Source organism: Gossypium raimondii, chromosome 10, assembly GCF_025698545.1.
Source record: "Gossypium raimondii isolate GPD5lz chromosome 10, ASM2569854v1, whole genome shotgun sequence".
Taxonomy (NCBI): Eukaryota; Viridiplantae; Streptophyta; class Magnoliopsida; order Malvales; family Malvaceae; genus Gossypium; species Gossypium raimondii.
Genome location: NC_068574.1, coordinates 29,128,751 through 29,200,839, shown reverse-complemented (window position 1 = coordinate 29,200,839; position 72,089 = coordinate 29,128,751). Strand labels below are relative to the sequence as shown.

Here is a 72,089-nt window from a genome sequence, read left to right as displayed (position 1 = left end):
TTTCATCTAGTCCTGCGCAACATAATGGGGTTTTACAATTTCTTCTATACAATGCTTCGAAGGGTGCCATTTGGATGCTTGTTTGATAACTATTATTGTATGGGAACTTAGTTAATGGTAGATAACATTCCCATACCCTCGAGTACTTGTATCACCTTTTCTGATTAACTATCTATTTTTGGATAATAAGTAGTATTGAAGTTAATTTTTCAACCCAAAGCTTCTTACAAAATTTTTTAGAATCTTGAAATGAATCGAGGATCTTGATCGAAAGTAATTGTGACTAGGATGCCATGGAGTTTTACTATCCCTGCGATGTACAATTCTGTCATTTTTTGTAAAGTAAAATTTGTGCGAACTTCCAGGAAGTGAGAACTTTTTGTAAGTCAATCCACAATCACCCATATCGCATCTTTCTTTGTCGAAATTTGGGGCAAACCTGAAACAAAGTCCATGGTGACCTTTTCTCACTTCCACTACAAAATTTTAAGTGGTTCTAACAATCTTAAGGGAAATTGATGCACTACTTTCACCTTTTGACAAACTAGGCACTTTTCCACAAAGTTTATGACGTCTCGCTTCAACCCAGGCCACCAATACAGCTCACGGAGGTCAAGGTACATCTTATTGCTTTTTGGGTGCATTACGTAAGGGCTATTGTGAGATTCAGTAAGGATCACATGTCTAAGACCTCCGCCACAGGGTACATAGAGTCTCCTATTGAAATAAAGTATCCCTTCTTCATTCAGTGCGAAGTCTCCCTAAACCTCCTACTTTACTTGGCAAACCCAACTCGCCAAGTCTTTATCCGTGACTTGCTTCTCATTTATTTGTTGTGAGAGGGTTGGTTTTACTTGCAATTCGGCAAGCAATCCCCCATCTTTCGTAACACTCAGACATGCAAATAAAGCTTACAGTTTACTCATCGACTTCCTACGTAAGGCATTTGCAACCACGTTCACCTTTCTAAGGTGAGATTTTATCACACAATCATAGTCCTTTATTAGTTCTATCCACCTTCTTTGTCGTAAGTTCAGCTCTTTCTGCGTAAGAAGATACTTGATGCTCTTATGGTCTGTATAGATGGTACATCGCTCTTTATATAAGTAGTGTCACCAAATTTTTAGTGCAAACACTACCACTACTAACTCCAGATCATGGGTTGGGTAGTTTTGCTCATAAGGCTTCAGCTGTCTCGAGGCATAAGCCACCACCCTACCTTCCTACATTAGCACGCAGTCAAGTCTCATGTGCAAGGCATCACTACAAACTACAAAGTCCTTCCCAGATTCTGGTTGAATTAGTACAGGTGTTTTAGTGAATATCGCCTTAAGTTTCTCGAAGCTTTTCTATCTTTCATCTGTCCATGTGACTTCCACATCCTTTTGCAGCAACTTCGTTAAAAGTGTCGCTATGGTTGAGAACCCTTCAACAAACTTACGATAATATCCTGCTAACCTAAGAAAGCTTCGCACTTCAGTAACACTTTTTGGCGGTCTCCACTCTAAAATTTCCTTGATCTTTTTTGGTGCATGCGAACCCCTTCTGTCGAAACCATATGACCCAAGGATACTACCTCCCTTAGCCAAAATTCACACTTACTGAGTTTCGTGAATAATTGCTTCTCTCACAGTATCTATAACACAGTTCACAAGTGAGAATCATACTTTTCTTCAGTTCGTGAGTACACTAGAATGGCGTCTATGAAGACCACCACACACTAGTCCAAATACTCATAGGACACTCAATTCATCAAGTCCATGAACATATCAGGTGCATTTGTTAAACCGAAGGGCATGACCAAAAATTTATAATGCCCATACCTTGTTCTAAACGTTGTCTTCAAACATCTAACTCATTCACCTTAAGTTGATAATACCCTGATTGCAAGTCTATTTTCGAAAACACTATGGCACCTCGCAGTTGATCGAACAGGTCATCAATCTGTGGCAATGGGTATTTTTTTTTCTAGTCAATTTGTTTAACTATTAACAACTCTTGAAAAGAGTTACATTTTAGGCCTTTATACTTAGTTAATTGCTTGTCGTATTTTGTCTCATTTTTAGGATATTTTAATTAGTATTTTTAATATTGCATTAGACTTAGACTGTGTTGGAATTAGGCGCTTTTAAATCGCTTGTAGTGGATTTTTTTTGTGTGACAAGAACAGGTTTTGGAACGAGGAAATAAAGGAGTGAAGTTTTTTCAGGGCAAAGTGCAGACAGTTTGCCGGCATGGATGTCGTGGCAATGCCAGGAAGACCAAGTTAACATTTTTCACGCAGTAGTCCTAGTGCAAATTCAAACTTGTACCAGATACATCCCCCTAAAAGATGAGAAGATAATCACGAGTTGTTAGCCAACCCTAGCATAATCTATCTATAAAAGTCGGTGAAGAGGACCACACAAACAACAAAGAAAAAAGTGAGAGAGATCCTGAGGTGTGAATAAGGGTTCGGCTGCATAAAGGAAAGGGAGTCGAAGATGATTCTTCTTAGTCATCACAAGACGCTATGCTGCCGAAGTGTGGACTGGGCAAGAAAAAGCTGTTTCTCAAAGTTTTTTCGTTATTTCCATTAATGTTCCTTCGAAAGATTGAATTGAAGTAGTTGAACACCATGTCGGATGATATTTTGATTTGGAATTTTATTTCCCAGCCCATGAGATAAATCTCATAGGGTGAGGATTACTTGCGATGAAACCTTTGACCAAAAGTCAAAGGCAATGGTAGAGTACAGAAGAGATAGCCACCAACTTTGACCAAAATTTAGAGGCAATGGTAGAGTGTGAATCAAACCCATGTTTGAATTGAAATTGAGATAGTGATACAAGTTCTTCTCTTCTGAATTAGATGGATGGCAAGTGGTGCTCCAACAGCAGTTAAATTGACAAAAAAAAAACCCTAAATCAGTGGAAGAGAATAGTAAAAAGGGCATTAAAGTTAAAAGTGTTATTTTATAGCAGCCATAAAAGTAAGAAAAGCCAAAAGTTAAATTGTATTCTACTATATAACAATGTCTTGATAAAAAGTTTGAACTCTTTTGTGGAAAAATTATCCTGCCAGTGATGTAAATAGAGCTTCCTCTGTTTTCTTGACAAAAATTTCAAAGAAAAGTAAAGAGAATAAAAGAGCAAGATTTAAAATCATATCATTCAACTAAAATATATATTATGTCATACTAAGAAACATAAATAGAAATTAGACTAAATTTCAATGCTCACAATAGAATAAATAAATCAACATTTTCTTTAAACAAATGGTTTGTGAAGTCACCAAGATATTCTCCATCATATACATCTCAAAGCTAATATTCAAGCTAAATTTTGCTAACAAAATTGTTGCTTTATTGGATTCTGTTTTGATATATCTAAAATAGTATTTGTTAAAATCTTTATCTATCTTTTTCCTAGTTTCAATATCATGTCTCATGCCAGAAAGATCTTCACCTGTAATATGTTGCATTCAAATATATTACACCTATGACAGTGGTGAAACTAGGGGGCTGGCAGGGCTGCAGTCCCCCTAAAATGAAAACTTTTCTATATGTTCCCTTTAAAATTTTTAAAATTTAAAATTAGTAAAGATAAAATTGTACTTTGGCCCCCATAAAAATATAAAAATTTAATTTAATATTTTAAAAATCATAAAGATGTAGTCTATTAAAATGGTGGAATTGCATTTTTCCTATCGTAAAAATTACAATTTAATTTCGGCCCCTAAAAGAAATTTCTGGTTTCGCCCCTAACCTATGACCAATTGTTTAGAAAATTCCTATCTCCCTTCTAATTATCGTTGTCTTTTTTGAATCTAAATTTATTATTGTCCGTAATTTAACACATGTACGTGCTAATAAAAATATGACATAAAAATCAAATTAAATTTAAAGTATAAGAGTGAATATTTCATCAAAACTCCATGGAAAAAACAATATCTAAATTCAAAATACAAAGTAAAACTCAACCAAAGAAGTATTTACACAACTCAAAATTGAAATGGAAAGTAGCCCAAAATTGAACAAAAGAACATTATAAATGATTTAAGGGTGAAATTAACGAGGAGTTTTGGTTGCCTCCATTGTCTTCCTTACACTAAAAGTTTACTTAGGTGGAGTTAGAAAATTATTTGTCATTAGTTATTGATAGATAATTACCCATTTGAGATGATAGAAAATAATAAATAAATAAGGTAACCAAAGGAATTGGAAGAAAAAACAATTGACGAAAAATTTAGAATGAGAAAAAAGATAAGAAAGAGTTAAAAATATTTTGTAACAGATGGAAAAAATTTGTTTCTATATTTAATAGCCTATTAATTCTAAAGATTGGAAGATTTACTAAAATTTATAAATTGAAAAATTTAATTATTTTCTAAAATACTTAATTATCCTTTTTTTTTAAGAAGAATGGTTGGGTTTTATTATTAAAAAAAGAGCCCAAAGTTGAAAAGGCCTAAAAACACATAAAGGAACAAAGTCCAACAACTGAACTAATCCAAAACACTCGGACAAACCGAATAAAACAACAAAAAAATATCAACCCAAATCTAAACAAGATAAAATCAAACCGACAAAGCATTAAATAAATACAAGAGTACACTGCACAACCCAACCACCCAAGCAGATTTTCCATTCCTTAACCATCTGAGCAAAGAAACCCTTCAGTTGCTTTCATAGAGGCACTGAAATTGTCTAAAAAATCTGCATAACACATTTCAGAGTTTCTAAAAGGGGCCTTTTAGAATCGACAACGACGCTTCAGTGTTTTGCTTAGCCATACCAAACCTGAAAAGACCCAAAATAACTATTTGATCTCGTTACTGATCTGCTTCCCCAGTCCCAAATCGTTGAATCGTCGATTGAGGTATCATTAGGAGCCCAATTGTTGTCGATCTACTTCTACTGCCTTATGCGCGAAAGAGGGAATGGCTCCAGCAAGATAAGTTTCTACATTTCTTTTTAGCCCTTCTGTTGCCAAGAGACGTGCAACACCATTTGCATGTTTTGGCACATAATGAAAAACACAGTGTTGATATCGCTCGCATGTTGTTCTTATGTTACAAATGTATGCCCCTATTTTTGACCTTTCGACTCCCTTTTCTTTCAGTTTTTGGATCACAGCCAAGGAGTCACATTCGATTTCCACACTAGAAAACCCAATTGAAAGCCTATCTCAGTCGCTTGGAAACAAGCCATCCCCTTCGCTACAAACGGTGAAGGTATGTGACATGGATTATAGTTTTTGAACAAAGAAGAGTACCTGAATCATCTCGAATAATAATCTCTGAACAGGATTTGTTATTTTGTTGACAAAATCCTGCATCGAAGTTTATTTTAAAGAAATGTTCTTGTGGCAACTTCCAAGACACTATAGGTACTCTACATACAACTGATTTGTCTCTCCCACCATCAACTTCCCCCAAATAGTGCTTAATGAAATTCACTGTTGCAGTGGAATGTTGTCCTTCATGCAATAACTTATTACGCTCAGTCCATATAGCTCACATCACACAACAAAACACACGACAAAGGTACGATGAGTTATTTACAAAAAAAACGTTGAATCCAATCTTTCATTGATGACTCTGATGTTTCTGTTTGTCGCACGATACCTAACTGATGGCATATTTCTTTTGTCTACAGGCATTCCTAGAACACATGTTCCACTGTTTCAACACCATTGTGACATCGAGGACAATTTTCTGAAATAATCAGTCGGTCGTAATTCAAATTAGCATAAGTAGGTAGAAAATCATTTGTAATCCTCCAGGCTGTAATTTTAATTTTGGAGAGCTGGTCTAGGCTCCAAAGTCTCTTGTACAGATTAGTGTAGGGATAGGAATTTCCTTCAGTAAAAATTTCGTGATGATTATGTATTAACCATTTGTAAGCATTGCGCACTGTGTACTCCCCTGTTGCTTATCCATTCCAAGCTCGAAAATCCTCATGTGGAACATTAGATAGAAGGATGGCTAAGATTCGCCTTGCATTTTCTTGTATAAAGGTAGAGTGTATAACATCCTCCTTCCATTTCCTTGTTTTCGAATCAATTAAATCTACCAATCTTTGAATAGAATTTTCATGTGTGCGGGACTGAATTTTTTTATTTGGGTTCCTAGGTATCCACGCATCCATTCTCACTACAACATCTAAACTCATACCAATTCTCCAACACAGGCCAGCCTCAAGAATACCTTTAGTGGCCCAAATGCTCTTCCAAGTATAATAAGGAAGTTACCCTAAACTTGACTCCAAAAAATTCGTAGTTGGGAAATATTTTACCTTAAGAGTCCTTGCTAATAATGAATTCAGATAACTAAGCAAACGCCATCCTTGTTTAGCAAGTAAGGCTAAACTGAATTTTCATAAAAAGTGAAACCCAAGCCTTCATAATCCTTTAACTCACATAAACGTTTCCAATTACACCAATAAAGTCCACATTTATTGCTACTTTTACGCCACCAAAATTGACCAATAATACTCTCAAGTTTTGAGCACAAAGTATTTGGTAATAAAAAAACATAGCATAGGATAAGCAGGAGTAGCTTTGAGGACAGAGTTTACAAATACTGAAACACCCCTTACCTGAGACCGTTTCCGAAGTCGAGCATGAGGCGTTACTTGACTTAACTTACAAGTTCGGGGCATAAAAATTTACTTTTCAAGGTTATTTCACTGTTCATATTAAGGTTGTCCACCTGCACAGTAGCTACTAAATTAATTAGAAATCAAGCTAAAAAACTAGAAATTTAGATCCGTAAACTTTCCCTGAAACTAGACTAATATATCTTTTTACCATAAATTTTTCAGAATTTTTGGTTCAGCCAATTAGTACAGTTTATAAATTACAGTCTCCCCTGTTTCACTGATCGACTGTCCTGACCTCTCGTCACTAAAATTCAATTATCTCATTGTACAGACTTCATATAGTGTTATAACTTGTTTCTAAAGAAAATATACTCAATAAGGAATCTATACATATAAATTACAAATTATAACAATTTTTGTACAAGCTTTAATGATTTTCCAAAGTCAGAACAGGGGATTCCGAAAACCACTTTGACCTTGTCTAACTAAAATACAAATATCTCAGAATACATAATTTCTTTGTCTACACCGTTATTTTTCTATGAAAATAGACTCAATAGGCTTTAATTCTATATCTCATCCACCCTCTAATTCATTTTTTACTATCCTTGGTGATTTTTCAAAATTATGTCACTACTGCTGTTTCAAAACTGATTTACTACCAATTTTTACTTTTTCATGATTTCTATGCATAATTTAGCACCTAGACTTTTATAACAACAAACACCGTCATACATAGTCATTTTAATAACTATTCATCATCAAATATTTACATATCATCTATGGTTTAATAATATAAAATCAAAATGACTAAGTCCCTATACATGCCATAGCTCGAAACATTTATCATCTTAAAATACCGAGTTGTGGTGGTTGATAGTGTGAACGCTCTTCGACGTCTTCAAGATCCCGACTATGCTTGATAATACTATATGAAAGAAAAAGAAATAAAAGAAGTAAGCATAAAACTTAGTAAGTTTACTAGTAAATAAATAACAACATTTATCATAAACCATCATACTCATAAATTTTAATCAAGCACTAGGATCTTTACTTTCTTCTTTACTTACTCACTTACTTGTTTACTTACTTACTTGCTTAAATAACTCACGATTATAACTTACTCTTTACTTATTGAAATTCTTTTTCTCAACTGACAACTGAGATATTTTCAATCCTTTATAACTCACTTGAATCTAGATATCATGCTTTTACTTGAACTTTCATGTAACTTAATTCATTTTCTAGCCCGTTAAATCACTTGGAATACTAAGGATACTCGGGTCTCTTGTCTGAATATAACATGCCAAAGCTATGTCCCAGACATAGTCTTACATGGGATGTTTCCTGTACTGCCAATGCCATATCCCAGATATGGTCTTACATGGGAGTTCTCATATCGATGCCTATGCCATGTCGTGCCAACACCATGTCCCACACATGGTCTTACGGGGGACCTCTCATCTCGGTGCCAACGCCATGTCCCAGAAATGGCCTTACATGGGACCTCTTTACCCAAATGTCATGACATTTGTATCCGATACATTCCTTATGTTTCAACGGGACTTTTTAACATTGATTCTCTGTCATCTTATACTTGAGTTAACATTAGATATTTTCATGAAATAAATACATAATTACTGAAAAATAACAGCATTGATAATAATTATCAAAATATTACATTTATTTACCGTAAACTTATCTCAGTACAAAAATGTGATCAAATCTAACACTTTAGTCCTCAATATTTTTCTTTCCCCAGTCTAATTCCGGATTTTGTTCTTCGTGATCTATAATTGCAAATTTAGCTTATTTAATACCCACATTCATCAAAACAGTCCTCGAATCTAACTTTGACAAAATTACAATTTTGCCCCTAAACTTTTACATAATTACACTTTTGCCCCAATGCTCAAAAATTAAACTTTATCTCTTATTCTTATGTTTTATAACATGCTGAACATTTTTCCCTTCTATGACAACATCAAATTCTTACTCTAACACTTACTTATGAACATTAGGTATTTTTGCCGATTATGTCAATATACTCGTTTTTACTTAAAATCGACTAGCAAAAGTTGATTAACATAATTTATAGTTTCATATTCCACCATAAAACATTAAAATAAACATACTTCACCTATGGGTATTTTTCCAAATATGAACCCTAGGTTAAATTATTGCTAGAATAAGCTAAATTAAGCTACCGGGATTCTAAAAACGTAAAGAACATTAAAAACGGGGCTAGAATAGACTTACAATCGAGCATGGAAGCTTGAAAAACCCTAGCCATGGTTTCCCTTTTTGAAATTCGGCCATGGGGTTGAAGATGGACAAAAATTGGCTTTTAATTTTGTTTTTAATTCATTTTAATAACTAAATGACCAAAATGCCCTTAATGAAAAACTTTGGAAACTTGCCTAACCATGTCCATTTTTGTCTACCAAATTAACCAATGGTCTAATTACCATATAAGGACCTCCAATTTAAAATTTCATAACAATTGGACACCACTAACATGTAGAACTCAACTTTTGCACTTTTTACAATTTAGTCCTTTTGACTAAATTGAGTGCCCAAACGTCGAAATTTTTGAACGAAATTTTCAGGAATTCATTTTATAAAACCGTAGACCATAAAAATATAAGAAAAATATTTTTTTCCAAATCAGATTTGTGGTCCCGAAACTACTGTTCTGACTAGGCCCAAAATCGGGATGTTACATTTCTCCCCCCTTTTAGGGATTTTCGCCCCCGAAAATCTTACCTGTGAAGAGATTTGGGTACTGTTTTCGCGTGGCCTCCTCAGGTTTCCATGTAGCCTCATCAACTCCATGCTTATTCCATAATACTTTCACAAGTGCAATACTCTTGTTCCTTAGTTGCTTAATCTCTCTATCTAGAATTTTTTACCAGTTCTTCAACATAAGTCATGTCTGGCTGAATCTCAACCTCTGTCGGTGAGATCACATGTGACGGATCGGAACGGTAATGACGTAACATAGACACATGGAATACATTATGAATCTTCTCTAACTCAGTTGTCAAAGCTAACCGATATGCTAAGGGCCCAATTCTTTCAGTCACCTCGAACGGTCCAATGAAACGTGGACTTAGTTTGCCTTTCTTGCCAAATCTGAAAATTTTCTTCCATGAGGATACTTTCAAAAACACTTTGTCACCAACTTGATACTCGATCTCTTTTCTTTTTAAATCTGCATAAGACTTTTGTCTGTCTGAAGCTGCTTTTAAACAATCTCTTATAACTTTTACTTTAACTTATGTTTCTTTGACTAAATCAACCCCGTAAATCTGATTTTCCTTAAGCTCTATCCAATACAAAGGTGTACGACATTTACGTCCATACAAAGCTTCATAAGGTGCCATCTTCAAACTCGACTGATAACTATTATTATAGGCAAACTCTACCAACAACAAATATTTCTCCCAACTGCCTTGAAATTCTAAAACACAACATCTGAGCATATCTTCAAGTAACTGAATAACTCTCTCGATCGACCATCGATTACGATGATGAAAAGTCAGACTGAAATTTAACTTTATACCCAAAGCTTCCTGCAATTTCCTCCAAAACCGCGAAGTAAATCTCGAATCTCTGTCTGAGATAATCGATAACGGTACCCCATGTAGTTTGGCTATCTCTGAAACATACAATTCAACCAACTTGTCAAGTGAATAATCCATACGAACCTAAATAAAATGAGTTGACTTCGTTATCTTATCAATTACAACCCATACTGCATCTTTCTTTTTTGGTGTCAACGGTAACCCTGGTACAAAATCCATGGTAACTTTGTCTCATTTCCACTCACAAACTAACACAGGTTGCAATAAACCTAAAGGTACCTGATGTTTAGCCTTTACCTGTTGACAAATCAAGCATCTAGAAACAAATTCTGAAAAATCTCTTTTCATTTCTGCCCACCAGTACATTTTCTTTAAATCATTATACATCTTTGTACTACCTGGATGAATAGACAAAGAACTGCTATGTGCTTCTTGTAAGATCTTTTGAATAAGCTCATCATTCTTTGGTACACATACTCTGTCTCTAAACATCAAACAACCATCAGAACCGATCTGAAAATCAGACTCTATTCCCAACTCGCATTGAGCTCTTTTAGCTTGCAACTCACTATCATTTTTCTGAGCTTCGTAGATTTCTTCGAGAAACATCGGTTTAGCCATCAACTCAGCTAAAATGGAATCATCATTAGATAAAGTCAAACTAGTATTCAAAGCTCTCAATGTAAAAAAAGACTTTCTACTCAAGGCATCAACAACAACATTTGCCTTACCCGGGTGATAATCAATCACTAGCTCATAATCTTTAATCAACTCTAGCCATCTTCTTTGCCTCAAGTTCAAATCTTTCTGAGTCATCAAGCATTTCAAACTTTTATGGTCAGTGAATATTCGGCACTTCTCACCGTACAAGTGATGTCTCCAAATCTTTAACGCAAATAAAATGACAGCTAGCTCTAAATCATGCGTCGGGTAGTTTTTCTCATATAGCTTTAATTGTCTGGAAGCATATGCTATTACTTTACCTTCCTGCATAAGTACACAACCCAATCCATTCAAGGATGCATCACTGTAAATCACAAATTCTTTACCCGGTTCTAGTTGTACTAAAACAGGAGCTGCAGTCAACAATGCCTTTAACTTGTCAAAACTCTGCTGACACTTCTCAGTCCATTCAAACTTGACATCTTTCTGCAAAAATCTTGTCAATGGGGTAACTATCATGGAAAATCCATTTACAAATCGTCTATAATAACCAGCTAATCTAAGAAAACTTCTAACCTCTAATACATTCCTAGGTGGTTTCCACTCAACAATTGCTGAAATTTTACTCGGATAAACTTTAATACCATCACTTGAGACAATGTGCCCAAGGAATCCGACTTCTCAAAGCCAGAACTCACTTTTGTTAAACTTGGCATACAACTGATTGTCCCTCAAAATCTGTAAAATTGTTCTCAAATGTTCGGCATGTTCAGTCTCATTAGGAGAATAAATCAGAATATCATCAATAAACACAACTACAAACTTGTCCAAGTACGATCGAAAGATTCGATTCATTAAATCCATGAATATAGCAGGAGCATTAGTCAAACCAAATGGCATAACAAGAAACTCATAGTGACCATACCTAGTCCGGAAAGCAGTCTTCGGAACATCTGATTCTTTAACCCGTAACTGATAGTAACCAGATCTCAAATCTATCTTGGAGAACACAGTGGCTCCCTTCAATTGGTCAAACATATCATCAATTCTAGGCAGTGGATTTTTTTTATTGTTATTTTGTTTAGCTGCCGATACTCTATACACAACCTCATCGAATTGTTTTTCTTTTTCACAAAAAGCACTAGTGCACCCCATGGAGAACAACTAGGCCTTACAAAACCTTTATTAGTTAATTCCTGAAACTGAGCTTTCAATTCTTTCAATTCCATCGGAGCCATTCTATAAGGAGCAATAGAAATAGGAGTGGTACCTGGAATCAACTCAATACCAAACTCAAATTCTCTAATAGGAGGCAAACCTGGCAATTCTTCTGAAAACACATCGGAAAACTCTCAAACTACTGGCATTGATTCAATTTTCAACTTTGGATCTTTAGTATTCAATACAAAAGCAAGATAAGCTTCATATCCTTTTCTCAAACATTTCTTAGCAGACATAACGAAAATCATAGCAAGAGAACTATCTGACTCATCTACCTTTTCTTCAAGTCTTGAACTTCAATTTCAGCTTTTCCCTTTTCCTTTTCTTTTAACAACTCATCTGCCTTACAGGCTCTCTCAACTAGAACAACAAACTCTTTTATCTTTAGAACACCAACTGACAGTCGGATATCATCATTGAGCCCATCCTCAAATATTTTACACATAATAGCTTCTGTAGATACACACTCTCGAGCATACTTACAGAGTCTAACAAATTCACGTTCATACTCAGTAACAGTCATCTTACCCTGCTTTAACTCAAGGAACTCGTTTCTTTTCTGGTCAATAAACCTCTGACTGATATACTTTTTACGGCACTCCATCTGAAAGAAATCCCAAGTAACTCTCTCACTCGGTACAACTGACACAAGAGTCTTCCACCAATGATAGGTTGAATCTCTAAGGAGTGAGACAACACACTTCAACATTTCTCAGGTGTACAGGATAACTCATCAAATACTTTGATAGTATTCTCAAGCCAAAATTCTGCTCTCTCTGCATCATCATCTTTAGTCGCCTGAAACTCTTCATCCTCTTGTTTTCTGATCTTATCAACTGGTGGCCTTTCTGAAAATCATGAGGGGGTGGAGGTCTACCATTCGGATTCATACGAACGAACTCGGCAAACCATTCATTCATAGCTTAGAAGAAGGCTTTTCGAGCCCTTCCTCTCTTACTAACTGTAACGGGCCTTTCACTACCATCTGGTGGCACCGTCCCTTCTGCAGAAGCGGGTGCATTACTTTCTACATCATCTGTACCAGCTCGTTCGGGATCCATAACTATAAAAGAAAACATTTTAAAATCGTCAGGAGTCGTCACACTATCAAAATACAAGTATGGCATGTATAGTTAGACTCTTATTCATCATGAATATTTCGAGAACCGGCTGAACCTGCTTTGATACCAATAAAATGAAACACCCCTTACCCGAGACCGTTTCTAGAGTCGAGCATGAGGCGTTACTTGACTTAACTTAAAAGTTCGGGGCATAAAAATTTACTTTTAAAAGTTATTTCACTATTCATAATAAGGTTGTCCACCTGTGCAGTAGTAACTAAATTAATTATAACTCGAGCTACAATACTTGAAATTTAGATCCATAAAATTTCCCTGAAACTAGACTCATATATCTTTTTACCATAAATTTTTCAAAATTTTCGGTTCATCCAATTAGTACATTTTATTAGTTAAAGTCTCCCCTATTTCACTGATTGACTGTCCTGTACTCTCATCACTAAAATTCAATTATCTCATTGTACTAACTTCATATACTGTTATCACTTATTTCTAAAGAAAATAGACCCAATAAGGAATCTATACATATAAATTACAACTCATAACTATTTTTTAAAATTTTAATGATATTCCAAATTCAGAATAGGGATTTGAAAACCACTTTGACCTTATCTAACTAAAATGCAAATATCTTAGAATACATAATTTCTTTGTCTACACCATTATTTTTCTATGAAAATAGACTTAATAAGCTTTAATTCTATATCCCATCCACCCTCTAATTCATTTTCTACTATCCTTGGTGATTTTTCAAAATCATGTCACTCTGTTTTCTCAAAATTGATTTACTACCAATTTGTACTTTTTCATGATTTCTATGCATAATTTAACACCTAGACTTTTATAACGACAAACACCTTCATACTTAGCCATTTTAATAACTATTCATCATCAAATATTTACATATCATCTTTTGGTCATAATTTAAGAATATAAAATTGAAATGACTATATCCTTATACATGCCATAGCTCGAAACATTTATCGTCTTAAAATACCGAGTTGTGGTGGTTGATACTGTGAACGCTCTCCGACGTCTTCAAGATCCCGACTATGCTTGATAATACTATATGAAAGAAAAAGAAATAAAAGAAGTAAACATAAAGCTTAGTAAGTTTACAAGTAAATAAATAACAACATTTATCATAAAACATCATACTCATAAATTTTGATCAAGCACTAGGATCTTTACTTTCTTCTTTACTTACTTACTTGCTTAAATAACTCACGATTATAACTTACTCTTCACTTACTGAAATTCTTTTTCTCAACTGACAACTGAGATATTTTCAATCCTTTATAACTCACTTGAATCTAGAAATCATGCTTTTGCTTGAACTTTCATGTAACTTAATTCATTTTCTAGCCCGTTGAATCACTTGGAATACTAAGGATACTCGGGCTCTTGTCTGAATATAACATGCCAAAGCTATGTCCCAGACATAGTCTTACATGGGATGTTTCCTGTACTGCCAATGCCATATCCCAGATATGGTCTTACATGGGAGTTCTCATATCGGTGCCCATGCCATGTCCCGGACATGGTCTTACGGGAGACCTCTCATCTCGGTGCCAACGCCATGTCCCAGACCTGGTCTTACATGGGACCTCTTATCTCGATGCGAACGCCATGTCCCAGACATGGTCTTACATGGGACCTCTTATCTCGGTGCCAACTTCATGTCCCAAACATGGCCTTACATGGGACCTCTTTACCCAAATGTCATGACATTTGTATCTGATATATTCCTTATGTTTCAACGGAACTTTTTAACACTGATTCTCTGTCATCTCATACTTGAGTTAAAATTAGATATTTTCATGAAATAAATACATAATTGCTAAAAAATAACAGCATTAATAATAATTATCAAAATATTACATTTATTTACCGTAAACTTACCTCAGTACAAAAATGTGATCAAATCTAACACTTTAGTCCTCAATCTTTTTCTTTTCCCAGTCTAGCTCCGGATTTTGTTCTTCGTGATCTATAATTGCAAATTTAGCTTATTTAATACCCACATTCATCAAAATAGTCCTCGAATCTAACTTTGACAAAATTACAATTTTGCCCCTAAAATTTTACATAATTACACTTTTACCCCAATGCTCAAAAATTAAACTTTATCTCTTATTCTTATTTTTTATAACATGCTGAACATTTTTCCCTTCTATGACAACATCAAATTCTTACTCTAACACTTACTTATGAACATTAGGTATTTTTGCCGATTATGTCAATATACTCGTTTTCACTTAAAATCGACTAGCAAAAGTTGATTAACATAATTTCTAGTTTCATATTCCACCATAAAACATCAAAATAAACATATTTCACCTATGGGTATTTTTCCAAATATGAACCCTAGGTTAAATTATTGCTAGAATAAGCTAAATTAAGCTACCGGGATTCTAAAAACGTAAAGAACATTAAAAACGAGGCTAGAACAGACTTACAATCGAGCATGGAAGCTTGAAAAACCCTAACCATGGTTTCCTCTTGTGAAATTCGGCCATGGGGTTGAAGATGGACAAAAATTGGCTTTTAATTTTGTTTTTAATTCTTTTTAATAACTAAATGACCAAAATGCCCTTAATGAAAAACTTTGGAAACATGCCTAACCATAGCCATTTTTGTCTACCAAATTAACCAATGGTCTAATTACCATATAAGGACCTCCAATTTAAAATTTCATAACAATTGGACACCACTAACATGTAGAACTCAACTTTTGCACTTTTTACAATTTAGTCCTTTTGACTAAATTAAGTGCCCAAACGTCGAAATTTTCGAACGAAATTTTCACGAAATCATTTATGAAATAGTAGACCATAAAAATATAAGAAAAATAAACTTTTCCTTATCGGATTTGTGGTCCCAAAACCACTGTTCCTACTGGGCCCAAAATCGAGATGTTACAAATACCTCATTTCTACCTTCCGTGAGGTGTTGAATACTCTATCAGCTAATTTTTCCTTTCATTCTATCCTTCAAGCCTTAAAAAGCCTGTCATTTTCCCCTACTAACAATATTTGGCAACCCTAAATATTTTTCTAGTTCAGTGGACACTCATACATTAAGCAGTTGAGAGACCAAATATTTTCCTTCACTCGAGGTGTTAGAGCTAAAAAATGCTATACATTTATCAAAATTGATACATTTCCCCAAGACATCTTCATACTCCTTTAGGATACTATTTATAACATTAACACCCTTTCTCATCACGTCTCCAAATAGTATACAATCATCAGCAAAGATCAAGTGGGTGATTTGTGGCCCTCTTTGACAAATTCCCGCTCCCTGCACCAAGCCCTTCTAATTTGCAAGTCTCATAAGTGTCGAGAGCCCTTCTCCACAAAATAAGAATAAATAGGGGCTTAAGGGATCCCCCTACCGCAAACCCTATTCAGGCTTAAAAGTCTCACCCGATTCACCATTTATAATGACTGAATAAGACACCAATTTGACATAACCCATAATGAAATCCACCCAAGATCTTGCAAAACCCATTGTTAGCATCGTCATTTCAATAAAAAGCCATTCTACCCGATTATAGACCTTGCTTATATCTAGTTTCAAAGCCAATTTCCCTTTGCTCCCTAGCCTCTTCTTTTTAAAAGCATACAACACTTCGTAAGCTAGGAAAACGTTATCTGTAATAAGTCGACCAGCTAAAAAAGCACTTTGTGCCTCATCAATGCAAGAATTTAGGATTTTCTATAATTGGTTCGCTGCTGTCTTCGCAATGATCTTGTACAACACTAAAACAAAGACTAATTAGCTGAAAATCTTTCAAACCGGTGGGATTTCCAATATTTGGGATCAAAACAATATTAGTCTTGTTTATCATCTCCATTGATGTGCCTCTATTAAGAATGTCCAAATAGAAATTACTGACATCCTTTCCTATAATGTGCCAATATCTTTGATAAAAGAAAGCTAGAAAACCATCCTCTCCCGAGGCTTTTTTTGGTCCCATAGTCTTCAAAGCTTCATACACCTCCTCCGCTTGAAATTCTAACATCAAAGCATTATTCATACAATCGATAACACACTTATTTACCCCTGACAATAAATGGGATGTGTCCCTAATATCTTTAGTGGAAAATAGATCTATAAAATAACTCCACGCCACACTCTCTAATTTAGCAGCTTCAGTGACCATTCAATCTTCTTCATTCCACAAGCCCCTTATCCTATTAAAATGTCGCCTATAAAAAGAAAACTTGTGGAAAAATGAGGTGTTTTTATCACCCAATTTTAACCAGTTGGCTCGTACTCTCTGTTCTCAATAACGCTCTTCTTTCTCCGCCTCGAAATTAAAATTCATCTTAACATCAATTATCTCAACTAACACTTCATTAGTTCTTTCTTGGTTATCCAACTCCTCAAGATGTTGGTTAAGCTTTTTCGTTAAAACACTCTTTTTTTATTTTACTTTATTCACCCAATGATGAAGACCCACCATAGTCGCCTTTAATCTATCAGGTAATGGCCCAGAATTGGACTCCCAAATGTTTTTAATTTTTGCCTCGCAAGAATCCTCCATGCCCCACCAAGCTTCGAATTTGAAAAACCTTTTACGCCTCCTAAAATCATCATGATCCGTTTGAATTTGTAATGGGAAGTGCTCGAAAAAAGAATGAGATAGATGACTCAAAGAGAAATTAGGGAAAAGTTGCCCCCACTCAACAATAGCAACACCTCTATCAAGATGCTCCCTTATGTTTGTCTCCGGCAAATTTCCACGTTCCCATGTAAACCAAGGCCCTGTGTAGCCTATATTCTAGAATTCACAATCTTCCAATACATTATGAAACTCTTTCATTCGTCATTCATCCCTTGGAATGCCTTATTTTTTCTCATGGAAAAATAAAATCTCATTAAAGTCACCACTTACGAGCTAAGGCAGATTATGAGATCGTCCTAAGCTTCTCAGCCTATTTAATGTCCTCTATCTATCTCGACTATACGGGGATCCATAAAATCTCATTCATCTCCAAGTATGACTTCCCGGACATTCTTTGATTTCAACATCAATATGGTCCTTTGAATAACTTCGAATTATCATTGAACAACCTAATTTCCATCCTAAGCTTAAACCACCTCTCGATCTTTCAGCCCCTACATCAATACCACATAAATTACCACACTTCATTCTCACATTTTACATCCTACTAGTAGAAAGTTTTGTCTCCATAAAAAAGACAATTTGGGGATTATATAATTTCAAGATGTGCTGAAGACGATGAACATTTTGTGGATTCCCCAAACTACGAACGTTCCAGCATATTAATTTCATGGCATCCTGCCGGCATGCCCCATGGCAACCGTCGATATCTATAAGGCTTACACATCCTCACCATCATCAATTGTAGCTGAATGAGAACTCGATCCTTTCGAACTTAAATAGGTAGGCCTGGGCTACTTCTTCCCCTCTCCAATTTGAAAAGGGTTGTCCTCTAAATCATGTTCCATATAGACTAAGCCCAACCCACTAAACAAACCACCTTTAGTCAACTCATCTTTTTTAGAAAGTCCTTCTAAATTAAATCCTAAGATAGAATTAATTTGTTGCCAATTTCCTTACCATTTGTCCTTTCCATAATCCTTCATTGAATCTTGTCTTGCCAAATTTGCGTCGTAAAGCTCACCCTCCCCTTTTCCTGCAACCAAACACTACTCCCTACTAATGTCCTCCTCGACTACGCCCTCAATGATAAATCCCATCCCAGCAGCATCTCCTAGCCACCATTATTGATACGAACTAGGTAGAAAATATCACTATGACCTAATACACCACAAATGAAACATGTAACACCCTAAACCCGGCCTAGACGTCCAGCCCAAATTTAAAGAGTTACATCATCAATCATCAATTACCATACAAACCACACACAATAAAATTAAACCATGCATCACATAATATTCATCCCAAAAGCTAATTAAGGTTATAGTCTTCCAAAGTCATACTATTATAGTATACTTCTAATTTACTACTTAAAGAAAGATAAACTTTTGACCGAGCTTCGCGGTGCTGACCCGTTTAAGATTGGGAACCACCTGAAATCCAACCAATAACAAAATGAGTTGTGAACTCAGTGTGTAAAAGAAATTTATTCAATTCATGATCATTTATAGAGTAGTTCCAAATTTAGAGATTTGGTTCGTACAGAAGTAATTTCAATTCAGATTCAGAGCAGATCAGTTACATATATATATGCAATTTCAGTTCATATACGATACAGACAGATTCAGATGCAATATTCCTATCTCCGTTCGCTACATACCGTCTTCGGCCATCCCAACACACCATTAAGGACATTCAATGCCCAACCAACCCTGCACGCCTTAAAGTGTTCGTTGACACTTTTATAGAAATGTAACTTAGCTACTAGCTCAGTATGCGACAAGCGCCAGAATCAGATTTATGCTCATTGTGGAGTAGCCAAAATTTTAGAACAGATTTCTTCCTCCTTCACAATATCCCAACCCATGCCAATGCATAACACAAATACCGTATCATGTATTCATTCATTCTAATTAATTTCGTAATTAAATAAAATAGTTAAACATTAGACTAAGCATTATAGTGTACGTATAACTAAGTTGCTCATAGATCAATTTCAGAGTATCAGAAAATTCTCATATAATCAAATTCAATCACTCGTACACTGAAGAGGCCAGTATCAATGTTAAGTAATATTTTCAGCCTCAAAAACAGGTTTCGGGCCCCAATAACATGCCACACGGCTAGGTCACACACCCATGTGCCTTGCCCATATGGTTTCGAAGCATAAACAATGAGTTACACGACCTGGACACATGTCCGTGTCCCTACCCGTATGACTCACACGGCCTGGGTACACGCCTGTGTCCTTGGTCGTGTGGATTTGTACCACAAACAGTGAGTTACACAGCCTGGGCACATGCCAGTGTCCCTGGTCGTGTGGCTTTGTACCACAAACAGTGAGTTACATGGCCTGGACACAAGATCGTGTCCCTGGCCAAGTGGACTATGCACTAATATGGCCACACACGGCCTAGACACATGGTCGTGTGTCTTGCCCGTGTGGCCTCAAATCGAATAAACAGTGAGTTACACGGCCAACCATACGGCCTGCTACAAGGCTATGTGTCTGGCCATTTGGCATCGACAGCCACCATTTCCAGCGACCCGAAACTAGTAAAATTAAGGTTTCTGGTACACACCTGATTTCACTTTGACGGAGAAACAACACGGAGACTACCTAGAACCTAATTAATCATTCAACAACCAATTACACCATCGATTTCAATATTTTAGCAAAATCAACCTATCGCCAAGATCATGTCGAAAGTTTTGACGCAATCCCAACTCAATTTGCATACTCACCTCACACGAAACAAACGAAATCAGACTAACACGACAAAATAACGTCTCTTGCAATATCCTCGCCTAAAAAGGTAGCCAATCGAATAATTAAACAGAACGTTCAAGCAACCGAGCAAAATCCCGTTTTGATAGAATATTGTTAACACTATGAAACTCACAAAACGAGAGAAAACTAACGATGAAACTTACTTAATAATCACACAGTCGACCTTACAAGAAACGAAGAACTTCCAATTATCGCAGAATTGAATACCGTAAAAGGAAAAACAAAAGAACAGAAGGAGAACCGGAAAAGAAAATAAACTTTTGAAAAACAAAAAAGAAGGTACGATAGAAATTCTTTAGACTATTTTAAGTTAACCACCAACCTACCTTCCAGCATTTGCAAAAATATGTTTCCTAACGCATATGATGGGATTCGAACTCAGAATCAGACAGAATATAGACAAATGCTTAACCAGTGAACCAGCAGGCTCATTATTGTCACTGATTTACCTGGAATTGGACTTAAGTACAAAACACGTGGATGAAGGTTGTTTTAAAAAAAACAATAACAAAACTTTTAACGATACCACTCGGACTCCAAACCTAAAACACAGAAGCAGAGCACAGAACCACAGATACTGAAATCTAATTACTGCAAATTCTCACAATTAAATTATTAAAACTTTAGGGCGTTATAGAACAAAACAGAGATAATTTCTGATATTTGAAATTGGCATAAATATGACGTATAGGTGAAATTATTAACTTTTTCTTCCTTTTTATGGGTTTTCGCACGTCTAATTGAACACAAAGTCTCATAAATTTCTTCCCACCACCATTCCCCTGTTTCATATCATATTCAATGAAAGTACCAAGAAAGTCACCAAACTGCTTTGTCATTCTCTCCGAGAAGAAACCCAATGGTAAGTCATGCACTTGAACTCAGAAGTTTGCAAATACTAAGGGAAATAACAATGGATCTTCCTCTTATTTTAACCGATGAAGAATCAATAAATGGTTATTGAAGGTCCACGGGGCTCCATTTTCCACTCGCTCAATATCCATTTTGTGGAAATATTTGAACAGGTAACGCTTATCCCCTAAATTTGAGACTTGGACCCCTCTTAAAGTGTGCCAAAGGTTTGCCATTGTGGTCTGCAAAGCCGAAAAATGAACCATACTAGTAGTTAAGCAACATCCCACCAGACATAAATTGTATGTCTATTGCTCGGGGTTCTGATCTCCATTGTTATTCCATCACACCTCCTCTTCATCGTCGATTCATAGATTTTCCATAAACCTCTCCATAGTTAAAAAAAAAAAAAAAACCCAAAAAACTGATGAACTCACAAACTCACAAACACTCAAAAGAAAACAAAAAGCAAACACTCAGAAAAAAAAAAAAAAAAGCAAACACTCAAATTGATTTGAACTAACGAAGAAAATAGACTTTTCTAGAAAAATCTAAAATATAAAATTTTAAAAAAAAAAACATGTTAGAATAAAAGACGAGAACGTGTCAAGAGACAAACTGGATTGGTCTACCATATTAGTTTTTAAATGACCTATCATACTAAAAGTAACTATAGAAAAGAAAACTCAAACAAAATTTAAGAGATATATAAAATGATATTATATTGACATTAATATTTCCCCATTTTTTATTTAAATATGTATGTTTTGATAGGTTTGACTTATACTACTACTATAGTTAAATGAAAATTATTTATAAAATGTATTTCTTATTTATGAAAAATTATTTCATTAAATTGAATTAATTATTTTATTTTCCAATTTTTATTGTTTTAGAGATTATAAAAGAGTTCAATTGAAAAACCATTAAAGGATATAATAGCTCATATAATTATAGTAATTTGAATTAGACTGAATTGTCTGGTTAGACTAGTTGGATTGAGAATTGAGCGAGGTACCAATTCGGAGAAAGATTTTGGACCAGTTGAGCTACGAACCAATAGGACCGATTGAATCAGGTTAAAAAAATCAATTAAACCGACAATTGATTCAATTTTTATTATTTTAATATTTTTTTCATTTTTACTGGTTCAACCACCGATTCGATTATGAAAATATTACATATAATATAAAATCAATACAACAAATATAAGAATAATTGAACTAAATATTAGTGGATAATACAATATATTTATTTTAAATAAGAATAAAAATACATTAATATATAGCTTAAATCCATAAGAAATATTATTTAAAAATAGCTACATGCTGATGAAATTAAAACCTGCAATTAGTGGAAAGAATTCTAATATTCTAACCTCCAAAAATGTAAAATTATAACCTCCAAAATTATTAGCTCACAAACTAAAAATATATCATTGTAAACTCCCTTCATAATGCAATAATTAAATTTTAGACACAAAATTATAACTTTAAAATAACCATATTTGGTTATTAAAGAAATAATAATGAATTTTAAAAGATTATCATGCTCCTGTTTACTCTAATAACTTTACTTGGGAGCTGAAGTTTTAAAATTAAAATATAACAAAATTTTATAATTAATTTTAAAATATTATACTTGGCAGCTAAATATATTGTATATTTACTATTATAATTATAAAAATAAATTTAATAGTGAATATAAAATACTATCTTACCCTATTTACTCCATTACTTAACTCTATTTGGGAGATGAAATTTTAATATTAAAATCTAAAAATAGATTTTATAATGAATTTTAAAGGAATATGCTTGGCAGCTAAATCTATTAAATTACAAGAGATCTAACATTAAAATTATAGTGAATTTTTTTCAATGTAAAACGTTAAAAATGCAACAGTTAAATATGAGGTATAAGAGATGCAACATAAAAGTAGTAAATTGTGTCAGCTAACTAGCTTTATATACTAAATGCAATAGCCGTAACGTAGCAAACACCACTTTTCTTTTGAGGTACAATTGACTTGTCGGTAGTTTTATTTTTTGGGGAAGCTTAGCATGGGTTAAAATAGCACAGAAAATAAAATTTAATTAATAAAATAGGTTAATTTTTTTAATTTAAAAAAGTAAATTGTTTTTCGAAAAAGAGTGTGAAAGCGCGTCCAACTAAGTGCGCTTTCCTTTTAAATCGTATTTTCTGATTTTTTTTAAATATAATTAATTTCTTCAGTAAGATAGTTAAATGTTAGTGGTTTTGTCTTTGAGTTCCAAATTTGATTCCTCTCTCATTCATATTCATATTTTTTATTTCATGTTGTTTTAAGCTTTTTAGTATTTTTAATTAAAACTTTAAACATATTAGCTCATTTGGTTAAATAGTTAAATAATAACAATTTTATCCTCCAGTCCATGTTCAATTCCTTTTTAAACGCAGTTGTAATTTTTATTTCACGTTGTTTCAAGTTTTTATTTTATTTTCAGTTATAAATATATTGTTTTCAATTTTTTATTTCATCTTTTTAATTAATAACTCTTTTATTCATAAAATCAAATAATAAATATGTAATTATATAATTAAAATATATATTATACACATATCATTATGTTAAAAGTACATTTATACATCAACTAATATTTTTGATGTATTTTTCTTTATATATATTATTTATATGTCAAATATTTATTTTCTCCACGAATATTATGGTATGGTGACTTTCTAATATTATGAAATGAAATAATTATTTCAAATATAATTATTATTTTATATGTAAAATATTTCAAATATCATTGTTTTTCATCTACCATGTGGGTATGATATTTCAAATATTTTTATATGTGAAATATTTCAATTAATTATTTCACACATCATTATGTTTATAATGTGAAATATTTTAAACACACAGAAAAAATATATAATACTAAAATTACTACACTCATGATATGGATTGGAAAGTAAATATTACACATATAAAATTATATTTTCTAAAAATAATGATATTTGTAATAATTATTTGATTTTATAAATAAAAGAGTTATTAATTAAAAGATTAATTAAAAATAAAAAATTGAAAACAATATATTTATTAATTAAAAATAAAAAAAAGCTTGAAACATCATGAAATAAAAATTACAAATATGTAGAAGAGGAATTGAACCCAAAAATCAAAGATGAAATCATTATTATTTAACGATTTAATCAATAGAGATAATATATTTAAAATATTAATTAAAAATATAAAAATGTTTAAAACAATTTGAAACGTGCTTTTGAAAAGTGTCGTGGAAAAGTGTTTTTGAGAAGTGCTTTTGAAAAGTTTGGTTTAAATTTTGAGTGTTTAGCATTACTGTCAAAAAGTGCTTTTGAGAAATAAAATGTCTATTTTAGACATGTTATTATCAAGTAACAAATATGCATTTAAATAATATTTAAATTATTTAATATTTTTATATTTTAGTAAGAATATAAAAATTATTATAACTTGTTGTTAATATTTTAATATATGAAATATAAATTTTAAATATTTTTAAGCAATAAATATTAATTATTTATAAAATTTAATTAGAATATATAAACTATATTTTAAATATTTAAATATAACCATTAAATATTTGTAATTAGTATTTTAAAAAATATTTTTTATTTTTAATTAATGATTTTAACACAATTGTAATTAATCACCAAGAAAAAAAATAAAAATACCATGTTATTAGAGGGGTGAAAAAGTAATTAAGCACCAAAAGTACTTTTGGGAGAGGAAAAGCTAAAACTTTTAGCTTCTCATTTTCAACTCCTTTTCAGAAGTGCTTTTAAAAATTACTTCTGAAAAACTAAAAATTTCAGCCAAAAGCAGCTTGTTCTTCACAGTTTTTCCTTCAAAAGTGCTTTTGGAGTCAGAAGTGTTTTTTTTAAGCAATGAAGAACTGGCCTTAACATTTAATCATTTGATCAAAGAAACTAATTGTATTAAAAAAGTCAAAAAAAATACAACTTAAAGAATTAGATACACTTTCATACACTCTCTCCAAACACGACCTATTTTTTTAAATTTAAATGACATATTTTACCAATTAACTTTTATTTTTGACATATTTAACTAATTTAATCATATGCATCGATAAAAATCGGGATTCTTTTATATAAATAACACAAAATAATAATAATAATAATAATAATAATAACATAAGTTACAAATTAATTACCAAATTAACATATTTTCTAAAGTAATTGTAGTGCGGAATATAAAGTGGATGACGTCAATAAAAATTTACTTCAATCATTACATTAAAATTGATAAAAAAGCTATATAAAATGTGGTAAAATAAATAATATTTTAAACATAAAGGTGATATGAAAGGCAAATTTTTAGGGTTCAAGAAAACCTTTATAATGACTTAAGATAATATTTATTTCAGATAAAAGATTCTTAAATATTATTTGTTATTTGGTATAAGTAATAGATTTTTTGTCTAATATTAATAGAGTAAAAAATTCAATAACTAGATCTAAACTAATGCCAAGTATTTTTTTAATTATTATTTCATTATACTCTAAAAGCAAATGATATTAATCTAGACAGAATTTTTACTCCAATAACAATATATAAAATGATTATCTTTTTAATAAATTCACAATTAAATTGAAGCTGAATTAATTCATCATATAGTTAAGTAAAATTCTTAAATAATAATAGTATAAATAGATTTTTTTCTTACTTGAATACATAATTTATATTTTTCGATTCATTAAAATAAAAATTATGACTTATTGTGATAATCGTCACGAAATATCCACTTATAATTGATTTTCTTATATATATATTTTTTAAAAAATCTAATGTACGAGATTTGTACAAAAGTGACTTAGGTGTAACTGAAATAGATACTATATAAATAATAGCTTAAAATATACTTTTAAATCCTTATACTTTTTATATATTTGAAATTTAATCATTTTATATTTCATGTTTTAAAATCCGGGTTCAATTGTTAAATTCGTCCAATTTTCTAATAAGTTTACTAATATGATTTTTAAAATAAAAAGATACTCACTTAATAGTCATGTATAACATTACACATTAGACCAAAATTCATATGTAGTTTTGAGTTTTGTCCCTTTTATTAGTAGTAACTAATTTTAAAAAAATATCAAGAGAAATTTTTGAAAAACATTGATGTTGATATTATCATTAATGATTTTGTATATCGAAATGCTCATAGAACTCATTTTTTTATGATTTTCTTTTTGTGTTTTTGTAGTTGATAACATAAGAGTAAATTGAATGGAAAATATTTTTTTAAAAATTTTGTTAGAAAAATATATTATTCACTTAATGCCATAAAACGTATTATTTTAATGAAATTATTAGTATATGATTTTATTTTATTGCATTACATTTTATATATTTTAAACGGGTCTAGTTTATTATTTCGCTTAGGACCCAAAAATGTCAAAATAGACATGACAACAAATTCTCTTTCATCTCCTACCCTAATCAAATTATAAAAAAGAAAAGAAAAGAAAATGTAACTTCCAATTTTTACCGGATTTAAAATCACAAAATTATATTAAAAGTACTTTTCTAGTTAAAACTTCAAGAGATCAAGATTTTTTTCCCGACAAGGTTCTAAATACCAATAAACTTGATGATCGTGAAAAGCTTCTCTTCATATATTTTTGAGTAAATTATACCACACAAGTCATCTAATTACGCTAGTTCTTTTTGTCACTCAATTATAATTTTTTAAAACTTTCACTCAAATAATCAAGTTTGGTTTTAGTCATTTCTATTAAGTGCTATTAATTGTTTAATGGTAGGGTGAGGTGACAGTTTAAAAATTGGTACAATAATAAATTTAGCTCTAAACTTTTACATATTGTATCAATTTAGTCATATTAAAAAAATTAACCCTCAAAATTAAAAATTGTTTCAACATTTAAAAAAGGGTAAACTGTCAAAATAGTCACTTTTGTTTACCTTATATTACATTTTAGTCACTTATGTTTGAAATGTTATGTTTAGTCACTTACGTTAACGTATTGTAACATTTTAGTCACTGAGTCAATAATTGCCGTTAACGGTGTAACGGTAAGTTGATCTGGCACGTTAAATCATCATTTCAAACAATAATTTTAGGTTAAATTATACAATTGATCCCCATATTTTTTTCGTTTTGAGCAATTTAAATTTTTTTATTTTCTTTTAACTTTTCTTTTCCATTCTCTTTTGCTCCTCCCTTTGTTTTCCTCCCTTCTCCATCTCTTTTAACTTAGTTTTTCTATGTTTTCCATTTGTTAAAACTAGTCTATCTATATTTTTTGAACAATTTAATTTTTTTCTTTTTTTCTTTTCTTCTTCCCTTTAGTTTTAACAAATGAAAAAAATAGAAAAACTACATTAAAAGAGTGAAGAAGGAGGAAAACAGAGGATGAAGCAAAAGAGAATGAAAAAAAAAAAAAAAAGGAAAGTTAAAAGAACATAAAAAAATTAAATTGCTCAAAACGAAAAAATATTGGGACCAATTGTATAATTTAACATGAAATTTTGTTTGAAATGATGATTTAACGTACACGCCACCACTGCTACAATCAAGTAATGACAATTAATAGCTCAATGACTAAAATGTTACAACACGTTAACGTAAGTGATTAAAACGTAACATTTCAAACATAAATGATTAAAATGTAACCTCGAGGTAAACAAAAGTGACTATTTTAATAGTTTACCATTAAAAATTATCCTAAGTTTGATTGATTTAATTAAAGTAATTATAAAAATAAAAGAGAAGGTATATTAAATAAGTATCACTTATTTTTTTCTCGTTGACTCCTCTTAGTCCGAATTTCAATTAAATAACTTTTGAAATATTTTTATTTAAATTTAATTTTAAAATACATAATATTATATACTTTGTAATTTTGATATTGAAAATTATTAAAAATAAAATAGAGGTTAAAATTTTTTTGTTTTTAGTACATTACATAATTATTATTATTTATTTAAAATGAGATAAAATAATATATTTGCTTACTTAGAAAAACCAACTGAAATTTAAAATAATATTTAATTTATTGTATTTATTAATTAATATAATTTACTATTAAAAATTAAATATAGATATGAGATCCACTTTAAATATAAATAAAAGAACTAACTTAAAACTCAAAATTTCCTAAAATGGTTCCTTATTATATATATAATATTAGATTCTTATCTTGTGTGATGGAGAAATCCTATTTATAGGCCTTTATACATGCATAAAATGGAAGAAAGAATGGTGAACTTTGAATATTGATTTTATTTTATATAAATTATTCTTTAATTGTTGTGGTTTTATTTCCCGTATTCATATTAAGAAATTTTCTATTACCTTTTACATTGACATTAAAAATAGATAAATTTTGTTTAATGTATTTATTGTTGTATATGACATTATTTTGCTCAAAATGAATATTAGACAACTTATCAAATAAGGTTTAATATGAAATGAATTGTTGACATTATACGTAATAAATAGATTTATTACCTATTATTATAGTTAAATTGTATTGATAGTAAATTATAATTCAAAATAGAGTATTAGGAAATAATAATGTAAATACAAAAAAGTGTATTCAGTAGTTATTTAAAATGCTTAATAATTTTGCTCAAAAGCAGGTTGGGTTCATAGTTGGTAAGAATATAACTAATAACATCATCATTGCGGAAGAAGCAATCCACTCTATGCAAGGTCGAAATAAAAGGAAGTGGATAGCGATCAAAATCGATCTTGAGAAAGCTTATGATCGTGTGAGATGAGACTTTATTGATATTTATTTACAGGCAGTAGGTATTCCAAATTATCTTAGAAATGTTATTATATCTACTATCACTAACTCCACTTTGCAAGTTCTGTGGAATGGAGTCTCGTCTAATAAATTCCGGCTAGTTCAAGGAATTTGACAAGGATGTCCACTTTCTTAGTATCTCTTTGTGTTGTGCATGGAATGGTTTCGGCACGGTATTCATAAAGCTATTTCAGATGGGATTTGGAGTCCTATACGTTTATCCAGATCAAGGCTAGCTCTTTCTCATCTGTTTTTTACCGACGATATAACCACCCAAACCCGACCTAGTCGTTATGGCTAGATTGAGAATGCTACGTTAGCCAACGAAATGGCTAAGCTAACTTATGTTACTTTTGAAGATTTTAAATAAACTAATTTTAGAGAAAACCGTAGTTATATTTTGAGTTAGATTAAAAGCATTCATTCATTAGGTCGTGTATGCTTAGGATTCATTTTATTGTTGATAGTGTTGTTTTAGAAAAATCGTTTGCTTGCCACTCTTCTTGAAAAAAAACTCGATGTTAAACTAATACAGCGGAAAAACTATTTTTCAAGTCATTTTGGAAACTTAGTTGCCTTATCGATATGTTTTTCAGAAACAGTTCATTTGCAATGCAGCGGAAACTAGGAAACAATATCAAATTTTACTTAAGCCCGATATCATGCATTATCCGATTATTATGCTTGAATAATTCATGCATGCAAAAATCTTCAAAGGAAAAGTTACCAAGCCACAAACTAGAAATAATTAAAAATTACAAGCTAAAACCAATAAAGACTTAATAATACTTATTAAGAATAGTCCAAGGTCCAAAGTGATTCTCCGAATGCTGAGTCCAGTCCTAATTTTGAGGTTTACCTTAAAAGTTAAACACATTAGGGGTGAGCTTATGAAAAACTCAGTGTGAGTCAAACAATTATTTAAACAGACAAAAACATCAAATACAGTGAAACATATTAGCATTAAGAGAAGAATACAGAACCATCACTGGGACTTCATATCATTATATAGCCATTATCAATATCGATGTCAAACGGTGTATAAGCATGGGTCATCATTCATTCGAGTGACAATCATTAATTTAGATACCATTCAATATAACAAGATACAATAGTAGCATAAATCAATAACATTCGGATATGTTGTACACATGATGTAATGTAAAAAGGTTCCTACCCACACCATCCGCTACACACCACGAGTTCCCCAGAACCTATCATTCGAACTCCAAAACATTATGGGCTTAAGCCCGTTGTGGTTAAAACCACCGATAACAATATGCAGAAAATTCTACCAGTAAAAATGTAGATAAGCTGCCAGTAAAAATGTGATAAATCGCCATTCCCCTCGGTGCTCCAGGTGCAGTGCACTGACTACGAATAATGCAGGCTTAAGATGCCGTCGGTACTCCACGGAACTCCTCCGTCAACCACAAAATCCCAACCCAATGCATATGCAATATGTCACACAATCACATACATAATCATATCTCAATACTTTTTAAATTCATTTGACATGCTCATCATGTCCTCAATAATCACATGCTCTCAATAAATGGAAACAGTGTTCCAATCTTTTAAATTACCATTGTGTTGGTATCAATCAATATCGTTCAATTCACATACTTTACAGATTTTCTTTGTGCATAAATAGCACCCTTTTCAGTACACAATATAACAAATATCTCATGCGTTAAAATCATACATAAGCTTAATATCTCAACACATCATATCATTCAATCAAACATTCTCATTTCTTGTAACTCAAATATGCAATTACAAACTCAATCAAATATTCATACTATCAAACTAGCAATTTTGCCAACATGTCAATATTTTAAGGCTCAAAACATACCTGGTTCGGCCACTCACAAAATCAATAATTTGACTATTAAGTCAATCCATTCAACAAGCTAATTTATCAAATATAACATAATATTTAACATTTTCAAACAATTTTATGAGTTTAGGATCCACACCTTATTTTTCACTTCCTCACAGCACACTAGCGAATCTTCCAATTTTCCTTAATAATTCCTTAAATGAACCTAAACCAAAATTCAGTATAAATTCAATAAATTTACCATTAAATCAGCCCCCAAACACCCACTTATGAGTTCAAACAAATCATTGAAATTATAACTATTTTATGAATCTAGACTAGTTAGATTCCTTCCACTGTATCAATATGAACCGTACGTACAATCGTTCTTTGCCTTTACGGATGATTTGGGTCGTTTGGGTTAGCACCTAATTCAATAATATACTAAAAAATCAGTTGCTAATTAATGATTAAATTCCTTCATTTAATCAATTCATAACCTTTACCCAACAACTATGTCGAAATAACAAACTAGTTACCCTTAATTGCACTTACGCTTCACGATTTGTGGGATTCGATTGGCTAATTGATCAAGAACATCTCTCCCTAATTAAAATGTGATTGAAGGCTGATTATAAGGGTTCAAAAACACAATTTAATACTAGAAAAATATTGGCAAGACCCAAGAAACAAAACAGCCCCCTTTCTTGCACATAGGCGCACGCACCACTACCCATGGTGGCCAAAATTGGGCTAAATTTTAAAACGGTTTGAGATCTCATTAAAATATAGAAAAAATACCTTTGAAATCATTTAAAATCCTCCAAATTCAAGATCTGGAAATTTTGGTTTTTAATTGAAAATATTATTGAAGAAATTGAAGAGAAAAGAGATCTTACCCAAGCTAGTGGAGAGAAACGGCAATGACACTTTCTTGGCAATGTTCGGGATCAATCTTGGGGTTCAAGATTTCAGATTTGGTGATGATTTAGATGAAGATAAATGGTAGGAATATAATAAATAAGATGGTGCACAATCTTGATGCAAAACGAAAAAGAAAGAGATTGTAAAATGGGAGGTGTAGGCAACGACATTAATGGAGGAAAGGAAAAAAAATCAAAGAGAGAGAGAGGAGGAGGACATGAACGAATAGGGCAATGAGGAGGAGGATTCAAGGCTGATTATTTGTGAAAATTAACATTTATACCTAGGGTTACAAGGGTTAGGTGGCACACACATTAAAAATAAGGGATTTTTACCAAAAATTAAATTATTTCGCAAGGGAAATGATTCGAACTTGGGACCTCATTTAATTTCCATATTTTGTAATACCCCAAAAATTACTACAAGAAGAAAGTAAGATAATATCCTTGATATAGTAAAATAAGGAAATAAAGTGATAAAAAGGGTAATATTGAGTTATGTCAACATTGGGAAGTATATTATGACATATTAATTCAAGAAAGGATTAAATTGCAAAAGTGAGAAAAGTTTTGTTGCCCAAGAGTAAATACTCAAAATTTGAGGGGTTAAAGTGTAAATAAAAAAATTGAAGGACCAATAGTGTAAATATTTAAGGGTGGAATAATCTAGAAACTAAGGAAAATGGATGAATTAAGACCAAATTGAAAAGGTGAAGAATTTTGAGGGACTAAATTGTAATTTTACCAAATTAAGTGATGACTCAAGGATGGAATTTCAAAAGATTATAAAGGGTAAAATGGTCAAATAGAGAGAGAATTCTAGAAGGTAATGATGATGTTTGTGATATTTTAATTAATTAATTAGATAAATGTTATTTAATTAATATTTTATTAAGATTTTTAGTATTATTTTATTATTAAATGATTAATATAAAAGGGAGGAAAGATGATGAAAAATCATCATCATTCCATGCAACCAATGTTAGAAGAGAGGAGAAGAGAAGAAAGAAAGTTTTGTTTTTTTTTACAATTTGGTCCTTTCACAAAAAATTCACTATTTTCACCTAGAAATCAAAAGAATTTCCATAGCTTCCAAGAGAGAAAAATAATAAGGAGACAATGGGGAGCTATAATGTCAAGTTAGATTCAAGAACTAGAAGTTGGAGGAGAGAGAAAATCAAGTTAAAGATTTAAATCAATAGCATAAGGAAAGAACATCAAGATTTCAATATATTTTTAAGTTTGTTATTGTTGAAAAAGTATGGAAATGATGTTATAGTAGAGTTTTCTTAAATAAAGTCTTATGTTCTTGATATATTAGTGAAGGAAATAAGTGAAAATGATGGGAAATATTATAGACAAAGGGAATAAGGGAGTTATAAATTTAGTAATCAACATTTTGCACTAAAATAGTTTTGGACAGCAGCAGTAGGTTAAGTTTGAAAAATCACCATAAATTGTGGAAATCGAATTAGAGGATGAAAACAATATGGAATTAAATCTTATTAAGTCTAGTTTCTCATAGAAGAAACGGTGTAAGTAATGGAATTGTAAATCATGAGATATAATAAATTTTGTGAGACAATGTCAGAATGAAATCGGGTTCCCCTGTTCTGACTTTGGAAAATCATAAAAATTTGAATAAAAATAATTAGAGGCTTAAATTTATATGTTTAAAATTTTTAATGAGTCTATTTTCAATAGAAACAAATGGAAACATCATCCAAATTCTATACAAAGATATAATTAATTTTTAGTGAAGAGGGGCGGAACGGTCAAACAGTGAAATAGGGAAAATTTTAAAGAATAAACTGTACTTATTGGCCAAACTAAAAATTCTGAAAATTTTATAGTAAGAAGATATGTGAGTCTAGTTTCATAGGAATTTAGCAGATCTTAATTCGGAGTTCCGTATCTCAAGATATAAATAATTTAGTGACTATGACTCAAGTGGACAACTTTGAATTAATATATAAATAAATGATGGAATTATAGATAATGTTACATATAAGCATATTATACATTAAGGATGTGGAATGGAGAGGAGGAGGAGGAAAATAAAAGATTATTCAACTAGCATAAGTTTTCATTAAAATGGTCAATTTGCATGTTTTAGGTTCAATGACTAAATTGAATAAAAGTAATATTTTAAGGGTAAATTGGTAAAATGTCAAAAAGTGACCAAATTGCATTAATGAATTGTTTTATTATTTAAATTAATAAATTGAATGAAATATTAATTTAGATCATGATTGGATGGAAATTGAGAAATAGAAAATTACCAAAATGTCTCGAATTTTTGGTATTTCGCAATTTAGTTTGGTAAGTTTGTGTAACTTGAATTATATTCTTAAATGTTTGAAATGTATGTAATTGATTTGAATATGATTTGAATGGTCATTGTATGAAAATTGATGAAACATTGATATATTTGATAAAAAGGGAAAAATGCATTGAATGGATGTATAAATGTTTATCACACTATCCATTAATTCTATCGATAATTTTGGATGTTTTGATTCTGGTTATAATGACGTGTATGAGTTAAATTGGCCAACGTTAGCTCATTAATATTTTGATTTTGATTGATTTTAAATATGAATGCTTGATGAAATGAAATGTCTGTAAATTAATTTGTAAACTCCGGTAATGCTCTATAACCCTATTCTGGAGATGGATACGGGTTAAGGGTGTTACATGTTTTTTCATATTTCTTTTAACCATTAGGATTTTTCCACATTCTTGAAACAATTTTGCAATAATTACTTTTAAAACAAGGCATGACTACTCTCTCTCGATTTACAAGCCTGTTTCTACTAACCCCCAATTTTTGGGATGTTACAAACGATTTGGTTATCTTTTGCAAAGCAAATTTGGAGCAAGGTAGACTTCATAAAGGTATTTTGAACCACTTATGTGATTTCTCAAGTCATAAAATAATTACTCGAAAAACTAGTGTTTTTTTTTCAAGTGGAGTGGATGAGGCTACAGAAAAAATGATTAGTGACTTGTTTGGCTTTCAATGAGTGCAAAATCTTGGGCATTACTTGGGCATTCCACTTTTTCATCAAAGTGTCACTAATAACACATTATACTTTGGGTGGAAAAGGTTCATAACAAACTGTAGAATTGGGATGCCAGAAAGTTGTCTTTTGCGGGTCGAGTTACTTTCGCCCAATCGGTTCTTCTATCTATTCCTAGTTATTTCATGCAATCTATGATGGTCTCTGCAAAAATCTGTGAGGAGATTGAATGCACGGTGAGGAATTTTATTTGGGGTTATTCTAATGGAAATGAAATTCGATCTGTCAGCCTGAATCTTGTGGAGGGCTTGGAATAAGGCAATTACGCGATCAAAACCCTACTTTCCTTTTGAAACTTGGTTATAATATAATTACAAATACTGATGCTTTATGGGTTTGTGTATTTCGCTCAAAATATGGGACGAAGGAGAATATACCTGAGAACATTGTGAGGGGTAGGAGTTCGTTCCTTTAGAGGTTTCTTTCTAAAGCTTGGTCTTTGTAACATCCTGATTTTGGGCTTAGTCGGAACAGCGGTTTCGGGACCACAAATCCGATGAGAAAAAAAATTTATTTCATTATATTTTTATGGTCTACGATTTCACAAAATTAATTTGTGAAAATTTCGTTTGAAAATTTTGACGTTTGGGCACTCAATTTAGTCAAAAGGACTAAATTGTAAAAAGTGCAAAAGTTGAGTTCTACATGTTAAAGGTGTCCAATTGTTATGAAATTTTAAATTGGAGGTCCTTATATGGTAATTAGACCATTGGTTAAGTTGGTAGACAAAAATGGACTTGGTTAGGCATGTTTCCAAAGTTTTTCATTTAAGGGCATTTTGGTCATTTAGTTATTAAAATGAATTAAAAACAAAATTAAAAGCCAATTTTTGTCCATCTTCAACCCCATGGCCGAATTCCACAAGGGGAAACCATGGCTAGGTTTTTCAAGCTTCCAAGCTCGATTGTAAGTCTGATCTAGCCTCGTTTTTAATGTTCTTTACGTTTTTGGAGTCCCGGTAACTTGATTTAGCTTATTCTAGCAATAATTTAACCTAGGGTTCATATTTGGAAAAATACTCATAGGTGAAATGTGTTTATTTTTATGTTTTATGGTAGAATATGAAGCTTGAAATTATGTTAAACAACTTTTGCTAAGTGATTTTAAGTGAAAACGAGTAAAACGACATAATCGGTAAAAATACCTAATGTTCATAAGTAAGTGTTAGAGTGGGAATTTGATGTTGCCATAGAAGGGAAAAATGTTCAGCATGTCATAAAACATAAGAATAAGGGATGAAGTTTAATTTCTGAGCTTTGGGACAACAGTGTAAATATGCAAAAGTTTAGGGGCAAAATTGTAATTTTGTCAAAGTTTGATTTAAGGACTATTTTGTTGAATGTGAGTTTTAAATAAGCTAAATTTTCTATTATAGATCAAGAAGAACAAAATTCGGAGTTAGACCGGGGAAAAAAAGGTTGAGGACTAAAGTGCTAGATTTGGTCATATTTTGTATCGAGGTAAGTTTACGGTAAATAAATGCAATATTTTGATAATTATTATTAATGCTGTTATTTTTCAGCAATTATGTATTTATTTCATGAAAATATCTAATGTTGACTTAAGTATGAGGTGACAGAGAATCAGTGTTAAAAGGCCCCGTTGAAACATGAGGAATGTATCAGATACAAATGTCATGACATTTGGGTAAAGAGATCCCATGTAAGACCATGTCTGGGACATGGAATTGGCATCATTGAGATTATGAGAGGTCCCATGTAAGACCATGTCTGGGACATGGCGTTGGCACCGAGATGAGAGGTCCCATGTAAGACCATGTCTGGGACATGGCGTTGGCACCGAGATAAGAGGTCCCATGTAAGACCATGTCTGGGACATGGCGTTGGCACTGAGATGAGAGGTCCCCCGTAAGACCATGTCTGGGATATGGCATTAGCAGTACAAGAAACATCCCATGTAAGACTATGTCTAGGACATAGCCTTGGCATGTTATATTCAGACAGGAGACCGAGTATCCTTAGTATTCCAAGTGATTCAACGGGCTAATAAATAGACGATGTTACATGAAAGTTCAGGTAAAAGCCTAATAGACAAGTTCAAGTGAGTTAATAAGATTAAGAGTATCTCAGTTATTAGTTGAGAAAAGAAATTTCAGCAACGAAAGAGTAAGTTAAGCAAGCAAGTAAGTAAACGAGTAAGAGAGTAAGTAAAGAAGAAAGTAAAGATCTTAATGCTTAATAAAAATTTATGAATATAATTGTTTATGATAAATGTTGTTATTTATTTACTTGTAAACTTACTAAGCTTTATGCTTATTTCTTTTATTTCTTTTTCTTTCATATAGTATTATCAAGCATAGTCGGGATCTTGAAGACGTCGGAAAGCGTTCACACTATCAACCACCACAACTCGGTATTTTAAGACGATAAATGTTTTGAGCTATGACATGTATAGGGACTTGGTCATTTCGATTGTATATTCTTAAGATATGACCAAAAGATGATATGTAAATATTTGATGATGAATAGTTATTAAAATGGCTAAGTATGAAGGTGTTTGTTGTTATAAATGTCTAGGTGATAAATTATGCATAGAAATCATGAAAAAGTAAAAATTGGTAGTGAATCAGTTTTGAGACAGCAGTAGTGACGTGATTTTGAAAAATCACCAAGGATAGTAGAAAATGAATTAGAGGGTGTATGAGATATAGAATTAAATATTATTGAGTCTATTTTCATAGAAAAATAACGGTGTAGACAAAGAAATTATGTATTCTGAGATATTTGTATTTTAGTTAGACAAGGTCAAAGTGGTTTTCGGAATCAACTATTCTGACTTTGGAAAATAATTAAAAATTGTAAAAAAATATTTATGAGTTGTAATTTATGTCTAGATTCCTTATTGAGTCTATTTTCTTTAGAAACAAGTGAAAACACTATATTAAGTTTGTACAATGAGATAATTGAATTTTACTGACGAGAGGTCAGGAGAGTCGACCAGTGAAACATGGGAGACTTTAATTAATAAACTATACTAATTTGCTAAACCAAAAATTCTAAAAAATTTATGGTAAAAATATATATGAGTCTAGTTTCAGGGAAAATTTACGGATCTAAATTTTGAGTTTCGTAGCTCGAGTTATAATTGATTTAGTGACTTCTGCGCAGGTGGACAGCCTTATTATGAACAGTGAAATAACTTTTAAAAGTAAATTTTTATGCCCCGAACTTTTAATTTAAGTCAAGTAATGCCTCATGCTCGACTCCGGCAATGGTCTCGGGTAAGGGGTGTTACAGTCTTTACTTCGTGAAAACATTTTCTGGTCAGTTGGCGATGGAAGTAAAATTAGGTGCTAGATCTTTGGCTTCCAGGCATAGGGCCCCTGATTAATCACATTTATGCTACTGCAAATTTAGTTTTAGATTTTTCTTTTAAGGAAATGACTACAAAAGCAGGACCATGGAATCTTGAACTCTTTCGTGTTTGGCTACCGAAAGATTTCTTAAAATGCACTGTAGGAATTCCACCCCAAAACCCTTTAGGGAGACCAGATAGGATTTCTTAGTGTTACTCGACTACAGGTGCTTTCTCTGTCAAAAGTGCGTACAGGAGGCTGAAAGAAAACTCTTGGAACTCAAGAGACGATAAATGGAAAATTGCATGGAAATACCCAGGACCTCAAAAAGTGCGTTTCTTTATTTGGGCTACTCTGCAACAAAGAATTCTCACGAATGAGGAAAGAGTTAAGAGGGGGATTGGAACTGATTCTTCATGTCCAATTTGTGGTCATGAATCGGAAAATATCTGTCATGTTCTTAGAGATTATTCAATAGCAAAAGATGGTTTGGCTAAGTGTTATATCGGTAAACCAACAGGGGAATTTCTTTTTGAATAATTTACCTGATTGGCTAATTTCTAATTTGCAGGATCTTTTGAAAATGCATGTAGGAGGAGCTAATTAGGCCTGTCTATTTGGTATCCTCGCTTGGCATATTTGGAAGAACCGTAATCTATTTGTCTTTCAAGAAACGACTTGGGATTCGAATGAGATTGTTAAAATTTTAGAGAGTTAGGCTAAACAATATTCTATGGTGTTCAGAGATGTTTCGACTTGTTGTCAGGACTTTGCTTTTGGCCAACCAAAAACAGGAAACTGGATTATCCTAAATACCGATGGCACTATTTCGCTAGGATCTGGTCTTGCTATTGTTGGGGGTATTGTGCGAAATGCAAATAGAGATTGGATTCTCGGATATAATCACCATTTTGGGGAAGTGCTCAACTTTTGACGCTAAATTATGGGGCATTTTGAATGGTATTAGCCTCATCCAAAAAATATGACATGATAAGGTGATAATCCAATCAGATAGTTTGGAGGCTTTTAAATTGATTCAAGATGACATGAAGGTCAGTGACTTGTAAAACATATACCTCGGAAGAATAATCCGACTATGGACGTTATAGCCAAATTGGCTCTTGAAAGAAAGGAATACTTGCATATACTTGATTATCCTCCTAGAGAGATTCAAGAAACCTTAGACATGGATAAAGTTAATAGTTTTAGTTTTTACATGTAACTAGTTGCATATTTCCTTAATTTCATTTCACCAAAAAAGTGCTTAATAATTTGAAATTTGTAACTAATATATAATACCTCGTAAATGATAAAAAATCATATTTAAATTTTAAATTTAAATACAGGGCCCACTTTAAATATAATTTAAAAAAATAAAATATTTTTAACTCAAAACCTAACAAAAACTAACTTTTAATACTAAAAGTTTCCTAAAATGCACATGTTCCTTACTCTTTATATATATATGATTGGATTTTAAATTTTTATACAAGAAAGTTAAATTTTAAATAATTAAAAGAATAAATAATTTAAACTTTATAATAAATTTAAATTATTTTAAAATATATAATATAATTTTAAACTTTTGTGAAGGCCTAAGCCCTCTTGAGCTCCAATGAGAAGCTGAATTTAGAAACTATATATTATAAAATCAAAGATTTTGTAAACAGGTTTAAAGCCATTAAAAAATAGTTTTAAGCTTTTTATAATATTTTTAAATAATATTTTATACTCCTTCTATAACCAATCAAATTGTAATAATTAATTTTCAAAATTTGACGTCCATTATTTTAAGTATTTAAATTAATTAAATTTCGTAAAAAAGAAAAACTACATTCAAACTTTTCAAAGTATAGTTTTAATTTTTTTATCACTAATAAAATATATAAACTAGCTAACTGAATTTTATTTTAGTTGGCATTAATAAAATTGTCAAAGTAAAAGAATATAGATTCAAATATATTGAAACAAAATTTTTTCTTAATTAAAAGTGAAAAAAAGTTATTTAGAAAAAATAGAGTATAAGATTTTGACATTAAGTCTGCTAAACATATATATTAAAATGATATTCCATCATTCAATCAAATGCATGCTTTTATTAAACACTTGAGTAAACTATAAAATTCATGATTTATGTTTGAGTAAACTTATATTTTGGTTATAGAACTTTAAAATATAATTATTAATATTATCTATTTATCACGTTTATCCGATAACTCTATTAAAAATATAATGAAATGTTCAACTGTTCTTGTATACATAGATACTACGTAGATTTAATGAATTGTTTTAATTTTTTTTTTTAAATAAGAAAATTCATGTTGGACTATCTATTGAATTAGAGAGAAAAACAACAACAAATCCTTCATTTTCTTTTCATCTCTCTGGGTGAACCAGAAACCTCGACTGCCATTTACATTGACAACACCATTGAAGCCACCCTAAACTACCACCCTCGCACGACCCAACCAATCCTCCATTGCAACTTCCAACAACACTACCTTCTTCACCGACTCTCATCCACCACAAACACCGAGAAACCCATAGACCAAGCCTAAATTAACCACAACACCAATGTTGCCCGGTCCCTAACCTAGACACCTTCCGAAGCCACCACCAATCGCCAAAAAATCACAACCCGTAAACCTCAACCCTCAACTCCCTCTGCATCTAAACCCTAAACTCGAAAAAATCAACCACCAATCATACTCAAACCCTATCAAAAACCAAAAGAGAAGAAGCTCCCCTCTTCCAAAACCCACGAGCAAAACCTGCAACAGAGAAAAATAAAAGAGCATCAAAATCGACCAAATATTAAAAAAAGAAAAGTTTTTCAGACGAGTAGGAAAAGGAAGCATCTTACCATTGGTCAAGGTCCAGTCAGCGAGCTCCAGACAACGGTTGGATAATCGAAATAGTGAGAAGGTGGCCACCAATGAGTAAACAACTTACCAAAAAATTAGGCTACATCAACGGGCGAAAAAGGAGATCGAGACTAATAAAGGTTGCGGGTTTAGGGTTTTGTTTTGTAGGATTTTGGATCATTTTAAGGAAATCTAAGGAACAAGGTCCGAAGGAAGAAAAGAGCGGTTTTATAGTAAGCTGGGATGGAAAATGGTGATGTCAACGACGGTAATGGAGGCAGCTAAGTTTTTCACCTGCGGTTTGAGGTTAAGAAAAAAGTAGAGATGGAAGAGACAAGGCCAAGGATCACATTTCTAAACATTGACCTATAGTTTGTCATGGGAAAATAGATATATATAACGAAAGGCTGACCTTATCCTTTAATGATTTGGAAGTTTAATAGCCCACCTTATTCCTTAATGATTTAGTTATAAGTTTAATCTCCACTCACAATAAATATATTTCATCAATAATTGTTTATCTTTTAAAAAATATTTATAACGAAAAATTAATCACGGCTAATAATAGATGTCCTAAATATATTAAAATATTCTATAACTTCACAATTTTTAATTTTAATACCTATAATTTTATTTTTAAAATATTCAATTTTCAAAGAGTGCATAGATAAAGAAAAATGAACTATTTTGGAAAATACTACAAACCTTTTAAACTGCCACCGTGATGTTCAGTTCAGCTCAACTTGTTCCATTCAAATAATGTAACACATCAACTTAGCATTAAATCATTAATACAAGTTATTGACTTATAATACAATTAATGAATAACATTAATAATTATATAATAATTTTTAAAAATAAAAAATTTAATGATGAAAACATAAATTAACTCAAATTACACCTTACCCTTTTGGGGGTGGGGGGACACCTTACCCTTTTTAATACTTATCTTATTTTAGTTAGATGATTGCCACAAACGTACGTTATATGATTCTTTGCATTAAAAAAGATGTTTGCAACCTTTTCTCCATTATAAAACTTGTGAGAAACAAAAATCCCTTTTAGTTTTTATAACCTGCTTTGTTTGCTTATCTCATAACTATTCTTTGATTATTTGATCATACAAAGATATCCAACAAGGAAAAAAAACACTCTATGTATAATTCAAATGTGAGTGAAGATTGATGAAAGGCAAATTATGTAAAACATCTACCATTAACAATAAAAGGTAACCAACTGTGGGCATTTATTGAATGGATTTTTGTTCAAACATTAATTTAATGGAGGGAAAGATCAACAATGATTCTACCATACTTGTAAAAGTAAATGTGGTAGCTAGGTAGGGGAGGCAGTGTAGTCCATTATTGAACAAAAAAATAAATGTGAGGTTACATGCCATTAATTTATATGCATCACATGCCAATTCCATGCAACAATTTAATTTCCACTCCACTGTGTTGGTTTCTGCTTTTTGACTTTCATCTTTATATATGTCTACAATTATTTAAGCAATGTTTACGTACAAAGAAAACCAGAGTGTAAAGTACAATTTTATTTGCATTAGATAATATATCCATCTTACAATGTGCTTAATTTTGATACGCATGCATGCACTATAAGATAACACAATTTATATTTCAACAATGACATTACCACAAGTTTTCTGAACAAAGGAAAAAAGACTTTACGATGGCAAATCAGAAAACAAATTAATCCTTAATATAACATTTCATTAAACAAAAAGGGAAAACAAAAATCATAAACAGGAAGCTGGATATTTGGAGTGAAATGATTAGGACTTTTAAGTACTTTGAGATATTATTCACGCAATGTGTATTACTAGTGTCCACCTCCACCGCCAGCACCAAAGCCAGCTCCGCCGCCAAAGCCAGCACCCCCTCCCCCACCTCCACCTCCACCGAGGCCACCCCCACCAGCCCCAAGCCCTCCACCAAGTCCTCCACCTTTGCCAAATCCACCACCAACTCCAAATCCTCCCCCAACTCCACCACCACCACCAAATCCTCCTCCACCTCCAAAACCTCCACCACCACCACCAACTCCACCGAGCCCTCCTCCAGCTCCTCCTCCAGCACCACCACCTCCACCGAGCCCTCCTCCAGCTCCACCACCTGCACCACCACCTAATCCGCCCCCACCTCCCAGCCCATGGCCACCACCTAGTCCTCCACCCCGTCCTAGTCCACCTCCTGCACCTCCACCAAGCCCATGGCCCCCACCGAGTCCTCCACCACCACCCAACCCACCTCCTGCACCCCCACCCAGCCCATGGCCACCGCCAAGTCCTCCACCACCACCCACTCCACCTCCTGCACCTCCACCCAGCCCATGGCCACTGCCAAGTCCTCCACCACCACCCAATCCACCTCCTGCACCTCCTCCCAGCCCATGGCCACCGCCAAGTCCTCCACCACCACCCAATCCACCTCCTGCACCTCCACCAAGCCCATGGCCACCGCCAAGTCCTCCACCACCACCCAATCCACCTCCTGCACCTCCACCCAGCCCATGGCCACTGCCAAGTCCTCCACCACCGCCCAATCCTCCTCCTGCTCCTCCAAGCATGTGGCCACCACCCAATCCACCACCTGCACCCCCACCAACACCAACACCACCTCCACCACCTAATCCTCCTCCCGCACCACCACCCAGGCCTCCACCAACTCCACCACCAGCACCTCCACCAAGACCACCTCCACCACCTAATCCTCCTCCCGCACCACCACCTAGGCCTCCACCACCCCAAGACCTCCTCCACCACCTAATCCTCCACCCCCACCACCCCCAAGACCACCACCGCCACCTAGTCCTCCACCACCACCAAAGCCTCCACCAGCACCCCCACCTAAACCACCTCCTCCACCAATGCCTCCACCACCACCAAAACCACCACCTAGACCACCACCAATGCCATGCCTAAAACCCTTCTTATATATCCCACGTCCTAGACCTCCTCCCTTGGCTTTGAACAAAAATGGACGACGTATCAAACGCTTTTTATCATCAACTCCACTAACCCCATGATCAGCCACCCCAAAACTATCCACAACAAGAATGTACAACACAGCAATCAAAACAAAGCGGTTCAAAACACCCATTGCTACCTAAAGCCCTTAACCAAAACTAAGCTCACACGACGCAGTACTACAATAAGTGAGCAATATATATATATATATATAGGAGTAAGCCAGAGTTAGCCATTATAAAAATAAAACCCAACTGTCACGCGTGGATGAGTAAATGAGGCTCATCTGCCAATGTACAAGCAATTTATTCGTCCAACTGTCCCTTCCGAACCAATCACAAATGCACTCACCCTTGCATTGGATTTGGGTTTTGACTTCTCTTTTAGCTCATATTCTTTTACTTCTTTATATTTCTTATCCTAGATTGACTCAACTTGTTTAAACTTTGGCTACTTTTAAGAGAGCAAGTTGGAATTCCAGAGAGGTTTAGAAGTTCAAACTCTAACTGTGATTCCATTAATGGGGTTCTTTTTTATGCCATTAATGAATCTGCAGACAAAGTTTCTAACAATGTGTCTCCGCCAGCAATGTTTAGCTGGTCTGGCGAGACTTATATGAGCTGATCGTTGCAATTTGATGATATGCTTCGTGTTTGTCTTTTGTTTTTTCTCCATTCTTTTGTTAATCATCATTTTGACGTGAGTTTATTTGGTCATAATGAAGAGAACAATAAACGAAACCTTCATATAAGCTTGAATGAACTCAATGATAGTTGGTTTATATATAATGGCTTTTAAGAAGGTTAATTGTTAACGTAAGTTCACAAATTGTTTCAACTTAATTTGCACAAGTCATAGATATCAGGATCATATTAACGCCATATTATGCATTACTATACAACCCACAACATCGTCGCAGCAGCTCATATGTGTACATAAAGCCCGGTCACTGGCTGATGTTCCATCAATGTACAAGTGTTTGTTAGTTACCACAAAAAGAGATTGATAGCCGCAGCAGCCTTTGCGCTAAAGAGACCAATGGTTTGAGATTTTGGGACTGAAACTAAATTTATGAGTTAATATATATATATATATATATATATGCAAATTTTAACTTTTTGATAGTTAAAATACTTATACGTATTAAATGAAAATTTTTCAATGTTGTTATACTAATAGCAATAGAAAAAATAATGACTATCGAATTACTAATTACTGATAAAACAACTATTTGTATTGCATAATTTCTTGCTGTACGAGACCTTGGCTTTTGTCCACTTAAAACCTTGATTTTCTAATAAAAGTTTTCATCCGATAAAAATAAAAATATTATTATTTAAATTTAATTATAAAAATATTTTTCATATTTAATATCTTCTAGTAGTAGAAATAGGATATCAAGTTGGCTTGATTCAATCTTCCGCGTGAATTTTGAAAATTTTGGAGATACAATTTAACACATCTCATGGGCATGTCTAATATGTTACACCAATATTTTATATAAAGATATCATTTACTTAATATATATGGAGTAAAATCCACCGATCCACAACATTTTAATGTTTTAGTTTCATCACTTTTATCATACATTCATGTTTTAACCAATATATATAGTTATAATAGTTAAAGTTATACTAAATATAGAATAGTAAAAAAGTGGTGGTTCACATCATTTGAGATACCAAGAACCATAATTCATATTATATATGCTGTAAAGAGCTACTAGAATAGTGATTTAGGGATGTTGAGCCCATCTTTGAGCAAAGTGTAGGTAGTATGTGTTGACACCATTTTTTTGATGAAAACGGGGTCGATTAGGATTTTAAAAATGAAAACGAAAAACGGGAGTCGCCACCAATCCTTTTTAATAAGGTGTGATTGGATCACCTCGAAAATTGGTTGTTTTTAATAAACGATTTAATTTTTATTAAAATAATGATTTTGGTCCACGAAATTCAAAGAAACGGGTTCGGGAGTCGGTTACGTACGAGGAAGGATTAGCACCCTCGTAACGCCCAGAAATTGGTACCTAGTTGATTAGTTAATGTCTTAGTGTCGAAAAAATAAAAACTTTAGAGAGATTTAAAATACGATCCTTAAAAACTCGGATGACATGGATTGAAATTCAAGAGGATATTTGGCTATTTGGTTAAACGAGAAATCGAAACCCAGCACATTAGGGCACGTTCCTCAAATTTCCAAACGAAAAACATTGCCTTATTTTGAAATTTTTAAAAGGATATTTAGTTATTTGATTGAACGAGAAAAATCGAAACCCAGCACATTAGGGCACGTTTTCTCGAATTTTCAAACGCAAAACATTGCCTTATTTTGAAATTTTTGGAAGGATATTTGGCTATTTGGTTGAACGAGAAAAATCGAAACCCAGCACATTAGGGCACGTTTTCTTGAATTTCCAAACGCAAAACATTGACTTATTTTGAATATTTTTTAAAAGGATATTTAGCTATTTGGTTGAACGAGAAAAAATCAAAACCCAGCACATTAGAGCACGTTTTCTCGAATTTCCAAATGCAAAACAGTGCCTTATTTTGAAATTTTTGGAAGGATATTTGGCTATTTGGTTGAACGAGAAAAATCGAAATCCAGCACATTAGGGCACATTTTCTCGAATTTCCATACGCAAAACATTGCCTTATTTTGAATTTTTTTAAAAGGATATTTAGCTATTTGGTTGAACGAGAAAAAATCGAAACCCAGCACATTAGGGCACGTTTTCTCGAATTTTCAAACGCAAAACATTGCCTTATTTTGAAATTTTTGGAAGGATATTTGGCTATTTGGTTGAACGAGAAAAATCGAAACCCAGCACATTAAGGCACGTTTTCTCGAATTTCCAAACGCAAACATTGCCTTATTTTGAATTTTTTTTAAAAGGATATTTAGCTATTTGGTTGAACGAGAAAAAATCGAAACCGAGCACATTAGGGCACGTTTTCTCGAATTTCCAAACGCAAAACATTGCCTTATTTTGAAATTTTTGGAAGGATATTTGGCTATTTGGTTGAATGAGAAAAATCGAAACCCAACACATTAGTGCACGTTTTCTCGAATTTCTAAACGCAAAACATTGCCTTATTTTGAAAAATTTTCCTCTTTTTCGAAATATGTTGTTACTATACATAACGGAATAATAAATATGATAATGTGAACAAAGATGATATGAACAAAAACGAAAAATAAAATAAATCAATCATGCATATATCATAGAAAATAAATAAATAAATGAATAAATAACGAAAGCATAAAATGGACATATAAATAAATACATAAATGAACATAAAAAAAACAATAAAGGAAAATAGATGAAAATTATAAAATATAGATATGTGTATGTACATATAAGGAACTATATATATATATATACATAAAATTATAAAAAACGAAAATATATTTATATATATATATATGTTTTAAGGATATTAAATATAAAAGGTTATGTAAATATATATACATATATATAATTATGAAAATATGGAAAATATATAGATATAGATTTTAAATTATTAGATATAAAAGTTCATTATGTAAGTAAGTTTATAAGAATAAGTTATATATAAAAAAATACGTGTATAATACTCATATGTATATATATATGTAGAAAAAAATGTAAATAAAGATAAAATAATATAAAACTAACTAATATATATTAACAAAATAGTAACGAATAAATAAAACTAATGACAATAATAATAATAATAATAATGATGATGATGATGATGATGATGATGATGATGATGATGATGATGATGATGATGATGATGATGATAAATTAATTAACTAAATAATAAAATGCTAAAAAATAGACTAATTTTTCAATGAAATAAAAAATATAGGGCCAATTCGAAATAATGGAAAACGAAAAGGATCAAATTGCGATACGCGTAAAAAAGGAAGGACCGAAACAGTAAATAAACCCAAAGTTCTAAAACGCAGCACTTCAATGGACTAAAATGAAACAAAAGTAAAATCTTAGGGCTAAATCAAAATAAAAGAAAACAACAAAATAGGACCAAATTGTAATCTATTTGAAAAATAGGAGGATCTGCAGCGTAAATAACCCTTTGAAGAAAACACGGATCCTCCTCGGGGTTGGGTCACACATGGTCGAGCCAAAACGGCGTCGTTTTGGCACCTAACCCCTAAGGGTAAAACGACGTCGTTTTGTGGGGGTTATTTAAACCCAAATTTCTTCCAAAAATTCATTTTAACCGACCCTAAAAAGACACCCCACATTTCCTCTCAACACCCACTCTCGTGGTTCGAACCTCCCAGTCCGATCATCGGCCCATCAGCATTCACGCCACGCCACCAAAATTCAAAAGGTAGAATTTTTTTCGCAAATATAAAACGTCTTTTTTAATATATATATATGTATGTATGTATGAAAAAGATAAACGAGTATAAAAAAAAGGATGCGAAAATGAAAATAGAATCACCTTTGATTGATTTTTTTTGTTTTTCTGGGAAAATATTACAAAAGGAAAAAAGAAGAAGAAAAAGCCCCCCTTTTTTACATGTTCTTCGGCTTTTTATAGCCGATTTCCTTTTTCTTTGCTCTGTTGTTTTCTATTGATTGCAGGGACTTAAGGCGGTGCAAGTGGGTGTCGGTGGAAAGTGGTGATGGGACATCCGGCGATGGAGTTGGTGACTACCAGAGGCGGTGATGGGACTGGCGGCTACAGTGCTAGGGTTTCAGAAAAGCTGAAACCCTAGTTTGACTTTGATTTTGGGGTTGGGCCTATTGAGTTATTGGGCCTCGAGTTTGGGTTAGGTCTAGGTGGGTTTGGGTAGCTGGGTCTGTTTGTGATTGGGTAGCTGAGTAATGGGCTTGATGTAATTGGGCTCGGGTTTAGGCTAGTTTTGTTGGGTTGTAAAAATTTGGGTTTTGGGCCGGGCGAAGAAATGGGCTTGTACAGCTGCCCCTCTTTGCTCGTTGTCGTGTAACGAGAACAGTGCCCAATCCCGTCGAGTCTTGGCTTCTTTTGACGCTTCTCTTTTTTAAGTAGCCTCATTCCAATCCACTGGGTCTTGTTGCTTCAATCCACTATACTGCACTTCAGAGAGATACAACTTGTAGCTTTAATCTTCTTCGCAGCAACTTCAGGGGGTGAGGTTTGTGGTTTAAATTTACTTCCCTACTATATTGGGAAGATAAGATTCACCGTCTTCGATCTGCTCCACTACTGCTTAGGGAGATAGAATCTATAATCTTTGACCTATTCCACTACTGCTTAGGGAGATAGGACTGGATGCGATCTGCTCTACTACAACTTTAGGGAGATAAGGTCTTCCATCTCCAATCTGTTTAACTGCAATGTCGGAGAAATTGGATTCACCTTCGTAGCTTCAATCTATTTCATTACACCGTCAGGAAAGTAAGATTCGCTGTCGTAGCTTCAATCAATTTAGCCGCAATGTCGGGGAAGCAAGATTCACCGTTGTAGATTCAATCTGTTCCACTACACCACGGGAGAAATGAGATCGCAACGTCAGGGAAGGAAGATTCACCGTTGTGGCCTCAATCTTTTAAATTGCAATGTCGGGGAAGCAAGATTCACCGTTGTGACTTCAATCTGTTCCGCTGCATCACCTGGGAAGGTAAGATTCACCGTTGTGGCCTCAATCTTTTGAGTTGCAATGTCGAGGAAGCGAGATTCACCGTTGCAGCTTCAATCTGTTCCGTTGCATTACCTGGGAAGGTAAGATTCGCCGTTGTGGCCTCAATCTTATGAATTGCAATGTCTAGGAAGCGAGATTCGCCGTTGTAGCTTCAATCTGTTCCACTGCATCTCCTGGGAAGGTAAGATTCCCCGTTGTGGCCTCAATCTTTTGAGTTGCAATGTCTAGGAAGCGAGATTCGCCATTGTAGCTTCAATCTATTCCGCTGCATTGCCTGGAAAGGTAAGATTCACCGTTGTGGCCTCAATCTTTTGAGTTGCAATGTCTAGGAAGCAAGATTCGTTGTTGTAGCTTCAATCTGTTCCACTGCATTGCCTGGGAAGGTAAGATTCGCCGTTATGGCCTCAATCTTTTGAGTTGCAATGTTTTATGGCCTCAATCTTTTGAGTTGCAATGTTTAGGAAGCGAGATTCGCCGTTGTAGCTTCAATCTGTTCCACTGTATTGCCTGGGAAGGTAAGATTCGCCGTTATGACCTCAATCTTTTGAGTTGGAATGTCTAGAAAGCGAGATTCGACGTTGTAGCTTCAATCTGTTCCGCTGCATTGCCTGGGAATGTAAGATTCGCCGTTGTGGCCTCAATCTTTTGAATTGCAATGTCTAGGAAGTAAGATTCAGCGTTGTAGCTTCAATCTGTTCCGCTGCATCGTTTCGAAGTAAGATTCGCCGTTGTGGCTTCAATCTTTTAAATTTCAAACTATGGTTTCTTCGATCTGCTTTGCTGTCAACTCAGGAAAGCAAGACCTGCCATCTTCATTGATCTGTTCTTTGGGGAACATGACCTATATGAACCTATTTATGCCTAGTGATTATGATCAAAATGAATCAAAATATCCTAGCTAAATGTGTATGCATGAATGCAAAATGAAAATGATCTTTCAATGTTTGAGTTGTTATTGCCCATTGTTCAATAAAGCTTTATTGCCAGCACGTGAGAATGCTATCTTATTTGGTTGGTAATGCTCATCTCTTACTTGGTCGGATTACCTCCACTGTAATTTTCAAAGTTCAGTTGTGATTTTCAAAGTTAAGCCCATCGTAATTTGGGACATAAAATTGAAAACCATCCTCCTCTTATTGTAAACTAGGAGTACAAGATCTGAATTTCCTTAGTTACCTACACCATTTCCAAGGTGTCGTACCAAAAGTTTATGTATAATTGCAAAATTTTCTCTTCCGAAAAACCTCTTCTTATCATTCGGTGATCATTGAAACTTTGTTACCAACACGACATTTGATCAATTTGCTTAGTCAATGTTTTGACAACAAAGTTTGAAAGGGTAGTCCTGACTTAGACTTTTCCCTTTTTGACACTTTAAATTTGGTGTGTTCTAAACAACAATCCTGTTTCAGGTGCCTTCATTATTTAGACATATCTAGAGTAATATGAAAAACTCCTTTTGTTTGAACATTCAGTCCATTAATCGTTATTTCAAATGTTTGAAAAAAGTATCACAAATGGACAAACAAAATGTTATTGAGAACAAATCTCGAAATGAATAGGTTAATCAAGATAGCAAATTTTGCTAAGATAAAAAGACAATAGACAAGATGGAATTTTATTGGGAGCAATGCTTGAAATGAATACATTAATCAAGACAACAAATTTTGTCAAGATTCAAAATAAGATGACAACAGGTGCCCCAGATATCGCAGTACGAGCTTCCCTTCTTTCTAAAGCCCATTCTGAACTTAATATGTGTTTAGGGAATCTACAGTAGTTTGTCGATGCCCCAAGATGTCGCCTACCCTTTCTTGTGATTCAGGTATAGTGAGACCACCACATGTCCCAAATCTTGATCAAAATTTGAGCTGTTCCGTTCACCTTACATCTCATCAAAATTTGAGTCGCCTTTTTCAGGTTTTCAACTCAAATCCCCTTTGGTCTCAAGGCGCCTTTTATGGGTTTTCACCTTGGCCTATCCTTTTCTTAAGTGCCCTTTTACAGGTTTTCACTTTAATCCTCTTTCTTCAAGTGAAATATTTCTTGACTGAATCTGAGTTTACAGGATTTGGCAGGCTCTTACCATCCATCTCGCTCAAGATTAAAGCTCCTCCAGAAAAGGCCTTTTTACCACATAAGGACCTTCCCAATTTGGCATCCGTTTTCCTCTAAAATCTTTTTGTAGAGGAAGAATCTTTTTCAGAACTAGATCCCCTTCGTGAAACTCTCTGGGATGAACTTTTTTGTTATAGGCTCGCATCATTCTTTTCTGATACATCTGACCGTGACGAATAGCCTTTAACCTCTTTTCTTCTATCAAGTTTAGCTGATCATATCGAGATTGAATCCATTCAGCCTCATCTAACTTTAGTTCAGCTAATACTCGGAGAGAAGGGATTTCAACTTCTATAGGTAAATCTGCCTCCATCCCATAGACTAGAGAAAATGGTGTTGCCCCAGTAGAGGTCCTAACAGAGGTACGATATGCCAGGAGGGCGAAATGTAATTTCTCGTGCCAGTCTTTGTAGGTTTCAGTCATTTTCCCTACAATTTTCTTGATGTTTTTGTTAGCTGCTTCCACGGCACCATTCATTTTTGGACAGTACGGTGACGAATTATGGTGTCTGATCTTGAACTAACTGCAAACTTCTGCTATTAAGTTGTTGTTCAAGTTCAGCGCATTATCGGATATGATCCTTTCAGGCATCCCGTATCGACATATGATCTCTTTTTTCAGAAACTTGCTAACCGCCGACTTCGTGACATTTGTATATGAAGCAGCCTCCACCAATTTAGTGAAGTAATCGATAACCACAAAGATAAAACGATGCCCATTAGAAGCCTTTGGAGATATTGGCCCGATAACATCCATTCCCCACATGGAGAAAGGCCATGGAGAAACCATAACGTGAAGGGGTGAAGGTGGTGCGTGCATTTTGTCGCCATAAATTTGATATTTATGGCACTTTTTGGCATAATTAATGCAATCTCCTTCCATGGTGGGCCAATAATACCCAAATCTCATAATTTGTCTGGCCATCATGAAGCCGTTGGCATGTGTCCCACAGATACCTTCATGCACTTCTTCCAAAATTTTCTTGGCCTCGACAGCATCCACACATCTCAACAAAACTTGATCTTTTCCCTTTTTATACAAGATATCCCCATCTAGGACATAATCAATGGCTAATCTCCTTAATGTCCTCTTATCATTTTCTGTCGCATGGTCAGGGTACTCACGACTCTTTACATATCGCAATATGTCATGATACCAGGGGTGGTCATCCTTTTCCTCTTCATCGTCAATGTTGTAATAATGGGCTGGAGCCTCGTAAATGATGATCTGAATAGGCTTCATATCTTCTGGTTTGTTCACTTTGAACATAGAGGCTAGAGTTGCCAAAGCATCTGCCATCTGGTTTTCATCTCGTGGGATATAACAAAAAGTGACACTATCAAATTCCTCAATCAATTCCAAGACCAATTTTCGATAGCGAATTAACTTCGGGTCTCTCATTTCCCACTCCCCTTTGAGCTGATAAATTACTAGTGCAGAGTCTCTGTATACCTTTAGCGCCTTAATTTTCCGCTCTATGGCTACTCGAATGCCCATAATGCAAGCTTCATACTCAGCCATGTTATTTGTGCAATCAAAGTCCAATTTGCTAGTGAAAGGATAATGATTTCCACTAGGGGACACGAGTACTGCCCCGATTCCATTGCCATAGCATTTGAAACTTCGTCAAAATTCAGCTTCCAAGGACCACCTTCTTGAAAATCTTTTTCTGCAGTTGCAACATACATCAAATCCTCATTTGGAAAATCGAAGTTTAGTGGCTCGTAATCTTCCAGAGCTCTACTTGCCAGGAAATCCGCTATTGCACTCCCTTTTACCGCCTTCTGATTCACATAGACTATATCAAATTCAAATAGAAGAATTTGCCATCGAGCCATTCTCTCATTCAGAGCGGTCGACTCCATCAGGTATATCAGAGGGTCCAGCTTAGAAATTAACCAGATTGTATGGTACAACATGTACTGTCTCAGTCTCCGAGTTGTCCAGATCAGGGCACAACATAGCTTCTCGATTGGCGAGTATCTTGTTTCATATTCAGTGAACTTGTTACTGAGATAGTAGATTGCTTTTTCTTTTCGTCTTGACTCATCATGTTGACCAAGCACGTATCCCATGGAATTTTCAAATACTGCCAAATACAGTATGAGCGGCTTGCCTGGGCAGGGTGGCATCAGCACTGAGGCGTTGGACAAGTAGTGTTTGACTTTTTCAAAAGTTTTCTGACACTCCTCATCCCATACACCTGGAGTGTGTTTCCTAAGGAGGCGAAATATTGGGTCACATTTCTCGGTTAACTGTGAAATAAACTGAGCGATATAGTTTAGTCTTCCTAGGAAACCTCGAACTTCTTGTATTGCCCTTACTTTGTCAGGATCAATCTCAATTACTCTCTCACTGACCACGAACCCCAACAATTTTCCTGATCTGACCCCGAATGTGCATTTCGCTGGATTTAGCTTTAGCTGAAATTTTCTCAACCTTATAAATAATTTCTTAAGGACCTGCACATGTTCATCTTCTGTTCTAGACTTTGCAATCATATCATCAACATAGAATTCTAACTCCTTATGCATCATGTCATGAAACAATGTTACCATGGCCCTCTGATACGTTGCCCCTGCATTTTTCAACCCAAATGGCATCACTTTATAACAAAAGGTCCCCCATAGGGTTATGAATGTAGTTTTCTTCATATCTTCAGGATGCATCTTAATTTGGTTATATCCAGAGAAACCATCCATGAAAGAAAATAACGAATGCCCTACTGTGTTATCTACCAAGGCGTCGATGTGTGGCAAAGGAAAGTTATCTTTTGGGCTAGCCTTATTTAAATCTCTGTAATCTACACACATTCATACTTTCTCATTTTTCTTAGGGACGGGTACAATGTTGGCTACCCATTCGGAGTATTTAACCACTTGTAAGAATCCAGTATCGAATTGCTTTTGAACCTCCTCCTTTATTTTTAGTACAACATCAGGCCTCATTCTTCGGAGTTTTTGCTGAACGGGCTTACAATCTTCCTTTATAGGAAGACGGTGAACTACGATATCAGTACTTAACCCGGGCATATCTTGGTATGACCTTGCAAAGACATCTTTGAACTCTTGAAGCAACTCAATGAGGTCTTGTTTTACTTCTTCAGCTATGCATGTACCAATCTTCACCACCTTTCCCTCTTCCAGGATCACCGTCTCTACCGTCTCCTCGTGAGGTAGGATTTGTTTCTCTTCCTGCTCTACCATCCTCAACAAGTCCAAAGATAGGTTGCAATCTGTGTTATCTTCAAAATCTTGAGATTCCTCTAAACACATATCTTGTTCAAAAGGACTTTCTAAGTCCATAGTAGAGTCACTCATGTTATTAATATCTTGGGACCTGTTATAGGTACCAAAGAATGTACAGGGAATGTATGAATTTAAGGATTCTTATTTAGTATGGTAACGAATTAATGAAAGAATGATTTAGAATAAAAGCATCCAAAATGACTATTCATACGAAAGAATGAAAAGAAAAAGAATATATACTCAAAAAGAAAAATGCGAAAATATATTTCATTGAAGTCACAATGTTCAAATATAAGCCTATTTCATTTCACAAAAAAGTTTTCATTTTCTCTAGGTTTAAATAGTTAGTATGTCTTGAATATTACTCTGAAAAAGCTCTAAAAACTTCAGGCATTTCTTTTGCAGTCCAATTGTTTAAAACACTCCCAGGTTCAAAGGGACAGATGCCTGATATATTTCCTTCTTCAAATTCTTCTTCAAATATGGAATTGATGTTTAGGTTTCCTAATATCTCCTCTGTGGTCTTCTTTCTTGGAGTCCTCAGTCCAGAATACACGGTTCCTCCCGATACGAAGGTCCTGGATATGTGGGGGAAAGCCATAGGTTCCCGATCAACTTTTTCTCCGTTCAAACGCGCCTTCTTCCTCTCTTGTCTTTTTTCCATCTCTTTTCTTCTTTGCTTGGCATTTGGCTTAAACCCTAAACCAAAACGATCTTGTTTGTCCTTCACCACTGGTGTCTGTATCCTTCCTTGAATGCATCTTCCCAGTCCTCTTCCAGGCACAGCTCCTTTCCCAACTGTCATTTGCAGTCCCATCCTCGTGGCTCTAGATATGCTGGGCATCGGGATCTTCTTTCCCTCAATGACAAAGGTCGTATTTACGAACTCTAAGGACCAAAAAAAACATTCAACTGCCTCATCATCCGTTCCCAAATATGGTGCGTCACTGGTTACTGATGCAATGATGTCTTCCTCAGCATTAATCGTAATCAACCGGCCTTCTGTTACCAATTTCAACTTCTGGTGCAATGATGAAGGCACTGCCCCTGCTGAATGAATCCAGGGTCTTCCCAACAAGCAATTCTACGAAGGCTTGATTTCCATCACTAGGAAGTCCACTTCGTATGTATTCAGGCCAATCGAGAGGGGTATTTCTATTCTTCCCATCACCCTCCTTTCAGTACCATCAAATGCTCTCACTATATCCTAGCATGATTTCATGTGAGAGCTATCCACCGGCAACCTGCTTAAGGTGGATAGGGGCAAAACATTCAGGGCTGATCCATTATCAATTAACACACCCGGTAACATATATTCTCCGCAGCGAGTGGTGATATGTAAGGGTTTGGTGGCTCCTCTCCCTCCCGGTGATATTTCATCATCATTAAAGAAAATGAAATTGTCGGTACTTATATTGTTAACCAATCGGTCCAACTTGTTCACTGAGATATCGTTAGCGACATAAGTTTCATTTAGCACCTTAATCAACGCATTACGATGTATCTCTGAACTAAGAAGCAACTCAAGCACCGAGATACGAGCCGGTTGCTTATGTAATTGTTTTACCACGCTGTACTCGCTATGTTTCAAGAATTTTAGAAATTCTCTAGCCTCATTTTCAGTTACCGGCTGATTGACATGCGATTCAACTTTGTCTGTTTTTGCTTTTCCGAGCTCAACTGCTAAGGCTTTTTCCTTTACAGATTCCACTCTTGCATTTGCCGAATCATAGCATTTTCCACTTCGTGTATAGAATCCTTCCTTCTCTTCTGAAGCATTTAACAAGCTCTTTTTTCCTGGAATCGTCACATTGCAGTTGTAATTCCAAGGAACCTTTTCGCTATCCTTGTAAGGAAAGGATATAGGTTTTTAGATTATGATCTTTGGTGCTATTTGTATTCAGATTCTTTGCTCATTGGCTTTGAAATGATAACCACTGGGTGATTAACCTTTTGGGCTTTCCCTGCAGATCCTTCCTCTGAAGCATAAACTTCTCCCTCTTCTAGTCCCTTGATCTCTTCATAAAACTCCAGTTCTTTGTTATCCATTAAGTTTTGCACCATGGTTCTGAACTCGGTGCATTTTTGGATGTCCTGGCTTTCTTTTGAGTGGAACTTACAAAACTTCCTTGCTCCTTCAGGCCTTCCTATTGAATTTGCTTGATGAAACCTCTTTTCACCATTTGTTTCCAAACCCATTCAAGGGGGGTCTTTATCTCTGCTACGTGGCTTTGACTCTCCTTCCTCCATTCTCAATTATCGCATTCACCCTTTTATCATCATGATTGGGCAACGGATTCTCTGCTACGTTTGGTCCTGATGAGTCACCAATCTTTACGATCCCCAAATTGATAAGTTTTTCAACTAACTTCTTAAACGCAGTGCAGTTCTCAATCGAGTGCCCCTTAGTCCCCGCGTGGTACTCGCATTGGGCGTTTGCATCATACCACTTAGGGTATGGAGGTTGCATAGGTTTTAGGTAAAATGGAGATACCACATGTGCGTCAAATAAGTTCTGGTACAATTATCTATACGTCACCGGGATGGGTGTGAATTGAGGTCCCTTTACATTTGGCCTAGAATTAGATTCCTGTTTCGAAGAACCTTGCTGATTAGCGGTTACCGCTCTGGCTTGTCCCACCGTGATTGATCTAGGATGGTCCTTGCTAAACATGCTTGTATTGTTTATCTCGTGCTCATTCTTTTTTGGTGCTGACCTTTTAGTACTTTCTCCTGCTTCTATCTTGCCACATCTTATGGCGTTCTCTATCATTTCTCCAGACATCACTATGTCTGAGAAGCTTTTAGTGGCACTGCCCAACATGTGATTGAGAAATGGAGCTTTCAAAGTATTGATAAAAAGCATGGTTATCTCTTTCTCTAAAAGTGGTGGTTGAACTTGCGCTGCCACTTCCCTCCATCTCTGAGCATACTGTCGGAAGCTCTCATTAGGTTTCTTTTCCATGTTTTGCAATACAATTCGATCGGGTGCTATATCCATCACATATCTGTACTGCTTTATAAAGGCCTGCGCCAAATCTTTCCATGAGTGGATGTTAGCCTGACTCAATTGATTATACCATATAGCCGCTGATCCGATCAAACTGTCCTAGAAGCAATGAATCAGCAGTTGATCATTGTTGATGTTCCCGGTCATCCTTCGGCAAAACATAGTAATATAAGCTTCAGGACAACTTGTCCCGTCATACTTCTCAAACTCCGGCATTTTAAACTTAGGAGGGAGGACCAAATCAGGTACCAAGCTCAGATCTTTAGTGTCCATTCCTCGGTGGTAATCAGCATTTTCCATTGCTTTAAACTTCTCTTCTAACCATTTACACCAGTTCTCTAACTACTTTGACAGATCCACTTTCGCTTTCTCCACTTCTGCCATGTCATCGAGATCAGGAACCATGAGATTGGTAGTATTCTCTCCGGGGTTATTACTTACTCCGATTTGAAAGTTCATTGGCATTGAAGGACTCGTCTGAAACTGTTGAGGTCTGATTGTAACAGAGGATTTTTGTGGGTAGAACTCAGCTTGAGTATGCGCATGCGGAGGGGTAAAGCCTGGAGGGTAAAGGGGTTCATCGTTATTCCCTTCTTCATCATTAACTACAGGGTCCTTTCCCTTGTCATTTCCTCCTTTCAACAGCTGTGTTAACTTTGCCATCATGTCGTTCTGGGACTCCCGCATCTTTTTTGTCATATCTTGCTAAATTTTTTCCAGCCGCTCTTGTATCTGATCTTGCATATCTTTTTGAAGCTGTTCAAGTTTTTCTAATCTTTGATCCATATTCTTTGATTTCGCTCAAGTTTCGTAGGGGTGTCGGGTTTCCAGGTTAACTGAAATAATTTTATTCAATTAGGGTCCTTTAATGGTTGTTAATACATATGATGTGATTCAATGCATGAAATGAATGCAAAAAGAAAAGGCGTTGACTCTGATTCAATTTCATTTAGAAAAATTTACTGAAAAACAGAATTCTTTACATAAGACAGATTACATATACGGTTTTGCCCTAATGCTCAAAATTCTAATCTTCTTAAGTAATGAAGCTAGCTCTTTCCCCCGGCTTGATTCCAGCTTATTCTTCACACTTAGCGTATCAGCTTGCACTGCCAACGTCTGCAGGTGATCCGCAACCTCTCAAATTTCAGCCACGGCTTCTCCCATAATGTGATCTCTATCTCTAACTTGGTTCTGAAAGTAGTGCAACTGCTCCTTTTGACGGTCTTTATTGGCTTCCAAATACTTGATCCGAATCTCGCAATTTTGCAATGTTGCTTCTAACTCTTCAATTCTTTCTTTCATTTCTTCAATTATATTTAAGCTTGCCTTTAATTCCACCACAGAATTCTGATTCCGATGCCGATGGAGTGATTCTTCTAATTCAGCCACTCTATTCTCTAGTTCCCCTTTTTCCTTTTGATTTTCTGATAAACCCCTCTTTAGAATCTCGTTCTGTGCTTGAACTTCTTGGAACCTTCTTTCCCATCCGTCAGCCTTGTTCTTTTCCTCTTGAATCTCCTTGCCCCACTACTTAGAACTCTTTCCCAACCAGGCAGTCCTCATTGATAATCGCAACTTCTTGTAATCTGTTTTCAAACTCTCTAGGTCTTCTTCAGCCCTAGCTTTCCCTTCTCTTAATCGTTCCGCCTCGAGCTTCTGGACATCTGCATCCAACCTTAAGTTCATTTTTTCTTCCTCTATTCGCTCTATCTGCTTTTCCAACTCTGCATTTCTTCTTTCAAAATCTTGCTTTAAAATTTCTAGTTGAGAAGGGACGACGAGTAAATGCTCCTCTATCGACTGACTACCTTCGCGACTCGGCTCGGGAATATTGTCGTTAATCCTCTTACTCTGCCACCCATGATATTCAGGAGTTATCATTGCCCCAACGGTGAATCTTTTCATCTGGTGAGTTTGTTTCCAAGCATTGGATATTTCTCGAATCTTTCCTTTGTAGTTATTACCCCTATAAGAAAACTCGCACTCGGCCAGTCCTTGCGTTACTGGTATGAACTGTCTTGATCTGTATTGTCTTAATATGAGCAGAGGGGTATATCTGACAGCTCCCCAAATTTCGAGTAAAAGAACCCAATCGAAGTCTCCACATCGGTACAAAATCTCGTCAGGCACCATCCAAGGAGCTTTCCATTCAACATCCTCATCTCGGAGATTTTGAAGGATCGCCATCCATCTTTCTCCAGTAATGTCGTCACGTCTTGGTGTCACTACTAAGTCTTTCAAAAGAGAATACTTTTCAGAGAATACCTTGTAAGAAACCTTGTCTACCTTCCAAAAGTGATTGTGGAACCAAACTAACAGGAGCTGTGCACAACCAATGAATCTTCCCTCACCTGTTCTCCGACACGCACTCAAACATCTGAACGTTTCAGCCAAAATTACTGGGATAGGTGTAACCCTCCTATCAAGTTGATCGAACAAATCTGTAACTGCTTCGTCAATGTGTCCTAACGCCTTGGGGAAAATAACCAGCCCATAGATACTCAAAGCAAAAACATCGACTTTCTTCTTTGTATCAGGGTGTGCCAGAATCTGACCTCGCAAACTTTTCCAAGGGATACATTTATTTTCTCCTTTTTGTTTAGTTCGTGCCGTGACCCATTGCTCGCTCATTCCGGTGATTTTTGCTAACTTCTTTGTAAAAGTGAGAGCATTGGCAGTTCTAGAATAAACTTTATCTACTTGGATTCTCGGACAACGAAGTAAAGCTGTATACTCCTCCACAGTAGGCACATTGTCTACCTCCCCAAAGGTGAAGCAGCTATAAGCAGAATTCCAAAATTGGGCCAGAGCTCGAAATAAATGCTCATCCACCTTGATGTCGAGCAAGTAGGGCAAATCACCATAATTGCAGTAAAACAACTGTCTGACCTCATCATCCCATTGAGCCCAAATTTCTTTCAACTCTTGGAGATTATTCTGAGTTACGTTGATACAAGTGAAGTCCCATAATTCTGATGTATACCCCTCCATCAAACTATCTCCTTTCTCGAGTTGCGTTTTTTTCTAACCATGTTTGGACAATCGCATTATTTTCCACCTTATGAAGAAATTCGTTTTCCATGATAAGCTTTCTGTCTAGTAACCGAATGTGAATCAACGCCTTTTATAATGAAATGTCATGCCATCAGAATGCCATGCAACCAAAGTAAAACACAAGGATCAGTGTCAGATACAAACATGCAATCCAAAACAATTCAGAAAGAATAAAAGCACATATTAGGGTATCTACTAGGGTTTGGTGTAATTCTACCTAGGATGGTCTCCTAAGGTTCACTACATGAGGTTTGGCTCTAAAGTAAGGGTAACCGAACCATCAGATTCCTCGATCTCCACCCATTATAGGCTCATATAGACCGAGTTCGGTTCAGGGGAATACATTTCCCTATGACTGCACGGAGATGAAAATCTCACGAAGACATAGGTACGGATGTATCCCGAAAGCGATCCACTATCCTGCATGGAGGTGAAAACCTCACGAAGGACTAACTTCTCACTCCCACTTAAAAAGGTGTGACCAACGGTCATGCAATGCAATGTGTGGAGATATAAAAATTTAAAATACAAAACATGATAAAAACTATAATTCAAAACAAATGAAATGCAATGAGAGGATCGTATATTTAAATCAAGTTTTCAATTTTTTGACAAAAAGACAAAAAATAATCAACTCGTGGCTTGACTCTCTTATTTTATCTCCCCAGTGGAGTCGCCAAGCTGTTGACACCATTTTTTTGATGAAATATGGTGTTACTATACATAATGGAATAATAAATATGATAATGCGAACAAAGATGATATGAACAAAAACGAAAAATAAAATAAATCAATCATGCATATATCATAGCAAATAAATAAATGAATGAATAAATAACTAAAGCATAAAATGGACATATAAATAAATACATAAATGAACATAAAAAACAATAAAGGAAAATAGATGAAAATTATAAAATATAGATATGTGTATGTACATATAAAGGGAACTATATATATATATATACATAAAATTATAAAAAAACAAATATATATATATATATATGTTTTAGGATATTAAATATAAAAGGTTATGTAAATATATATACATATATATAATTATGAAAATATGGAAAATATATAGATATAAATTTTAAATTATTAGATATAAAAGTTTATTATGTAAGTATGTTTATAAGAATAAGTTATATATAAAAAATACGTGTATAATACTCAGATATATATATATATATGTAGAAAAAATGTAAATAAAGATAAAATAATATAAAACTAACTAATATATATTAACAAAATAGTAACGAATAAATAAAACTAATGACAATAATAATAATAATAATAATGATAATAATAATAATAATAATAATAATAATAATAATAAATTAATTAACTAAATAAGAAAATGCTAAAAAACAGACTAAATCGAAATGAAATAAAAAATATAGTGCCAATTCGAAATAATGGAAAACGAAAAGGATCAAATTGTGACACGCGTAAAAAAGGAACACATAACTCTTAAACGAAAAGTACAAGGTATTTTACAAAATCAAATGTTTTCAAAAGGTAAGTGAATTTTCTATTAAAAATCATTTTGGTCATCTTCAAGGCCAATGTAATCGCTTAGATTGGGCCATAGCGTCTAGGCCTAGTTTTTAGGGTTACAATAAACATGACAAAAATGGATACCCAAGTTCAAGCACAAAAGATGTATATAGGAAGGAGGCACACCTTAGAGGATTGGAGGCTCTTTTGTTTTCCTCACCAAGGACTAGGCCAACTCGTCAATGGTCCCATAAGGCCATGCTTCACTGGTAGACTTGACTCTTTGAGTTTTTACTCCCAACACTAAGTTTGTCGATCTAAAGCCATTAGGACTTTGTTCTTCTAAGCAGTAACAGAAAACATTCCTTACTACTATGAGCTTATCTAGCTTGAGAGGACATCCAAATTTTAAGCGATCATAGTACAATCGAGCAAGATCTGGGACAATAGGTTAACATTGAAGACAAACAGGCTTGTGAGGGATAGACCACCTTGTAAGGAAGCCAAAGTTACCCTCAAGCTTCCTCCTCACCCGTATGAACTTATGGCAATCTGAGTGGAAAAATTGAGGAAATTTGAATGATAAATATGTGGTCTTCACAAGTGTGAAAGTAGACCGTTGCAGCTGAGGCTCTCTAGGTAATGACCTCCAGTTGGTAAAAGTGTTGAAACACGCCCAAGAATGGAGGCTCACAGTGTTTACTACCCTCAATCAAATAAGCTATCAGGATCCTCTAATAAGGACAATTAAGCTATCCAAGCACAATTCCATAAATATTCAAAACCCCGCAAAAGAAAGGATGCAGAGGGAGATGGAAGTTTGGCTCTAGCAAGTACAATGGGAGGATGCTCGATCCCAAAAGTCACTCAACTTGAAATCTCTTTCATGATTTCAAAATCATAGGCAAAATTTGATAGTTTGATTCCCATGGATGATAAAAAATTGAACATGTCCTCATGAGTGGTTTTAAATTTGTAAAATGGTGGTTTAACAAATGTGTTGGTTCTGTGATCGGGTGACCAATGCACACCCATGGAAGAGGATCTGTTTCCACCATGATCTCTCCTACTCCAATTGTAGGGGTCGCTTCTTCTTCCTTCAGATGCTGACCTAAATTGGGACATGATGAGGATGTTGCAGGCAGTCAGAGGCGAAAAACAATTTGAGGAGTCACATAGAAGGCGAGTGGCTGCCTATAATCGAGTTATCATTTATAGCTAAATAATTCACAAAAAATATATGAGTTAAGAATGACAGTGTCAGCAAGTGCATGGGTCAAATTGTAATATAGATTTTACAACGAAATACTTTGAAGTATTCCGAGGATCGTACACAAGGGATGATAAAATAAATAATGAAAATGATTTTTACGATAATAAGTCCAAGTAGTAATAATTATTTCCTATATTATGATAGATCATAAAAAAATTTTAGATAAATAAAAATAAATAAATAACAAAAGAAGGAAAGAAAGAAAAATAAACAAATGAATTAAACCAATCAGGAAGATTAAGTCACTTTAGGATTTGTAACTAACTTCGAATTAGGGGTCTAGAGTGGATTAATCACTGAAAAATCAATTATTACCTCTCGACTCTAATTAACTTAACCGATTGGTTGATATTTGTTTACCTTTCGACCTCACTTTCTCAACCAAGATAAATTACGATTTATTCGGTTCGACTTATCTTCCAATCTTGTCTAGCATATCATAACTTATTAGGGTTGTCAAGCCTAATAGTTTAAGAACACATAATTTATACCAACTAATCCATCTCGAGAATTCCCAAGTCCTCCGTTAGTTACATTCTCATCCAGTCGTTAATCTCTCGTAAGGGATTTAGCCATTAATGTTATTCATAATCTCAACATCTATAGAATAAATCATGTGACAAACACGATTGATGTAGAGAAGAAAAGAGATGTGAATAATTGTGGACTAGTTATCAAATGAAGAACGAAGTAGAAAATCTATCGATTGGAATAACAAAATAAAACAGATGCAAAAAAATATAAATTGAATACTTTAATTAAATAAGAAAATCCTTGAATCAAAACTAATTCAAAAAGAATAAAAAAAGTACTTAAAAAGCAAGAAAAACAACTAAAACTAATTCTAAACTACAAGGGTTTTTAAAGGCATCTAGGACAACTTGATTACATTCAACCCCTAATGTCTTATTTATAAAGGTGTTGACAGCCCAAATTAGGTCTTTGTAGAATTATTATTGCGCAGAAGAAAATAACCCCGAAATACTTGGGCAGCACGTCGACCTTGTGTCACTCCACACCCCTTACGTGGTGCGACACGACACCAAATTCCTACCCTGTGTCAATTGTTCTAGCATTGACAGCCCAATAAGCTTTTCCATCACCCAACCTTTTGTTTCCATGTCAATTGAGTCATCATACCATCATCGTAAGCACTCAATTTAACCAATTAGCACAACCTAAGGCCTGTGTCAGCCTATTGGGTCACATCACCTGCAAAATGTGTAAATACTAGATTGCTTAGAAAACAAACTCCTTAAGTACAGAATTGGCTACTACATTTGACGACAGGTGAAATACCCCTACACTTAAGTCTTTGTTTGTCCTCAAACAAACTACCAAAAATACAAAAACAAAAACATAAAGCAGGAAATAAACATGCAAGAAAAAGAAAATGTAAATAAGTCGGCTTGATATAGGAGATTGGATTAGAGGATCGACGCTAGGATAATTTGCCTAAATATATAGTTCTACTTAGAAATTTAAATAATTTAAGGTTATTTACACCTAAACGCATTAGTTTAATAAATTAGAAAGTACATAAGTCAAAGAAAATTAAGTATTGAGCTCTATCAAAATATACATATGAATATAATATTTATCCATATAGAGTATATTTAGTTTGAATATATTATTTTTGTCCATGCTTTGAACTCTAATACAGTGAAATTTCCCCGATAACTCTTTATAGAAAATACTACATCCTGACTAATTAAAACTAATGCAAAAATTAAAAATCATCCACAAAATAAAGTTCAAAATCCCAAATATATTGTTCATAATTAGTCAGAATCATGATCGAACTCCACCCCTAGCTTCCAAATTCTCCTCTCTTTTTTGGGTGTAATCGACTTTATTGTTTTGGTTTGTGGTTGATGTACCATTATTTTGCTTCCTTGTTGCCGCTTCCCTAAGGTTATTATCTTGAGTAGCATTGCCTTGCATTATAGTATGCTTATTGCTTGATGTTGATATTTCAATTTCACTTTTCATCTGGTTTGTTGCATTCCCATTCGATGTTGTGTTGTTAAACGGTTGTGGGTATGGTGTCGTCCACAGAGTGGTTTTTATGCCATATCTTTTAATGTAGTGTTCCGTAATTAGCTTGATGTAGGTGACTACCTTCGGACGTACTAATGCCTAAAGTGTGAATACTGCAACAAAATATAAGAGTTAGGTAGCTTCCGCAAGTATACGAATCTAGTTGTAATATAGTTTGTTTACAAAGAAACACTTGGTAAGTATTCCAAGGATCGTACCCTAGGGATTGCAGTTTGGGGAAAACTACTATTAAGCCAATTACCGAAAATAACTACCAATCTACTCAAGTCACGAATTAGTATTGTTAATATGGAAGCAAGATGATAAGAATAACCAAACAATTTGAATTAAACCTAAATCTACTCCTAAGTAAATGTATCGGCTTCTCCTATCCCTTGTTTCGACTACGGGAGTTCCTTCACCTTATATCCAATTATTTTACTTGATTAACTATTAATGTAGGGTTCTAAATAATTGTTTACTAATTAACCTAGCAAGGCTTTTCAGCCTTTTACTAACCTAACTAGTCGGCAAGAACTACTCACCTCTCGATGAAACAATCTAGGTCGAGGTAAGGTATGGTTTTCATGGATAGACAATATCGATTTTGGATTAATTCCCACTTATATGACTTCCTAAGGCCATTAAGCCTTGGGTTTAAGTTCTTACGTCCCTAACCACTGATCTGCTAAGTGATTCTTGGTAGGCAATACTGATTTTGTGTTCATTCCTACCTAGATGACTTCCTAAAGTTGTCAATTTTAGGGTTTAATTACAATCAACTAGATCCAACAAATCCAAATAAAACTTTATCTGTCAATCAATTAATTAGATTAAAATAGTTGAAACATGTGAAACATGTATAATGTATAAATTGATTCTAATCTTTACACAAACATTCAATTAAAAATGTTAAAGAGATGCTCATGGATTTATCGATGAAAGCGTGGCTCCAGAACAATCTCTGCTTGCAAAAGTCTCCGGGTTGCTAACTTTCCACACTCTTGATTGCATGGAACTTGATATTCCAAGTGTTGTTGTATTTGCAAGATTTTTCTTCCAATGTTTTCTTCTGGGGCTGTGATACACTACTTATTGCTTGTATTGCATCCATGTGTGATTTGAATGGCTTGGAGTTTCCATCTATACTTTTTCTTGCTGCCATTCGGTGTCATCTCACAAATAACTTATTTCAGCTTGGTAGGGGGACACGGCTATATTCTGGAGAATATTTGAGGTTGGTGGCTTGGAGAGTGTTGGTTGTTAAAAAAGACATTAATAGAGGTGTTCTAGGGTTGAATTTGTCTTGCAAACATGGGAGATATCTTTGAAAATCTTGTTAAACCAAAATCAGAAAGTTTCCAAAAATGGCTTGTATGTTGCACCACAAGGGTGCATGGTGTGACACGACAATAAATTCCCCTGTTTTGTAATGACCCAAAAATTTAAATTTTTGATTTGTTAAAGTCTTTCATATTTAAGTATCTACTTCAGTGGTTAATGGCCTTGATTGCGTGTTTGAGGTCATGGATTGAAATCTGACCATTGGAAAAATTTTATTTTATTTTTTCCTATCCCAATCTCTATTCTTCTAACTTAAACACTATTTTCGCTCAACTTGTGACAGGATGAGTCTTCTGGTTTAGTGGTAAGGTGTTAGCTTACCCTTTGGTCTTGTGTTTGTATCTCCACACGAGCAAGTGGAAATAGTTTTACTTCCTGCGTGTGTCGTCCACATGTAGTGAGGTTAAATTTAAATTTAGAAATGTGAGAGGTGGTTAGTAGCGGGGTTGTGTTTTGATTTTATGCCTTAGTAATCTCCTAAAATCCCTCATATTGTTTTCATGTTCTGTCCCTTCCTTCTCGCGCTTTCTTTTTTTCTCACTCACTCTACTATTTTCTTTTATCATCCACTGTTGCTCTTTCCCCAAATAATTTCTTTTTTCAATTTTGGTTTTTGTTTTACTACTTGCCAAGACGAATCGACACATAAAGTCTGTTGATTAATATGTAACTTAGGGATTATTTAATTCTTTTTTATGTCTATTGCAAAGGAACTAGATTTGGAAAGTTGATTTATATGTTGTGTTACGATTAGGAGAAGATCATGAGACGGTTAGTTCTTCAAAAAACTGAGTTCGTTTCAAGTTGATGTCTCGTTAGGATGTGAGTGTTCTTCCATTGCAGGGTTCGTTCACTTTTGTTATTGGGTCTGTTCATTGTCAGATTTATTGAATTAATCATTTGGGTTGGTAAATTATGGTTATTAATTCATGTTGTTTGCCAATCTAGGTACTAGAATACTCGATTTTTGATCCTAGATCAGATTTTGACTAGCTGTGTAATGAAAACCTGAGAAAAAAGTGAACGATAGAAGCCAAAATTTGGGACAATTGACACCACACAGCCGTGTGACAGCCTGTGTGCTAGACTGTGTGCACTACATGGTTTGGGCTAATTGGGAAATGTGGTCCATACGGATGGGTGGACCACAGGACCGTGTGTGAGATCATGTGTTAGGCCGTGTGGGCCACACAGGCTGGCTATTTAGGCCATATAGGGCACACAAGTGTGTGGGCCCATTTTTAGAAATTTTACTTTGAGGTTGTATTTGTCGTGTGAATCAATTTTAATTCATCTGTAAGGCTCGAATGGTATAAATGTGACTTTAAAGCATGCTTTATGATATTCTGCTTTTGTTAATCATGGCTTATGAATGCATGAAAAAGCATGTATGTGTATATTAGCATGATATGTTTATGCTAGCATCATCTGGATTTGTGGTGTAAAGCATGTATGTTTTCCATGAATATGACATTTGTTTGATATATGTGCATTGGGGTTAGGATTTTGATTATGGAGGAAATGTTGGCAGTATAATTTAACTACCTTATATGGTGGCTCAACCACGTATGTCTGTATTTGGTGGATTACCGCATTTTGATCTAGAACTAGTCTGCATATATTCTGTAAAGCAGCATACGGTCACTTAGCAGTGTTTGGGGATGGATGGGTTTAATACCCTAATTGGTGTGTAAGGATGGTTAGAGATGGTGTGTAGCGGATGGGGGTAGGATATGAATATGCTTCTATTATGCATCTAATTCTGTATCTGCTACGCATCTATGTCTGTATTTGCTCTGTAAGTCATTAAAACATGTGCTTCTAATTTATTATATAAAATGTGTTACACATTAAGCTCACAAGCTCACTTTCTGTTTGTTTGGTTCTTAAGTAATCCTCAGGCATAGAACGAATTGGTGTGGCAGGAGCTCGGTTTTACATGTTTTTTTCATATTTCCTTAAATATTATCAGTTGATCTATTTTCGTTCTATGGGACTGTTTTGGATTTTTGGGATTGTTTTAAATTTAGCTTTTGTTCTATTTTTCATTCCAAAACGTTTAAACGGTTTTAGATGAAACTAAATTTCTATTGCAAACGATGGATTTCAAAACTGAAATACGTTTTTAAAGAACTTTATGTAACTAAGGATTCCGCTGCAAAACAAAGGAATTTAATAAGTAAACATTGGAAAACTAATAAATTATTTAAAAAGGGAGTTTGCTTCAACTAAACTAGAATTTTTCACTCTGCATGATTGCTTGATCGTTTTACTATTCCAAAATGGTTTCTCAGTTTTCAAAGGAATTGGTGACATCTCCAGATCTGGTCATAATGTCTAGGCCAGGTTTGGGGTGTTACATTTGGTGGTATTAGAGCCTAGGTTCAAAACTCGGGCTGTGATGTTTGGGTTCAAATTTTTGTGAAATTTGTTTTTGAACAAAATATTATTTTTGGTTATATTTGAAAAATGAGATTATAGAATACCAAGTCTCCAGCATCGATCCTGTAAGTACTTCTGGATTAGCTAAAGTTTTAGTTTCAGAAAGCATTGTGATATTAGAATTACTCTGCTGTAGTTAAAGACTGTAACAACTCTGTAAAATATTCTGATAAAATTCAAGACATAAAATATTTGATAACGAACTTCAAAACTGATACATAAAATTTTGGAAATGTAGATAATTTACAATGAGTACGCCTGGAACTTGTAGACGAGGTACTCGTGGGCGTAGTGGGAGTTGAAGAGGGACTCGAGCAGAGCTATCCTCGATGGGTACGCCTACTACTAGGAGAGGGTCCCAGACTCAGATGGTGCAGGACGACTTATTGTCCCAAGCCATATTAAGAGTTCTTGAGAGGGTCACTAGGACCCAATCTGGATTTGGGAACTAAGGGACGATAACTGAACGACTCCGATCTAATGGATTAGAGTTATTTAGGGGTGTTTCTGGGGTCGCCTCAACTGTGGCCAAGTATTAGTTGGTGGCCATAGAGAGAATTATGAATGATTTAGATTGCATTCCCATGCAAAAACTAAAGGGTACGATGTCCTTGTTTCATGATGAAGCCTATCAATGCTGGCTGACCGTTGATGAGGGTACTCAGCCCGAGCAGATAACTTGGGATTATTTTCAAAAAGCCTTCCAGAACTCGTACGTTGGGGTGAGTTATATAGAGAACCATAGACGCGAGTTTATAGGGCTAACTTAGGAAGATAAGACTATGGCCAAGTATGGGGCCGAATTCTTGAGGCTAAGCAGGTATGCTCGTGGGTTGGTAGCGATTGACTATGATAAGAGCATTTGATTTGAGGAGTGGTTGAGATATGATATAAAGGTACTGGTGGCTCCATAGAGGGAGTGAGTCTTCGAAACTCTGGTGGAGAAGGCTAAGATCACCGAGGATAGTAAGCGCGCAGGGCATGAAAAGGGAGAGAAAGAGAGCGGCTTGAAAAAATTCTAAGAGGGATTTGAGTCGTTCTTACTTTGGTTAGCAGCCTAAGATATTGGCTAGGTTTTATGGGCCTCTGCAAGTTGGGGCTACAGTTGCTACCTCAGAGATTCAATTGTGCAGAGATTGTGGTAGGCTATATGTCTGGGTTATCTTGATAATAAGAAGAAAGAATTATTGTAAAATGTTATCATCCGATTGATAAGATCGACTCATTTGTTTTAGTTAGAATGGATTAATCACTTAAAAAGTTAATTGAGTTGTATGCATTTAGTTTATCCCCAGGTTTGGGAATAAATGTTGCAATTGCACGAGCAAATAGACGAACAATCAGAATGGGAAATTCACATTGTAGAAGACATGATACAGGTATATATAAACTAGGTCAGTGATAATCGGGTAATATTATTATAGGTTAAAATCGTCTTGATAGCAACAGCTATCACACTTGTATTTAGATGATATTGTTTGAAGCTTTCCATGGAATGGAACATTTTTCGGTTGGAAGTTACAGATGCAAATATGTCAGAAACATCAGTTAGAGTCTGTTATGAAAATTATGAACTTCAGCTAAATGCTACGAATTGTCTAATGTATCTGAAATCTTATGATCTGGGTTTTTCGGTTATGTTTTGACAGATGGTTGGAGGAATTCTTCGATAGTTGTACTACTAATTATAATGTTATGACAGGAAAGCATCAAAAATTTTTAGTTAAGTCAGGTATCTACTTCAGCCTCAACTAGAGAAGAATTTGTTGTTTATAATAACGTTTCATTCAAATGATCTGGAATTAAAATGGGTTGAATATCATAAAGTGGAGATGTCTGTTATATCTATAAGTTCAGGTATAGCATCAAGTTCTGATATGAGTTCTAATTGGGAACGGGTTATGATCAATTTTGTTTTATGGACTACCCTTGAAAAGGGGATAGAAAGACTTGATCCAAATAACTATTATCAGGTGAGAAATTTCGAGGACGAAATTTTTGTAAGGGGGAGAGTTGTAACAACTCGTTTTTAGTGGTGCCAGAATAGTGGTTTCGGGGCCACAAATTTGACGTGTGAATCCTTAAATATTATTATTTAATATTTACGAATTATATATGATGTATTAATAAAATTTGATTTAATGATTTTTGGTTAAATGGAAGAACAATTAGATTCAAGTGGT

At 34.3% G+C, this 72,089-nt stretch overlaps 3 protein-coding genes and 2 long non-coding RNA genes across 7 annotated transcripts; 1 reads left to right on the top strand and 4 right to left on the bottom strand.

Moving 5' to 3' along the window:
* Positions 1-4,606: 4,606 nt before the first annotated feature.
* Positions 4,607-6,071, top strand: LOC105778365 (uncharacterized). Its single transcript, XR_001128683.2, has 4 exons — positions 4,607-5,214; positions 5,288-5,369; positions 5,448-5,526; positions 5,639-6,071. It is a non-coding gene; the product is annotated as an uncharacterized LOC105778365 (long non-coding RNA).
* Positions 6,072-40,718: 34,647 nt separating this feature from the next.
* On the bottom strand, positions 40,719-41,588 carry LOC128033696 (uncharacterized). Its single transcript, XR_008189675.1, has 2 exons — positions 41,244-41,588; positions 40,719-41,151 (listed from the first exon to the last, which is right to left on the bottom strand). It is a non-coding gene; the product is annotated as an uncharacterized LOC128033696 (long non-coding RNA).
* A 1,195-nt stretch (positions 41,589-42,783) lies between these two features.
* Positions 42,784-43,867, bottom strand: LOC105778380 (glycine-rich cell wall structural protein). Of its 3 annotated transcripts, none has more exons than XM_052621773.1 (2): positions 43,761-43,867; positions 42,784-43,700 (listed from the first exon to the last, which is right to left on the bottom strand). In XM_052621773.1, exons 1-2 carry the CDS (start codon positions 43,828-43,830, stop codon positions 43,084-43,086), a joined length of 687 nt encoding a protein of 228 aa, XP_052477733.1. In that variant the 5' UTR covers positions 43,831-43,867; the 3' UTR covers positions 42,784-43,083. The 3 variants fall into 3 exon arrangements, with proteins under 3 accessions (XP_052477733.1, XP_052477734.1, XP_052477732.1); XM_052621774.1 differs by having other exon boundaries at positions 42,784-43,640; positions 43,761-43,845; XM_052621772.1 differs by having other exon boundaries at positions 42,784-43,640; positions 43,701-43,834.
* Positions 43,868-43,991: 124 nt separating this feature from the next.
* Positions 43,992-44,363, bottom strand: LOC128033938 (glycine-rich protein 23-like). The gene has a single exon (XM_052622438.1). It carries the CDS (start codon positions 44,361-44,363, stop codon positions 43,992-43,994), a length of 372 nt encoding a protein of 123 aa, XP_052478398.1.
* Positions 44,364-59,390: 15,027 nt separating this feature from the next.
* On the bottom strand, positions 59,391-61,244 carry LOC105775410 (uncharacterized). The gene is made up of 2 exons (XM_012597926.2): positions 59,803-61,244; positions 59,391-59,727 (listed from the first exon to the last, which is right to left on the bottom strand). Exons 1-2 carry the CDS (start codon positions 61,242-61,244, stop codon positions 59,391-59,393), a joined length of 1,779 nt encoding a protein of 592 aa, XP_012453380.2.
* Between the last annotated feature and the right edge of the window lie 10,845 nt (positions 61,245-72,089).

Excerpts from the sequence above, each read along its gene's own strand:
- LOC105778380 (XM_052621773.1), bottom strand. The coding sequence starts at position 43,830 with ATGCTTGGAGGAGCAGGAGGAGGATTGGGCGGTGGTGGAGGACTTGGC. Across the intron at positions 43,701-43,760 it reads TGGCCATGGGCTGGGTGGAG|GTGCAGGAGGTGGATTGGGT; the intron begins GTGCAGGAGGTG and ends GGCTTGGTGGAG.
- LOC128033938 (XM_052622438.1), bottom strand. The coding sequence starts at position 44,363 with ATGGGTGTTTTGAACCGCTTTGTTTTGATTGCTGTGTTGTACATTCTT.
- LOC105775410 (XM_012597926.2), bottom strand. The coding sequence starts at position 61,244 with ATGGAGGGGTATACATCAGAATTATGGGACTTCACTTGTATCAACGTA. Across the intron at positions 59,728-59,802 it reads TTATCAATGAGGACTGCCTG|GTTCCAAGAAGTTCAAGCAC; the intron begins GTTGGGAAAGAG and ends ATGGGAAAGAAG.